The 72,089-nt window shown below is 40.4% G+C and overlaps 3 long non-coding RNA genes and 1 gene segment (V, D, J or C); 3 read left to right on the top strand and 1 right to left on the bottom strand.

The window, feature by feature from the left end:
• The first annotated feature begins 1,483 nt into the window (after positions 1–1,483).
• On the top strand, positions 1,484–2,174 carry LOC138224124 (uncharacterized). Its single transcript, XR_011182466.1, has 2 exons — positions 1,484–1,637; positions 1,873–2,174. It is a non-coding gene; the product is annotated as an uncharacterized lncRNA (long non-coding RNA).
• A 13,647-nt stretch (positions 2,175–15,821) lies between these two features.
• LOC138224125 (uncharacterized) lies at positions 15,822–16,508 on the top strand. Its single transcript, XR_011182467.1, has 2 exons — positions 15,822–15,971; positions 16,207–16,508. It is a non-coding gene; the product is annotated as an uncharacterized lncRNA (long non-coding RNA).
• A 17,177-nt stretch (positions 16,509–33,685) lies between these two features.
• Positions 33,686–45,723, bottom strand: LOC102697720 (Ig kappa chain V-III region MOPC 321-like). The segment is given in 4 exon segments: positions 33,686–34,240; positions 35,794–35,831; positions 45,146–45,449; positions 45,620–45,723. Coding segments are annotated over 4 exon segments (714 nt in total).
• Positions 41,245–55,459, top strand: LOC138224063 (uncharacterized). The gene is made up of 2 exons (XR_011182418.1): positions 41,245–41,324; positions 54,866–55,459. It is a non-coding gene; the product is annotated as an uncharacterized lncRNA (long non-coding RNA).
• Positions 55,460–72,089: the final 16,630 nt, after the last annotated feature.

Genomic DNA, 72,089 nt, shown 5'->3' with positions numbered 1-72,089 from the left:
ATTGTTAAGTTTTTTCAATTATCACAGTATGAGGAACACTTCCAGCGCCTATATTGTACAAGTAAATACATAGCACCAGTGCTACAGTGCCTATAATCCCACACTAAGCAGAGCTGTAACATTGACTGAAGATGAGGATTAAGAAGAGTTCTAACTACTGCTACCACTACTCCAGGTATTCCAGGTATAGAAGATCTAGAGAACAGATTTTAGTAAAAGATGCCAAAATGAATTAATATAATTACACACATCATTCTTAAATATATGATGGTTTATCAGGGCGCATAACACATTGTAACTGTGCATTTCTACATTTCAACCTCTGCTATAAAAAAAATACTTCAATAAAAAGTTGGGTTCAATTTTTGTTTTAATTCCTGTAGTGCGTTTAACCTTTAAAACTCACTGGGTATTAATAATCCTGCTATATCTTAGCAAGGCAGTTTCAACCAGTCTCTCCACTCTCTACTCCATTCCACCTGTGTTGAGTGGAGTAAGGGCTCGGCCGATTGTATCTCATCCTCTGCTCCTTATAAAGCTGCTCTCTGTCTAGTCCTGCTGTCCTGGGAGTGTTCATGCTAAACTGTTCATGTTGGCCCTGAATCCTGATGTTGGAGAAGTGAGCTTCACTTACCCCCCAGTTGGGAACCTGGATACAAAAATAAAGAGAGAATAGAAAGAGGAGAGGGAGGGAGTTGGAAACTTTAGACCTGAGGGTCTGAATGTTTGAGGTTTTAATACAGACACAATTGAGAAAGAGGACTGACCCCTTCAACTGTCGGTTATATAGAAGAACAGAAGACTGTCATGCAAAGAGAGAGCACACTCACCATGAACATTAAAATAAGTTTTCAGTGTCTCTCCAGCCCCATAGATAAAACATGTCTTTCCTTCAACACTGTGAGGAATGTCCCATGGGACCACAAACATATAACAAGGTATTTTGTCAGATCTGAACTGAACATTTTGCCTCTCTTGTATTGCCCCAAAAGTATTAAGAGTGTTTAAGTCAGTGCAGTTAGTAATTGTGCTGCATCTGAACAAACAGAGCCAAGTGCAGTTTTAACCAGATTTTCTGCACTCCACCCCATTCCAGCTATGTTGGGTGAAATGCGGACATAGCTGATAAGTGGATTTGTGACAGTGTAAACTTATATAAAATGTGGGTTGCATGACTGTTTTTAATATGTGCATTTGCATGCTTCAGTCTCTGTAAAATACGTTTTTAGTTCAACTATTGATCCTGCTGTACCTGAACACACAAAACCAAGTACTGCTTTAACCAGACTCTCCACACTCCACTCCATTCAAGTTGGACTCAGCTGATTGTGTATAATCCTCTGCTCCTTATAAAGCTGCTTTCTGTCTAGTCCTGCTGTCCTGGGAGTGTTAATGTTAAACTGCTCATCTTGCTCTGTCACATCACGCAGCACCAAGCCTGTTTTTCTAGCACTGACTGGCTACTAGTGCAGCCTAACCCAGAAAGATAATTTGCATAGAAGACACTTCTGGGAGTGTTTATAGCCTTGTGAGTTTAACACTTCCAGACTGAGAGCTGCGCTTCATGGTAACAGAACCCACAGGAACAATGACTTTCTTCATCATATTTATCTGGACACTCCTCATCACTGATCAGGGTAGGAATGGGTTTGGATATTTTATAGAATTTAAAACATTTTTGTATTATGTGAAGAAGAAATCAAGATTTATGTTAATTTAAAAATAAAAAATATTAAAGCATCATAATAAATATCTTATTAATTTATTCTGTTTTCATACTGTATGTCTATCATATAATGTATTACTGATTTACAGAATAAATTGGTATTTTCAATACTTTCCCACTTTTTGCAATGTTTTCTTCATTTTCAGAATCTAGTGGACAGATTTTTGTGACCCACGCTCCTACAATATTGACTGCTCCAGGACAGACAGTCACTGTTAGCTGTAAGACCAGTCCTGCAGTGTACAATAATGATCGCCTCAGCTGGTACCAACAGAAAGCTGGAAAAGCTCCTAAACTCCTGATCTATCTTGCAACTACCCGTCGGACTGGGATCCCAGAGCATTTCAGTGGCAGTGGCAGTGACCATCACAGGAGTCCAGGCTGAAGAGGCACACAAACAAACTGAACTTCAATAAAATATATACTGTATATACAGTGGTGTGAAAAAGTGTTTGACCCCTTCCTGATTTCTAATTTTTTTTCATGTTTGTCACACTGAAATGTTTCAGATCGTCAAACAAATTGAAGTTTTAGACAAAGATAACACAAGGAAACACAAAATGCAGTTTTTAAATGAAGGTTTTTATTATTAAGGGAAAAAAAATCCAAACCCACATAGCCCTGTGTGAAAAAGTGATTACTCCCCCTGTTAAAACATAAATCAACTGTGGTTTATCACATCTTTGGATAGCTGAGTTCAATTTCTCTAGCTACACCCAGGCCTGATTACTGCCACACCTGTTCTCAATCAAGAAATCACTTAAATAGGACCTGCCTGACAAAGTGAAGTAGGCCGAAAGATCCTCAAAAGCTAGACATCATACTGCGATCCAAAGAAATTATGGGAACAAATGAGAAACAGAGTAATTGAGATTTATCAGTTTGGAAAAGGTTATAAAGCCATTTCTAAAGCTTTGGGACTCCAGCGAACCACAGTGAGAGCCATTATCCACAAATGGCGAAAACATGGAACAGTGGTGAACCATCCCAGGAGGGGCCAGTTGACCAAAATTACCCCAAGAGCGCAGCAACGACTCATCCAAAGTAGAGAGTCAAAGTAGAGAGTCAAAATGACAGGAGAAGTGTTATGACAGTGATATTGCCATCAGCCTAGAGTAATTCTGTAATATTAATAATCTCCTTTTCTCATATTCTGTTTCAGACTTCAGTACAGATGCAGCCATTCAAAGTGCGCGGTACAGACACGTACCTGAGGTAATTGGCTACGGCGTCGCGCATCATGATGCAAGATGACGCGGGGTACCGCGGTACGTGATTGGTTGACCGACAGTTGGTCTGTCGTAGAAAGACTTACAGTAAACGTCTTTACTGTGCCCGTTGTAGATATTGAATTTAACCACTGAAGGGAAATCTTAGTAGCTGAGCATAAAAAGAATAGGAGCATACTGTAACGTGTGTGAAGGCCATAAACGATATTAATTTTGGAACATAAATATACAGCATATGGCTGGTCTTGGTACTTTAAAGAAAAACTACACACCAGTATTCCATTTCTCCCTAAACATTTTAAGCATCGAAGTCTTTAACTAAAGAGATACCGGATTCAACAAGCATACTTTTAGAATTTGATTAAAAGGGAATATAATATGGAATCGCATATCTAAAGATTTTAATTACGATATGACTAGAGTACTGAGACAGGGCTGTGTAGGGCTGTTTCGCTTCTCTTTTCATGTGACTTCCCTTGTAGTCTACTGGTCTACATGCCTGACTACTAACTGTTGGGTTGTGTGTTCAAATCCAGCTGGTGCTGGACTTCTCTTTTAACAAACATTTCTTCGAAAAGATAGAATAGCAATATTATGGACAATCAATTGACTTTTTTATTTCAAAATATCACAACATGATCGATTCTAAGTCATTTTTGATAACAACAATAACAATAATAAAAACTCCCTTGCTTTTAACAGAACGTTTCATAATGTCTAACAACGAAAATTATTTAAACTGCAACGCATCATTCAACCAGAGCGCAAAATATCACAAGGATCCTCAAGAGCACAGCAAAGACTGTATTAAAAGATACTTGTATAAGATACATGAGAATCCAAGCTTTTTTATCTACGCTTTCTTTTCCGTATACCAGAGATTATGGTACCACTTCAGAAGGGTGTCAGCCACTCAGATTCCAGGAATCGGTACTTTAAAGAAAAAATACACACCAGTATTCCATTTCTCCCTAAACATTTTAAGCATCGAAGTCTTTAACTAACATGTGAAATAGCAGGTATAAAAAGTGGTAGTTTTAAGCTTTTCTGCTAATATAATATGGAATCGCGTATCTAAAGAAATTAATAATGATATAATTATATTCATATACTGCAACGCAGTAGTACATGCTGTACAACGTCTGTTGATTCTGTATGTGTAGGGCTGTTTCACCGCTTCTCATGTGACCTTTGCTGGTGGTACTGTGGTCTATGTTCCTGCCTTGTAAACCAGAAATTGTGTGTTCAAATCCAGCCCATCCTGTGACTCTTCTCTTAAACAAAAAGTTGTTCTCTTTTCTCTTTGGTTTCTGTCAAAGCGCAATGAAACCTTTAACTTGATTCTTATGGATGCCCGGTCCCGCCAGGGATTTAACAAAAACATGCAATCACATATCTAAAGAAATATGTAACAGTATGACTATGTTCATGCACAAATAGTAGCATGTGACACTTAGACTTGACTTTTTTTAGGGTAGACTTGACTTTATTGCCATGAGATATACAATAGATTGTCATTAAACAACCTTCTGTTTATTAATCTTCCTTGTTATGCACAGTGGGAATGGTAATGTAATGGGAATTAATTTAATCAAAGAGATCTCTCTGGGTGGGGCGCGGGACAGCCGGCAGGCAGGCGGTGGGTGACAGAGAAGAAAAGAAAGGCAGCTTTTAACTCCGCAAGTTTGAGTTTTTGTGTCCGTCATCGTTACACTATCATTCTTTCCATTGAAAACCTGTTTATACTGTATGTGACCTTACAGAACACCTATCTGTTTTCTTCCTAGCACAATTTATGAGCACTCTGTGATTAAATTAATTCTCATTACATTATCATTCTCACTGTGCATAACAAGGAAGATTAATAAACATAAAGTTGTTTAATGACAAACTATTGTTTATCTCATGGCTAGATAGTAAAGTCTAGCCAAAAAGAGAAAACATCGACTTTATTTAAACTCCAGCGAAAGTATTAATTACCATACTTTTATGGTACATGACTTTGCTAAAATGTATTTAAAAATAAAAATGATTACGCTTTGAGTGGAGTGTCCAGATAAAGTGCTATATTAGTGTAAGCAATTAATTAATTAAATTACAAATGCCAGCGGAGAGAGAGAGACACAGCTTTTCATTGTCAAAAAGTAATTGTTTTTTAATTTGTCAGCACCCAGACAAACGCAAACGCGTTTTAAATAAAATGCTTTATTCATTCTTAATCAGACTCACATTCCCGAATGTCCCCCCCCACCCCGCCCCGCCCCGCCCCCACTCAAGTACATCATGAAATCCTAGGAAGAACACGAAACAGCCTGTTAATAAAATGGTTGCAATTTTGTTCGGTCAGTTATTTCTCCCAGAATTTGTAAATCGCATTGATCAGTTCTTGCTTTGTGCTGGCTTTAGCTCGATGACATTGGAACACAGCGACTCAGACACCCATTGAATGGAAAGGGACACTTTAATTTTTTGTACGGCTGGCACAGCACCCCACCACACCCATGCGCCAGCAGAGAGAGAGAGACACACACACACCGGTTTTCACTGTCAAAAAGAAATTGTTTTTTTTACTTTTGTACCATTTTGTTTTTTACATTCCTCTTGTTTAACAGGAATGTTTTGTTTCTGGACATACTGTTAGACTAGGGGAAAAGAGCGCCTCCTTCTTCGAAGTATTTCGTTGATTCGATCACAAATTCTTTTCCAGTCGCACAAAGTAAGTGTTGAGATTCTCCGATTCACCATGCTACTAATGGTTTCTCGGAGATTGCAAAGCATGGCACTTTTGCCTCTGGACCCATCGAAATTTACCGATGTGGTCCACCCCCAGTAAATTTCAAAAGCCACAGGATTTCGAAACACGAGAGAGACAGAGACACACACAGTTTTTCATTGTCAAAAAGTAATTGTTTTTTACTTTGTCAGCACCCAGACAAACGCAAATGCGTTTTTAATAAAATGCTTTTATTCCTTCTTTATCAGACTCACATTCCCGAATGTCTCCCGCCCCGGTCAACAATCCACATCTCTCCCCTTTTTACAAAATGACATTGTTGAAAACTGTTCCAGAGCAACTGTTGTTTCATCGGTGAAAAGTACATCATGAAATGTCTCCCCCTGTTCAATCCATTGGAGCACTTGTTTGAGTCTTTCCTCTTTGTTTTTTACCCTTATAATGGGGCATGTGTTGTTTTTTTTGTATCTCCACCCAAGCCTTCTGCGCACTCTTCTTATCGATGTCAGACTAACGCAAATACTGTACAATGTCTCGTGTTGACTTCCCGTTTCTTTTCATCTTCATTATTTGGTGTGAGAGAGTCTTCATGATTTGGCCACAGTCCGTCTCCTTACCAAAGCGATTCAGTGGTGCAGCTTGAAGTCTGTACCTGTATACCCATATCTTGATTTAAATACTTTTATTTTTTCACAATCTGGCAATGCCAGACAGAATTCACATTTGCTGCAGCCAAATGGCCTTGCAGATCAGAAAATCAAGGAACGCAACAATTATTGCCCGGCTCCTCAATGGGATAGCTTTACCGTGCTAATGCGTTGGTTTAACAGTCCGGGTGTGGCAAGCTTCTAATGTCTCCCGACTTCGGCGAAAAGGAACTTGTCTTTCATTGGAAGACAATGAACACATTCTAACCATACATGAGAATATACAGATGCAGCCATTCAAAACGGGTGGGGTATTTCGTGGTATACCTCGGTGGCGTGTCGCATCAAAACGCGGTATCACCCGGTGTATCGCATCATTTAACGTCATGCCGGAAAGTATCTGGAATCACCTTGTAAAACCGCCAGGTGGAGCCAATACAGCTTAACCTCTCATGTACAGCATTTAAGCTTTTAAATTTAAACTGTGTATTACAGCATGTTAATCATCAGTCATTAAGAAGTTGGTATATTTTATGAGAGTACGATTGCTCAGTTAGACAAAAGTGCACAACCTACCTTTATCATAAATATTTTAATGATGCAGAAATATTTTATGCATAAAAGCCTTTACCGAAGATATTACTAATAGTATTAATAACAGCCTGGACTCCTGTGATGGTCAGAGTGAAGTCAGTCCCAGATCCACTGCCACTGAAACGCTCTGGGATCCCAGTCTGACATAGTTGCTGCATAAATCAGGAATTTATTAGTTTCTCCAACTTTCTTTTGGTACCAGGCTAGGAATCTGTTGTTGTATAGTGCTGCACTGGTCTTACAGTTCACAGTGACTGTCTGTCCAGGGAGAACAGATTTCATTGCTGGAGTCTGAGTCACAGTTACCTGTCCTCTGGATTCTGCAAATGAGAAAGTAGTAAATATCATTAAAATATCATTAAAAAATTTAATTGATTTCCTGTTTTATACAAAACATTTCATTTTTACCTATAGTTGTAAACTACGTTCATCAAATATTTCAGACCCATTCCTACCTCGAGCAGAGATTAGGAGTGTCCAGATGAAAATAGTGATGAAGGTCATTGTTGCTGTGGGTTGTGTTTCCCTGAAGGGCAGCTCTCAGTCTTGAAGTGTTAAACTCACAGGGCTATAAACACTCCCAGAGCATGTACTGCCAATGCAAAGTGTCTTTTCTATGCAAATTGTCTTCCTGGCTTTAGCAGCACTTGTAGCCAGTCAGTGCTGGAAACACAGGCTTGGTGGTGTTTGTTGTGACAGAAAAAGATTAACAGTTTAGCATGAACACTCCCAGAACCACAGGACTAGACAGAGAGCAGCTCTATAAGGAAATGAGAATGAGACACAATCAGCTGAAACCTTTTTCCATTCAGCATAGCATGAATGGATTGGGGTGTTGAGAGTTTGGTTAAATCAGCACTTGGCTCTGTGTGTTTAGACACATTACTGGTGGAGGTGATACCATGTTTAACAGAGACTGAAGTTTGCAAATACACAGTTTGTATTTCATATTCTACAGCTATTGGAATATTAATAAACAGCTTTTACTTAAAATCACATTTTACTTAAGCTAAACACTTACAGTAAATACAGGCTTTTTGTTTAATTAGGGCTGCACAGTTTATGACTCAGACAGAGGTTCGATCTGTCTTCCCTTGGCTGGCTAAGGGCTGAATTCTCTAAAACGTGAGATTGCATAATTGATTTTTAGTTCTTTCAACACAGAAGCTGTCAAAAATACTCATGTCCAGACTGACTCTGTCTATCATTGTCGTGAAAAGAGCATGTTTATAAAGGGCTGTGCCTCAGACCTCTTTAGAGATTCATCAGCCTTACTCTGCTGACCACACTCAGCTGAGAACCTCATCCACCCCTGTCAACCCTTCACTTGCGACCCCAAGTGGTTTAGTCCTATAACTACAGTCTCTCCACAGTTTCCTATTGCCAACTAGGGACTCTATGTCACAAACCATCGTTCCACTTATACTATAGTTAACTAGCTATTGAAGTTAATTTGCCAGTTTTGAACGTAGTGGGCACCACCATTAGCATTGTCAGCTCTAAGCTCTAAGATCATACAAATACTGATCTCTGGGTTTACATCAGAAACATTTAGGCACACACTGCTCTCTGGGTTTACATTATGTACACTTAGACACAGTCTGAGATACAGTATATCAGCTATATCACCCTGTAACTCCTGGAAGAGAAGAAGGTTACTGCTGGAAAGGTGAAAATTGGACCAGTAGGGGGAGCTAACTCTGTGGTCTGTGTGGGTCCTAATGCCCCAGTATAGTGACAGTCAACATATACTGTACAAAGGAGCCGTTCTTCGGATGAGACCTTAACAAGGTGCTGACTCTCTATGGTCATTAAAAATCTCAGCGTGTTTATTGAAAAGAGTAGGGGTGTTACCCCTGGCATCCTACCTAAATTTCCCATGTCCTCTACTCATCATGGCCTCCTCCTGGGACACTTTGGCTGCTGTTGCATCATCCAGGTGAGGCTACACTTTGGTGGCGGTGGAGGGGAGTCCCCATTCCCTGTAAAGCTCTTTGAGTGTCAAGAGAAGAGCCGTATAAATTAAATATTAATGAAAATGGAGGTGGACCTTGTCAGGCAGCTCCAATCCCCCTAGGGAAATCTGCAACACAACATTGTGTCCTGATATTGTCATGCCCTCTACATCTGGAGGGCGCTCCTACTCTGTCCTGTCCCTAGTTCCCTGTACTTTGCTTGTCCATCCGCTGTGTCTTTGTCTGAGGCTATATATTTCTGGGTCACACTTTCCTCCTCACACAGCATTGAGGTTTAGAATTTCTTGAGACTCGCCTAGCACCAGGTCGCTCCATGTCCGTGGCCTGAGGGCATAGGTTTCTATATAGCATTTCCTGGACAGCTGAACCCGGGCTAAACCCTGTTCCGCCACTATGCATAGGGTCTTTTTTCACTTTGGGCAGAAGAGACCAAAGACTATACTCCTCATGGAATTGACAGTCTTGTCTCTTTGTGTTCAGATACAGCAAGATTATTGTATGCAAACAGAAACAAACATAATCTAAAAGTAAACTAGCAGTCTGCAGTGTCTTTCAATTACATGACTTGCAGACAGAGACAGAGAAGTCTTAGCTCCTGCCCCTGACTCTAAAACTGCACCAGAAGGTATCACTACTGTGTCTCCTAGTATGTAAATGCAGGTAACTAGATAACTAGCTACTGTAAGTGCCTGTATAGTGTTAAATAACAACAGCTCCTTCTAGATACAGTCAGAAGAACATAAAAACATGTTACAAACTATAAGAGGATGTTTGACTCACCTATCTCAGTTCACAAATGAAGCATTTGTGCTGAAATCAATATAGTTAAAGTGCTAATAATTAATTATTAAGTGTAAAACAAAAAAAAACACTGAAAGTTTAAATTATGTAAATAAGTGTTTAATGAATTGTTCCCAATATTTTACCATATGCTGTTTGATTTTTTTTATTTCGTAATCCGGTGAACAGCAGTGTAAGTTTATGACTCCAAGCACAGACTAGCCTGGTATCGACAGAAAGCTGAAGAAGCTCCTAAACTCCTGATCTATGGAGCGACTACCTGTCAGTCTGGATTCCCAGAGCATTTCAGGGTTAGTGGATCTGGGACTGACTTCACTCTGACCATCACAAGAGTACAGGCTGAAGATGCAACAGATTGTTACTGTCAGAGTTACCATGAGCTCAATAATAGCTGTCTCTCCCTCCAGTATTACACACATAGAAATAACTCCCTCAGCAGGTCAGCTGCGACCTGAAGCTGAGGCTGAAAGTAATGACACTGTCACAATTATAGTTCCCCCTCCTTAAGGGTGCTCCAGCCCTTTCACTTAAGACTTTATTCTATGCACCTGCTCCCTATTCCCAGCCCACCTTAAAAGCCAGGCGCTGACGCTCATCCGGGCTCTGCATCTGATTTCCATATCGTGCGAGTCCGGGACCTGGAAGCGCCTGGTCCCGTTAAGGTTTTAATCTCTGTTCCTGTTCCCGTTCCTGTTCCCCGTCCGCCGGTTCCGACCCGGCCTTCATGGTTTTTAATTCCTTCTTCTAATGGATCTTCTGGTTTTGGACTTTCTCGTGTGTTTTTGGATACTCTAAGGATTACTCTTTGGGATTGTTCGCCTCGGCCACACCTCCCCCGTGCACCAGCGCAACTTGGACACGACCCCCTGTCTTCAGCCCCGTATTCCTGCATGACGTTTCCCAGTGTTTCCCCACTCCGTCGGATTGTGTCGTACGCATAGGGTCCGGAAAGAACTGTTCGTTACAGACACAGGACATAGCCCATGGAGGAGCTCAGCTTTTTGTTTAGAAGTAGTCTGAAATGGTGGCAAGTAGAGCTGTTCTCAACAACTTGGAAATTAAAATATTATAATATTCATTTAGATTTAAATTGTAGGATCACACAGATATGTCTGTGCTGAGGAAAAGATGAAGGGAAATAAAATATTTTTCTCATGCTGAAGTAAAAACTGATAATAACCAAACCAATATATTGTGACAGGTTAAAGAATAGAAGTAAACAGGCCTTCGTTGTACCTTTTTCACATCATATCACAACTCTTTCAATAATTGCTTGTCCAATTTAGGGCTTCTGTGGCCCAGAGCTTATCCTGCAAAGCACCGGGCACATGGTGGGATACACAGTGGTGGAGATGGGGGTTTTCATTTGCTGTTACAATTAGAAATTGTAACAGCAAATTGCAAGAGGATTTGTGTCACGATCGTCATCCCTCCTCTAAAGGGCGCTCCGACCCTTTCCTATTTTAGTTCATTATGTGCAGCTGTCCATGTTTTCCTTGTTATTATTTAAAGCCTGGCACTCCCACTATTCCACGCTCTGCATTGGAATACGTACGCCCAGAAGCCCGCATACCAGCGGATCATGGAGGGACCCAACGGCATAGGCTTCATCAGGCATCCTGACCTGCTGAGTCCAGGGCTCGGAGCACCTGGCCTCATTACTGTTTTTATCCTCCTGAATCCCTGTCACTATTCCTGTTCCAGATCCCATTCCGGTTTTAATCTTGTCTGTCTCGGATTGGATCTCCCAGCTCCTGGACCCTGGACTGTGACCCGATTTCCCCTTTGGACTGCCTTAGGACTTGTCATCAGATCACAGCCGTCACGCCCCCCCGTCTGTCATCCCGTCCTGCTCTTGCTGTGTTTCCCTTGAGGTCTTATTCCAGTCACTTCCGGATTATAGCGTCTGCATAGGGTCTAAAGTACGCACTACCTGGGAGTCAGGACCAGCTCCCGTGACAATTTGACGACTTTTAGAAACCAATCAAACATCATAATTTACAGTCTCATGCAGGAATTCCGAATAAACAACATACAGTTTATTAATACAGTATTATCAATACGTGCATAACAAACAAGCGTAACAAAATACATCTGAGAAATGATCTGCTGTGATATGAATGACTGATTACAAGGGGATTACAAAGAAAAGAGTTAATAATTTCAGAGTTAAAATATGCAGAGATGATAATGTTTTACAGTCTAGCTCGTAGGTTGTATCAGTCTCGTAAAACTAAATCATATTCATATTCTCAGACACAAGTGAATATGCATTAACTATCATGAACTAAACATCAAATCTGTGTTTGGAATAATAGCACACCTCTTGAGAATTATGATGTGAATAATGATATTTTACTTTGGTCTTTTAAAGCAGTTTGTGCACAGTTTTTCCTCTAGATATCTGCAAGGTAGGCAACAGAGGAACTTAGGTCATTCCGTGTTATAGTTTTTATTCAGTGTGTGCTTGGATATTCTGGATGTCGACAAAGAGTCTAGCTGTCTGATTTTGTTGATCGTCGAAGATAGCGTTGGGTTTACAAACAGAATATTTCTTCTGTTTCAGGAAGAATATCTTGGAATTCTGCACTTTACTGACACACTCTCTCAGCCTGGCTTCTCTGAGAAAAGTTTAAGTCCTGACTCGGACTGCTTGCAGTCCCATGGTTGAAAATTCAGTTTGCCAGTTTAGATGAAGAGATTGAGTCAGTGAGTTAACCAATGGAAAATGACTTGAGTTACAGTTTTGTAGTATCGCATCAGAAGTTGGTGATTGTCTGAGATGCCATCAGGTATACCACTAGGGCCCACCTTAAAGGTCACTCATCGGTGGATCTTCCTTTGGGTGATTGAACGTGCCCTGTGACTTTAAAGATCAGATCCAGATGTACCTATGGCTCTCAACTAGACATCCAGGCACTAGCAGAGGACATCCATCATGGGAGTTTAGATCGCCTCTGTTGTAGGAAGGATCGTTATCCAGAAGACAAAGTCATCTCTCTTACTTTCCCACATGTGAAAACCACCAGGTCATTCTTAGGCTGAGATCATAAGGATAACAAGCGTTTTAGCTACATTCCTATGTAGAGTATTTACACAGGCAGGCACCAGGTTATATGGTCAAGGTACACAAAGATTATTTGAAATCTTTAATTGCACCTTAATTCTAATTATAAGAAAGATAGTTCCGGTCCTGAAATCTAATTGGCTGACACACTTTTGAAGCTGTGTTATATTCTCTGATATACGCACACCCTGGAAGGAATTTTGACATTTTACTGTGTGATAAAGAAATATCAATGCGCTGACTGATAAATAACTGTCAATCAAATCAATTGCATAGGCTTTTTTTTGCTGTCTTTGTTGCACTCTGCAGGATCCTTGTGATATTTTGTGCTCTCGTTGAATGATAGTGTCACATAGTTTAAATCATTTTCATTCTTAGAAATTATGATATGCTTGGTTAAAAGCAAGGGAGATTACAGTATGTCTGTTATAGTAGACATGAAAACAAGAGTTCACTTCCACATTATTGGAAACCCAATTTTAATGACAAAGCGCTGGGGTAATATCCTGGCAGCAGGCACTAAAACCAGCACAAGTGGGAGCACTCCCACGGCGAAAAAAAATGCCTGACAAACTAGGGATTGGACAGTTTTTGAAAATGTTCAAATGTGCTAAACAAAAAACAAAAAAGAAGTCATTTTTATCATATTGGCTAACTAATGTCCTCTCTTTGCTGCTGCTGCTCCGCAAAAAGTATCCTTGAAACTTAAATGTCTGGGTTACCAAGCCATGGAGCTTGTGTTCGGGGTGGATGTTGGTCATCCCTGTTTCAAACCATGCTTTGATTTTTCCCTAAACCCCCCTCCCCAATTTTCAAATCTTCACCTCTGGGTTCCAGTGGAGCTTCACTTTCTTCTTTCTTGTCTCGGGAAAAGAGCTGTGCTGATAAATCGATGTGACAAACAAGTTCCTGCTCCCTATTTACTTTTCAGAGTTTCATGAAGCAACTTTATTTTTTAAAATTTAGATTTTCAAAAATTTACTTTTTTTCAAATTTTATTCTGATTTTATTCTGTCTTTTCAATACACAGATATTCAATGCTTATTCCCATGTACCTGACCTGAATCATCTCTGAGGGTTTCTTGGGATGCAGACTGTGGGATAGAATGAACCCAGAAACAAAAAGATGTTTTGTAAAGTGAATCTCACCTTTCATTTAATATAATGTAATTAATTTAATTCATTCACTAATTAATTGTTTTTAACAACTGTTGTCTAACTTCCCCAGTGCTGGTTACAAACATACACAAGAGGATCAATAAGAAGGACTTTGAGAATAAAATGACACCAAAGGCCCAGGGTGAACAGAATGTATTCACACTAATACTTTTCAATGATAATCATGAATAATTGCTGAATCCATGGCTTTACACCCACTGCATAGTCATTACTATGATCTCTTTAATGTAAAGGACTATGCTATGATACTGATCAACTCGTCCAAAATATGCATGCATTGGAATTATAGCTGGTGATCATACTGTATACCCCTTACAGTACATGAAGTTAAAAGTCAATGATTAGCAAGGGTTAGAGTAAGATACACCATTAATCTTCAGTATTCATATTGTTAAGTTTTTTCAATTATCACAGTATGAGGAACACTTCCAGCGCCTGCTTGTACAAGTAAATACATAGCACCAGTGCTACAGTGCCTATAATCCCACACTAAGCAGAGCTGTAACATTGACTGAAGATGAGGATTAAGAAGAGTTCTAACTACTGCTACCACTACTCCAGGTATTCCAGGTATAGAAGATCTAGAGAACAGATTTTAGTAAAAGATGCCAAAATGAATTAATATAATTACACACATCATTCTTAAATATATGATGGTTTATCAGGGCGCATAACACATTGTAACTGTGCATTTCTACATTTCAACCTCTGCTATAAAAAAATTACTTCAATAAAAAGTTGGGTTCAATTTTTGTTTTAATTCCTGTAGTGCGTTTAACCTTTAAAACTCACTGGGTATTAATAATCCTGCTATATCTTAGCAAGGCAGTTTCAACCAGTCTCTCCACTCTCTACTCCATTCCACCTGTGTTGAGTGGAGTAAGGGCTCGGCCGATTGTATCTCATCCTCTGCTCCTTATAAAGCTGCTCTCTGTCTAGTCCTGCTGTCCTGGGAGTGTTCATGCTAAACTGTTCATGTTGGCCCTGAATCCTGATGTTGGAGAAGTGAGCTTCACTTACCCCCCAGTTGGGAACCTGGATACAAAAATAAAGAGAGAATAGAAAGAGGAGAGGGAGGGAGTTGGAAACTTTAGACCTGAGGGTCTGAATGTTTGAGGTTTTAATACAGACACAATTGAGAAAGAGGACTGACCCCTTCAACTGTCGGTTATATAGAAGAACAGAAGACTGTCATGCAAAGAGAGAGCACACTCCCCATGAACATTAAAATAAGTTTTCAGTGTCTCTCCAGCCCCATAGATAAAACATGTCTTTCCTTCAACACTGTGAGGAATGTCCCATGGGACCACAAACATATAACAAGGTATTTTGTCAGATCTGAACTGAACATTTTGCCTCTCTTGTATTGCCCCAAAAGTATTAAGAGTGTTTAAGTCAGTGCAGTTAGTAATTGTGCTGCATCTGAACAAACAGAGCCAAGTGCAGTTTTAACCAGATTTTCTGCACTCCACCCCATTCCAGCTATGTTGGGTGAAATGCGGACATAGCTGATAAGTGGATTTGTGACAGTGTAAACTTATATAAAATGTGGGTTGCATGACTGTTTTTAATATGTGCATTTGCATGCTTCAGTCTCTGTAAAATACGTTTTTAGTTCAACTATTGATCCTGCTGTACCTGAACACACAAAACCAAGTACTGCTTTAACCAGACTCTCCACACTCCATTCAAGTTGGACTCAGCTGATTGTGTATAATCCTCTGCTCCTTATAAAGCTGCTTTCTGTCTAGTCCTGCTGTCCTGGGAGTGTTAATGTTAAACTGCTCATCTTGCTCTGTCACATCACGCAGCACCAAGCCTGTTTTTCTAGCACTGACTGGCTACTAGTGCAGCCTAACCCAGAAAGATAATTTGCATAGAAGACACTTCTGGGAGTGTTTATAGCCTTGTGAGTTTAACACTTCCAGACTGAGAGCTGCGCTTCATGGTAACAGAACCCACAGGAACAATGACTTTCTTCATCATATTTATCTGGACACTCCTCATCACTGATCAGGGTAGGAATGGGTTTGGATATTTTATAGAATTTAAAACATTTTTGTATTATGTGAAGAAGAAATCAAGATTTATGTTAATTTAAAAATAAAAAATATTAAAGCATCATAATAAATATCTTATTAATTTATTCTGTTTTCATACTGTATGTCTATCATATAATGTATTACTGATTTACAGAATAAATTGGTATTTTCAATACTTTCCCACTTTTTGCAATGTTTTCTTCATTTTCAGAATCTAGTGGACAGATTTTTGTGACCCACGCTCCTACAATATTGACTGCTCCAGGACAGACAGTCACTGTTAGCTGTAAGACCAGTCCTGCAGTGTACAATAATGATCGCCTCAGCTGGTACCAACAGAAAGCTGGAAAAGCTCCTAAACTCCTGATCTATCTTGCAACTACCCGTCGGACTGGGATCCCAGAGCATTTCAGTGGCAGTGGCAGTGACCATCACAGGAGTCCAGGCTGAAGAGGCACACAAACAAACTGAACTTCAATAAAATATATACTGTATATACAGTGGTGTGAAAAAGTGTTTGACCCCTTCCTGATTTCTAATTTTTTTTCATGTTTGTCACACTGAAATGTTTCAGATCGTCAAACAAATTGAAGTTTTAGACAAAGATAACACAAGGAAACACAAAATGCAGTTTTTAAATGAAGGTTTTTATTATTAAGGGAAAAAAAATCCAAACCCACATGGCCCTGTGTGAAAAAGTGATTGCTCCCCCTGTTAAAACATACATCAACTGTGGTTTATCACATCTTTGGAAAGCTGAGTTCAATTTCTCTAGCCACACCCAGGCCTGATTACTGCCACACCTGTTCTCAATCAAGAAATCACTTAAATAGGACCTGCCTGACAAAGTGAAGTAGACCAAAAGATCCTCAAAAGCTAGACATCATACTGCGATCCAAAGAAATTATGGGAACAAATGAGAAACAGAGTAATTGAGATTTATCAGTTTGGAAAAGGTTATAAAGCCATTTCTAAAGCTTTGGGACTCCAGCGAACCACAGTGAGAGCCATTATCCACAAATGGCGAAAACATGGAACAGTGGTGAACCATCCCAGGAGGGGCCAGTTGACCAAAATTACCCCAAGAGCGCAGCAACGACTCATCCAAAGTAGAGAGTCAAAGTAGAGAGTCAAAATGACAGGAGAAGTGTTATGACAGTGATATTGCCATCAGCCTAGAGTAATTCTGTAATATTAATAATCTCCTTTTCTCATATTCTGTTTCAGACTTCAGTACAGATGCAGCCATTCAAAGTGCACGGTACAGACACGTACCTGAGGTAATTGGCTACGGCGTCGCGCATCATGATGCAAGATGACGCGGGGTACCGCGGTACGTGATTGGTTGACCGACAGTTGGTCTGTCGTAGAAAGACTTCAAAGTGCGTGGTACAGACACGTACCGAAGGTAATTGGCTACGGCATTGCGCATCGTGAGGTGCGGCATCACGCAAGATGACGCGGGGTACCGCGGTACATGAATGGTTGACCGACAGGGGCACTCGTGGTCCCTTGGTCTGTCGTAGAAAGACTTACAGTAAACGTCTTTACTGTGCCCGTTGTAGATATTGAATTTAACCACTGAAGGGAAATCTTAATAGCTGAGCATAAAAAGAATAGGAGCATACTGTAACGTGTGTGAAGGCCATAAACGATATTAATTTTGGAACATAAATATACAGCATATGGCTGGTCTTGGTACTTTAAAGAAAAACTACACACCAGTATTCCATTTCTCCCTAAACATTTTAAGCATCGAAGTCTTTAACTAAAGAGATACCGGATTCAACAAGCATACTTTTAGAATTTGATTAAAAGGGAATATAATATGGAATCGCATATCTAAAGAATTTAATAATGATATGATTAGTGTACTGCGACAGGGCTGTGTAGGGCTGTTTCGCTTCTTTTTTCATGTGACTTCCCTTGTAGTCTACTGGTCTACATGCCTGACTACTAACTGTTGGGTTGTGTGTTCAAATCCAGCTGGTGCTGGACTTCTCTTTTAACAAACATTTCTTCGAAAAAATAGAATAGCAATATTATGGACAATCAATTGACTTTTTTATTTCAAAATATCACAACATCGATTCGAAGTCATTTTTGATAACAATGAATAGTCACCTTCTTCCCTTCTGACAACGGTCCCTGCTTCTGCTTCTATTGTGTGTGTGTGTGTGTGTGTGTGTGTGTGTGTGTGTGTGTGTGTGTGTGTGTGTGTGAGTGATAGAGTACATTTTTATAGAGAAATGGAGGCTGGACAGTATGCGTTACAATATAAACGTTATATTGATTTGATTCAAATCGCAAACACGTGTTTAATTATATGTTTTTTTTATCATAATCAGGCTAATGCAACATAAATTGATACAGTATCTTTGTCTTCTAAGTATCTTAATAAACTTTCAGCATATTCAGACTTTCTACCCGTTTAGATTTATAATGGGATCAAATGTGGAAGGATTAGATTGTAATCATTTTTATTTTTCAAATGCGTTTTAGAAAAGTGTAATCTATACCTGCCCAGACTGTACGCCTTCCTAAACCTCGCCTTTCACTCCTGTCCTACTCTTCCCCACACCTCAGCCGGGCGCTCTTCGGCCTCTGCCCGGGACAAATGTATATTTTGATATTTACACCCGGCGCGGCACCGAGGGAGCATCTGCATTTATAACTTAGTTTTTAAAATTAGTCAAGCAATATAAAGCATCTCCTTTTACTTTTAAGTCCCTTAAATACATTGAGCACTTAAGATTACTTAACTATATGTACAAACGTTTCATATGTTGCTGTTGTGAATGCCTGTGGAGTGTATCTTATTTGCCTTGTGTCCTGGTTATGTCGCCCTCCCCCCCTCTCTCCCTCAATTCAATTCAATTCAAGGTGTTTTATTAGCATGACAGATGGGTACAATCAGTGTTGGGTATTTACTTTGCTTTGAGATACCACTTTTAAAGGTGATATATACAATTTTGACTAAAATAAATTGATATCTTTGTCTTCTAAGTATCTTAATAAACTTTCAACATAGCTTTCTCCCCGTTAAGATTTATTTTCCTTAACTAGTATACTTTAGATCTTTTTTTCTGAACCGGGGAAAATCTGATCATGTTTCTCTATAACAACAATAAAAAAAACATTATTTTACCTTTATGTGATATCTATGGAAGCCCGTTTCCGCCAGGGAGTAAAAAAAAAACGCGCTATGGTATCTCAGAATTCCGACTTAGTATCTCAGAATTGCGACTTAGTATCTCAGAATTCCGACTTAGTATCTCAGAATTGCGACTTAGTAAGTCAGAATTCCGACTTAGTATCTCAGAATTGCGACTTAGCACCTCAGAATTCCGACTTAGCATCTCAGAATTGCGACTTAGCAAGTCAGAATTCCGACTTAGTAAGTCAGAATTGCGACTTAGTAAGTCAGAATTGCGACTTAGTAAGTCAGAATTCCGACTTAGTATCTCAGAATTGCAACTTAGCAACTCAGAATTCCGACTTAGCAACTCAGAATTGCGACTTAGTAACTCAGAATTCTGACTTAATATCTCAGAATTGCGACTTAGTATCTCAGAATTGCGACTTAGCAACTCAGAATTCCGACTTAGTATCTCAGAATTGCGACTTAGCAACTCTCACATTTGTGACTTCGAAATAGCCATATTTCATTGTCTGTCCTTTTGTTATTGTAACGGATTCGGGTTCTAGGGCTTGTGCCCTCGCCGCTCCCACCCTTGTTCGTGCCTCGCTGCACTGGCTCATTTTCTTTAACCCTGGCGGCCAGCATCCCTGTTATGCGCAGGGGAGGGTGGTGTACTGCAACCAGATCGTACAACCTGTATGTCGGCCGTTCCGTTACACTATTTTCATGAATCGTACAGGATCATAGGATCTATAAGCCTGAAGACTTGTCCTGTACAGTGCCCTGATAAAAATCAAATTAATTACACTAATTTTTATAGAATCCCATTTCCGCCAGTGAGGCTTCCATAGTACCCGGATGGAATAGTGCACGGTGGGCTTTTTAAAATAGTTTTTATTTACGTAGACAGAATATGAAATAAGATACAGAAATAGGCACTTCACATCCAGAAGAATTCACAATTATAAAAGCTGAAACATACTTTTTACGTATTTCCATTGTATGTCCTTTTTTACTTAAAAAAGAAGGTCTTCTTTAGCTCAGCTGGCAAGACTCAGGTTCGAGCCAGTGCAGCGAGGTACGAACTAGGGTGGGAGCGGCGAGGGCACAATCCCTAGAACCCGAATCCGTTACAATAACAAAAGGACAGACAATGGAATACGGCTATTTCGAAGTCACAAATGTGAGATATAAAGTCGGAATTCTGAGTTGCTAAGTCGCAATTCTGAGATATAAAGTCGGAATTCTGAGTTGCTAAGTCGCAATTCTGAGATACTAAGTCGCAATTCTGAGATACTAAGTCAGAATTCTGAGTTGCTAAGTCGCAATTCTGTGATACTAAGTCGGAATTCTGACTTAATAAGTCGCAATTCTGAGATACTAAGTCGGAATTCTGACTTCCTAAGTCGCAATTCTGAGATACTAAGTCAGAATTCTGACTTACTAAGTCGCAATTCTGAGATACTAAGTCGGAATTCTGACTTCCTAAGTCGCAATTCTGAGATACTAAGTCAGAATTCTGACTTACTAAGTCGCAATTCTGAGATACTAAGTCGGAATTCTGAGATACTAAGTCGGAATTCTGAGTTGCTAAGTCGCAATTCTGAGATACTAAGTCGCAATTCTGAGATACTAAGTCGGAATTCTGACTTACTAAGTCGGAATTCTGAGTTACTAAGTCGCAATTCTGAGATAGCATAGCGCGTTTTTTTTTTCCTCCCTGGCGGAAACGGGCTTCCATAGATATCACCTTAAGGATGCGCAAAGAAATTTAAAATAGTCTTCTTTAGGTGTGAGGGTAGGAGTGGATCGCAGCAGGCATAATCGGCAACAAAGAAAACAAAGAACTGGACAGGCTAGACGTTTATCCAGAGAATGAGTGATCAGAAAAAGGAACAGCTGTTACACTCAGGTTTTACGCTCTCTCTCTGTTGAATGAATGAAAGCATTTTATTAAAAATGAGTTTGCGTTTGTCTGGGTATTTACTTTGTAACCTGTGGTTTACATCTACTGTATTGTTTTGAGGTGCCACTTTTAAAGGTGATATGTAAAATAAAGTTTTTTATTATTGTTATAGAGAAACATGATCAGATTTTCCCTGGTTCAGAAAAAAGACGATTAAAATATGTAATCTTTGCTTTTGTATGTCATCGGAAAATACAATCAGTTTCTGCTTTGTGTAAGGATGGTGTGGTGAGAAGGTGAGAAAGTGGTGAGAAAGCTGTGCTCCTCAAAGCGCTTTACAGGATAAAAACAATAACAACAATAGTGGCTGGGCAAACGATTTTTTTTGCGTGATGCCGCACCTCACGATGCGCAATGCCGTAGCCAATTACCTTCGGTACGTGTCTGTACCACGCACTTTGAATGGCTGCATCTGTATATTCTTAAACTGGCTAGTTGGAGATTATTCAATAAGATTCAGAATACTGCTGCTCACCTTTAAAAAGTTGAGCTCCTGATTATATAAATTAACTGTATGGCACAGCAGAGCAGAATTTTTCTTCTCTAAAAGCCTCGCTGTAAGCTCACCTTTATTTTTTTCTTCTTTACCCTTCCACAACAGAGAGAGAACATGGCACCTGCATTAGAAGCTGCAGATGAGACCGATTTGTACTCAACTTTAAGAATTCCTCATGCGGCTGCAAGGGTGTTGAGTTAGAAGCTCACTAACAGCCTAGAATCAAGGTATCTGCTACACCACTCCTAAGAGCATCCAACTACTCTCTTTGTAGGAAAAAAATATTTTATATCTTTACTATCCTGTTAGTGCTCAGAGCGTTTCTAAATATAAACGATCTTACGCGCTTCTTCTCTTGGCTCTCTTGTGACAGAATGTGGACAAAACATGTTTCAGCTATTATTAGATTTAAGTGAAATCACAGTTTAGTGTTTTCCTTGCTTATATGTTTTGGAGGATATATAAAAAGGAAGCTTTTGACCAGCACTCCTTCTAAGCAGAAACTCTGTTCTCTGTTGCAGATCATCCATGACGCTGACCCACATGTGACTAACAGCACCCTGTCATTCCAGAAGAAACAAGCTTCACAGAGAAAACCTTCAGCTCTTTGTCAGCCTTTGTTTTTGGGCTTTGACAATTCTCTGTACTCTTTATAATGAATAGACACTCATTACAATAAATAGATAGAGGACCATGTCCAGAAAACTGACCTCACTGGATGAAAATATTAGTCTTTCTTACTGCAGAAAAAAGCTTAATAATAATAATCAAACACATACATTTCCAGGCTAAAGCATGTGCTGGTAGACTATTAAACTACAGCAAAACACATGGATCATGATAGAATTATTGTAATAAAAATGACAGCTATGCATGCAAAAATGATTATTTTTATATCGGCATAAGTTAAATTGTAGTGTTAGCCAAAACAACATTCACAAGGAATAAAACCCCCCAAGAATGAAGTGTATTTAAAAATTTTCATTGAGTGTTTTTGTTGTAGTAAATGTTGTTTAATCTACTTGACCGAGGGACAAGCTGTGGGACACAGGACGAGGAGGCTGGGACCCCCATGCAGAGAGAGGCATTAGCCAAGGGGTAGCGGCAAAGGTGGAGATCGGGTGGAGGAGGTATACAAAAAACAAATATGAAGGAGAGAGGTGGAATGCTATAATATTTACAGTTTTTTATTATTTATAGTGTAAGGACAAAGTCTATTATCTCACTTAGAATTGAGTATTATTAAGTATTTCTAAAATTCTTTGTGTGTCTGGACCAAACAGCTTCCTGCTGTCACAGGAAAACAGCAAAAGAGTCCCCTCTCTGTTGTCAACCACAAGATTATCTTCTGGTCTTTGTGTAAGCAAGTGAGGGAGATTAGCTTATTTTTTGGATAAGGATCTTTCCCAGGACAGTCCAGATCCGTGTCAATACTCCTTTTTGATCGATGTCCACTGCTGGTGTTGGAATGTATGGCAGAGGCACATAGTCACAGACTATCTGGAGATAATCCTAAAAGTCACAGGGCACGGTCAATCATCCAACAATCGGATCAAACAATCAGAATGCTGGAGGGTGTGGGTACACACTTCACCCGGTATCTTTTTGACCAATCACCAATCATATTTTCTCCTCTCTCTGCTGGACCAACCTGACTAACTGACAACATAACCATGTGCCTGCCACACTTGCTGTCTAAACTTTGGTGCTTAAACTTTTTCCCAAACTGCTGAGTTAGAATTAAAGGGTGAGCCCATATGTGAAGACAGAATTCTGTCTGAGGTCTAGCCTGCAGCAGGACTTTGAGACCAGCTAGCTACTACCGTGTATCCAATTGATCACCGGAGCAATACGGTTGGACATTTTGTTGACAGGCCTGAATAGAGCATTATCCAGCAGTAGCTGCTACGCCAGGAGCAAACCGAGCTTCTACACTTTAATGTGTGACTTGCCCCAGTTCATCTCGATGTTAGCCAGACAATCCATTTGATGGAATCAACTGTCAGCGTGTGTGAGGCAACAGCAGGATCCTTGTCTCTCTCCCTGATACCTTGAGCTGCCTCAGGACTGGAGTGGCACCAAGCCAGAAGAGCATGGATTGGACAGCGCTGTGACAGACCCAGTTGACTTTTCCTCATTCGTCTGTGTGGGAGTTTTGAATCCACAGTTGTAGATGAGTATAATTCAATATTCACTCTTGGGAACGTTAATATCAATTTAATTTATGTGCCTGAATGTTGATTATTTTAAGGAGACTGATGAGGTAGTGAGTGTAACCAATGCTATATGAATGTAATATTCCTGTTTTTATACAATATATATTTTCTGTATCAGCTTGATATTTTGAATATTTTATGTACACATCAATAAATGTCTTTCATGTGTTTTAAATCCTTGTGAAGACTCCTTGATTTTCTACTGATTGTTTCCTTACAGACAAAGTAAACTCACGCAATTGCACTATTTTTACAACATGAACTTACTTGAGTTTTACTCTAATCTCTTTTTTCTTTCAAAGTAGGGGACAATTGTTTTTTAAGGATTTTGGCAAATGTTTGCTTTTGCAATTGTAATTTGCTGGAGAATTGATGGATTCTGGAGCAATATTGATGGAGTTTGGAGCTTCCTTAAACTAAAATGCTAACATAAATATGCCTATTAAAAAGATCAATTTGCTTTATTCTTTTGTATCAGGTTAGGAAACACACTGTTGAAAACACTTGTGTCTTGTGATATATAGTCAGTGGTACTGTATTTTGATTTTGCTGGTAAAAAAATGTATAATACACCCGTTGTGCAGTTTGTCTTTGTTGTCAGCATCATGCTATTCTCAGTTCAGATTATTTGTCATATGCACAACTGTAATGTATTGCTTATTTGCATGTATGCTCCAATACAAAGACATTAAGGAAACGCCAAACCATAAACACAAAACAGCAGCAGCAGCAACAAAGTTAAATAACATACAACTAAATACAAGTCAGCACAAGCAGTGTGCAAAAGAATGTTTATTCAAAATAGTTTTGCTGCTGTGATAACAAACTTAATGGTTGGGTTTATAGGATATTGGAGATCACTTGCATTTTAAATATTTTGAGAAATAATTAAAACTATTATTTAGTAATGAAAAGTGTAGGGTTAAAAGTGAATATACACATTTAGGTGGCTCGGTCTATAATGTTTGAATAATTTTAAGATATTGAAAATGAAAAGTATACTCTATCTGCTGAAATAGTATCTTTCAAACAAAAATTATTAGCAAACTGTTTTGGTGATTGCTACACTTTATCTGCTGTGCAAAGCTCAAATGTGAACTGGATCCCTGAAGAAAAATGACATTTTTTTTTGCAGGACACTGTTTTTTGCCACAAAGTCAGGCTAGTCTGCCTTAACCTGCCCCAGAGGATGTTGACTTTGGAAGATTTATTGCTATAGTTATTTAATTGGATGCAATTTAACCCTACTTAATGAAACTGAAAATCCAGATTTTGTCAGCAAAAAAACATACTATATTATTTACTAACATACAGTATACACTAAAGTTTACAGGTTGACTGAATAATCTTGCTTTCTGAAACAGCTTCCAGGTTGAGGTTTCATTCCACTGCTAATTTCTTAATTTATTTAATTAGAAAGAAGACAGGCGTGAAAATAGAATAACAATACTCATCTTGCTCTGTCACAACACACAACACCAAAACCAAGTGTTGTTGAACCCAGGAAGACATTTTGCATAGAAAATACACTTTACATTCACAGCACATGCTTCAGTGCTCTAGGAGTGTTTATAGCCCTGTGAGTTTAACACTTCATGACTGAGTGCTGCCCTTCATGGCAATAGAACCCACAGGAACAATGACTTTCTTCACCATCATCATATGGACACTCCTCATATCTCCACAGGGTAGAAATGGGTTTATAAGCATTTTATTTTAAGTCAAAATAATAATAATAATAATAATAATAATAATAATAGCTTACACTTATATAGCTCTTTTCCGGACACTCAAAGCACTTTATAGGTAATGGGGTCTCCCCTCCACCACCACCAATGTGCAGCATCCACCTGGATGATGCAACGGCAGCCATAGCACGCCAGAACACTCACCACGCATCAGCTATTAGTGGGGAGGAGAGCAGAGAGTAATGAAGCCAATTCACAGAATTCAGGATTATTAGAGGCCATGTTTGGTAAAAGCCAATGGGGAAATATGGCTAGGACGCCGGGGTTACACCCCTACTCTTTTCGAGAAACACCCTGGGATTTTTAATGACCACAGAGAGTCAGGACCTCTGTTTTATATCTCATCCGAAGGACAGCGCCTGTTTACAGTATAGTGTCCCAGTCACTATACTGGGGCATTAGGACCCACATGGACCGCAGGGTGAGTGCCCCCTGCTGGCCCCGCTAACACCTCTTCCATCAGCAGCCTTAGTTTTTCCCAGGAGGTCTCCCATCCAGGTACTGACCAGGCTCACACTCCAGTAGGTGACCTGTAATAGTATCTAGATTGTCTAGGACCAGGGTTAGAGACAAAGAGTGAAAGTAAAAAAATGTTAAGCAACCTGAGTAACATGACCATTCTTGAAAGCCTCCTCTTCCTGTTTTTTAAATTGCCATCTGACCAATTGTTTAAAATCAACTATTTGGCTGACTGAGGAAGGTAGTTTTTTTCCCACAGGCTGCTGGGGAATATAGTTTCCACAGGAGTCTCCATCATCTTAATAAATGGTAAAGATCGGTTTGTTCAACCTCAAGTAAATTAGCTGCATTCAGATGAATCCTGGAACAAGACAATACCAATTTTTCCAGATGGAATGACTTGGCTACACTTCACCTGGATCAGATTTAATTGTATCTCTCACAGTCATAATGTTTGCTGCACAGCAGTTGAAGGTAATGTGATGAATCAGTCTGACCTTTCAGTACATTGCAGTACAGACCGACACTGATCTGCAAATCTGCACTAGAGGGCACTGTTTGAGAAGCTTTCACACAGACCTGAGTCTTTATGTCTGCATTATGAAGATTTCTAATTTTAAGGCAAAGGATGACTCATGTGTTAATGCCTGTTTTAATGCAAAGAATAAATTATTAATCTTAGGTTTTTATTAGTTCTAAATATATAGGACATTTTTCAAATATTAACATCACATTATATAGACAATCTTGAGATAAGTAATGAATACCTTACAAACAAAAACAAGAAGCAAACATTTTACCAATATATCATAATTTAGCTTGGAAAGGAAAATTATAACAATAATAAACAGGATCTCTGTTACTTCAAATTTATAGCAAATAATAAATTACTGCACTGAAACTTCGAAGAAATTAATTTTAGAAATACAGTAAATATGAAATTAAGCAGAAAAAAATAAAAACAAGTGCATTGTGAGGGGAGGGAGGTAAGATCAGTAAGGCTGAGCAGGTGAGAAAGTTTTATGAAAAAGTGTTCTATAAATCAAAGCACCTAGGTTTTCTGAAGGCAAAATCATAAATTACATCTTCATACAATAGTAGTCGACCCACTGTGTGATTGATGCTCATTTTTTTATTTCAAACCTTACAACATATACATAGTTTGTAAGACAAGTAAAAGGTAAATTGTTATGTTTCATTACATGTTAGTTGTAATTAAAGATCACAGTGTTTGATCATCAGAATCATGGTGATAAACCTATGTTAACTCTCCTATTTCTTCCTTCAACTAAGACATTACCATGACAAGATTGTTCAAATACCAGAAAGAATTCCAATGAAAGCTGGTTGCTGTGTGTTACAGAGTAAGCTTAGTCTATTAACCGGTCAGCTTGTGTAAATATGTTGATAAACGTTTTTTGGTTTAATGAAGCAGGATTGAATTGTATCCAGGTAAGCAACTAAGTACCTTCTAATCTTAACCTTCTCTGGGTCAGTTTGAATTAAAACCCTAATGACTCTGAGGTTAAAAGCTTGACTCACAGACCAATCAGTGATCCAGCTGATCTGAGAGCTGAGAGAGAGTGGAGAGAAAGTTTAGAGATCACCCCTTACAGTTGGCAGCTAATTTTTCTTTGAAAGACACCATTTTAGCCAACTGGTATACTTCACATTCACAATCTGTCAAGTCCCTGCGTTGTTAGCACTGCTTTGTGCAGCTCAGTGTCAAAAGAAACTCAGACTATGTGAAAGGCTGAGATTCCTTGTGACTGGTGCAGTTTTTACTGTGTGCTGTGCAATGAGGAAAGTGGTGTTTGCATGAAAACAATTTTTGAATGCATTCATAACATTTGAACATACCGATTAAAGAAAATGTCATGTTGCAAATTGAGGGGGCACCCTGACAGGCTCAGGGCCCTAGGCAGTCACCTAAATCCCAAGAAGTGTGTTGTGTTTGTGTTATAGAATGTATTTATCCTCGTGTGTTGCTGGTAGTAAATATCTAAGTTACAGATCTGTACTTACATCACCAGCAGAATAATAGAGTGTTTAATTATTGGTTATAAATCATTTTCAGATATGTAGCACTGTTATCATCATCATCCAGCAGAGGGCAGTGCTCTACACAATGTCTTCAACCTCTGCCTGTAAACTCTTTTACTTTTTTCGAGTGTCTCTCCTCTGACCTGGATTGCAAAGAGGGGAGAGTGTGCTGGTTGCTCACTGAATTCACCTTGCCAGCCTGTGCAGCTGTGCTTTTTGCTGTGTCTGTTCTTCCTTTCTTCAGCAGCCATTTTGATACAGTGCCCGGAGTAGCTTGTTTTCAGTTATATCAAAATACGAGACTGATTGATGCCATCAGCGCCTCTAGCTGTTCCACACAATCTCAACTGAGTGCTGCTGCTTCTCCTCCAGTAAGTCTTCTCACTCACAGTCATTCCTACAGTAACTCTGCTCACACATACTCTTCTCCCATAGTAACTCTGCTCACACACACTCTTCTCCTCCAGTAACTCTGGTCACACACACTCTTCTCCTACAGTAACTCTGCTCACTCACACTCTTCTGCTACAGTAACTCTGCTCACTCACACTCTTCTGCTACAGTAACTCTTTCACTCACACACACTCACATGTCCATGTCTCTTCAGTGATTTCACACAAACCAAGACTATTTCCCTTTGAAGATTCAGGTTCTCTAGTCTGTATGCAATAACACAGTCGGATGTTCAGGTGTTCTAAATAGTATTCTGTATCAATTGAGTGATGAACAGGAAATGCCTTTGTGTGTTTTTACTTCCTGTCATTTGCTTTACCCAATTCAGGGCTGTGGAAGAGCTTATCCCAACACCGTCAACAGGCACAGGGCAGAATACATGCTAGGTGGGACACCAGCAAACACACACCAGGGCCAGTTTTCCCAGAAGCTAAGTCATCTACCAGTACAGTAAAGGAATAAGTAAAGGTTTAAACCTTTACTTGTTCCTTTGCAGCCTACACATGCTGACACAGCTGCCTACTTGAATTACCAGTATGTCTTTGGACTGTGGGGCTAAAATGAAGCATCTGGAGAAAACCTATGCAAACCTGAGGAGAACATTCAAACTTCACACAGATACCACCACAGGTCCAGAATTGAACCCAGGGTCCCAGTCCTGTGAGGCAGCAATGCTGACCACTGTGTGACCCACTCAAAAATTTCACCATACATATATATACACACACACATTACTAATGACTGAGCATGACAAATTGTCCAATTTCATTATCCAGTTTCCATTTATAGACAGATATTATTGCTACTGTACTATTATAGTTGCTACAATACAGTTTATCAACTATTAGTAAATACATTTAAATGTAATCACTTATAACTAAGAAATGTATTTAAATGCATTAAACAGGTCTTCACGATGCATTTACAACTCACAACTTTACTGTACATCAGTAAAATTGGTCACACCTCATAGGAGATGCTTAAAGCACAGAGTTACTGAAATATGTGTTAATATTTATAAGCCCTCAGTGACTTTTTATATAAAGTGTTACTGGGAGTTACCCATGATCTGCTCTCTTGCTTTCCTGTCCTTGAACAGGTGCAGATCTCTGACACCACCACAGTATGATACCTCCCTAAACTAGCCCTATCTCCCCCACGCTAGGCAAATCAGCCAGGCTGTACTCAGCTCAGACTGTCCCCGGGGTATTTTTGGCTACGAAATTACAAGATGTGGCGAGAAACTGAAGCTGCCGCTGAGAGGATTTGCATAGACAGGATGAGCCCTCCAGCTGGGCCAGGGCAGGACAGCCCAGATGGAGAAGAGTCTCCAGGGGCTCCTCTCCCTCTAACACTGCTGTCTACATCATGACACAAGGGCTGGGTTTAACTCTCTTCTACCTGCTCTGAGAGTCTGTCTCTCTTTCTCTGGCACCCAGATCAGCTTACAGGTCCCTTTTAAAGACTCTAGACAATTATTAATATTCATGTGCACTAATTAGTCTATTGCAGTGTAACTCAACAAAGTCAAACTGTGATAAAGACTGAAAGAAACACTGAATCCACTTGATGGTTAGAAGCTTGATAATCCAGGGTCTTACTGCTAACTCTTCAGCTCACTCTATATACTCTGCAGCTCAGTTTCTACTCTGTCCTTTCATCTTTGAGAAAATTGATAAGACTGAAAGTACTGATGATCTGTGTTCTAGGTCTTACCCAGACAAAATAAAAGGGCTTGATACTGTAGTTCCCAACAAATATCAATTCATTATCTGCTATTATTGTTAGTGATAACTGCCAATCCTATTATTATGTCACAAAAGAAGGAAACACCTCAAAGTGTTTGGCATTACAAAAATATTTAAACAATACCAAGCATGAATACATAAATACATAAATGCAATAGGTTTAGACCTCAGGAGGATGCTGCTGTTGGACCCTTGAACAAAACCTTTCATTCAGATTGCTCGTTCACCCCCCCAATATAAACGTCTCTCAGTTGTCATTGAAAACAGAACTTGTCCTCAATTTACTCACTTTATTCCTCATTTATTTTATTAAAAAAAAACATTTTGCAGATGACGTGAAAAAGTGATCTTAGTAACTTAACACTGTTAAATTTCACAGCCCAAACTAGGATAAATACTCCTGTCAGACAGTCCAATAGCCTATAAAAAATCTCAGTCTGATCAAGATCAAGTGTAAGCAGGAGTTTTTCTCAGGGACTAGAAAACTGTGCCTTCCTTGGAAAATCGGGTGATGGCAGATTATCCATCCCTCCATTTTCTAAACATTTTTACTCAATATAGGGTTGCAGAGGACACAGAACCCATCCCAGCAAGCAACAAACACAAGGACATATATTGCAGAACAGACAGAAACACACATTCACACCAAGCCCAGTTTTCCCAGAAGCCAATTAACCTTACCAGTATGTCTTCTGACTATGGGAGGAAACTGGGGCACATGGAGGAAACCCACACAAACATGGGAAGAACATACATACCTCAATAGAGATAACCCACCAGGAACTGAATCCAGGACCCAAGCTCTGCAAGACAGCAATGCTAACCACTGTGCCACTGTGCTGCCCTTTTGGAAGAACTACGTTTTGATTTGGAACTTGTGGATCTGACTGATGTGATAATCAGGTGAGATTGTTTATTTGCCTTTTCCGATATTGTGAGTATTGCCAGCAAGATCATTTACAATTTGAAACAATAGTAAAGACAACGTGAAAAAACAAACTATCAGGGAACACCCTTAAATATACAGAACACTTGAGGGTAAAACTAGAAGGATATTTAACTCAACGTATTACATGTAACTGATCCCTGGTGCTTGATTGCCAACCTCATGCACCAGGAAAGCCCTGTTTCAGTGAAGTGCACCCCCGTTCCCCAAAACAGAACAGATAGTGACCACTGTGGTCTTCACACCCATGATCATGCAGCTCATTAAGATCTCAGATGACGACAAGACGGTCATTACTGGGAGACTCAAGCTGGAGCAGAGGGTTCAGAGTGTGCAGAAAGGTGTTGCTCCATTAGACCCACAAAATAATTTAACCCCCTGAGTCTCCAGTCTCTGCACAAAAAAAAATATCAGTAAATCTACCAAAGAAGGATCTGCATCAGGCATCTCCACCTCTATTCCTAGAAGACCTGAAGTCTTCTGTTTTTTGTTCCAACCTGGACAGTCAATTCAGCCAATTATATTCCGAGTTACACATGGAATTCTTCTTACTGTTTGTGTAACACTGCTGCACTATCCTGACAGAGCACAGTGGTCTCAGGCAGGGGGTGAATCAACATGCAGGCATACACACTAGCAGGCTGTTGAGTGCAGGCAGAAAAATTAACAAACAGCAGACAGTGAAGTCCATAGCTGGAGTCTTAACAGGATATGAAGCCTGAGACACAAGGCATGAGGCACAAAGGGAAATCTGGAAGCATAGTCAGGCAAAGCGAGCAAGTTCATAGTGCAGGAGAGAATGCAAGCGATTCAAAATACTAGAAAACACAAGTGAAGCACAAAAAGATCCATAGACATGGTGAAGAATATAATCAATGAAAGCCAGGGAAGCCAAGAAGCAGAAACTGATAAACAAAGCAGTAAGAGTGAGCTGGGAGTTAATCTCGAGGCTGTTTTTTATAACCTGCTGGAACAATGTTAGTGAAGGATTTCATTACACATAGGTGAAATTGATCTTCAGCTTGATAGTGTTTTCACGGCAACAGGTTGATTGACTGGTTGATTACAAGCTCTAACAGTTGCTGTGGTGTTTCAGGTGTGTAATTTTGTGCTCCTACAGGAAAGAGTGTAACAGTTTCCTACTGCTGATAACACAGAACATTCATGTGACTTAAGGCACAGTTATCTACAAAACACCTCTGATGTTGGGGAGAAGTATTACAGTTTTGTTTTTATTTACATGATTAGAGCACCTGTGGAGTTCTGAGATGAAACACAAACCAGGAGATACCAGGTCCTCCAGGAAGTGAGACTGAGAACCCTAATCTTCTTGCTTAGAGGCAGATTTATCAGTTTTTTAGTATAACTGTAACGAACAGTTCTTTCCGGACCCTATGCGGACGACACAATCCGACGAAGTGGGGAAACACTGGGGAAACGTCATGCAGGAAAACGGGGCTGAAGACAAGGGGGCGTGTCCAAGGTGCGCTGGTGCACGGGGAAGGTGTGGCCGAGGCGAACAATCCAAAAGAGTAGTCCTTAGGGAATATCCAAAACACAAGCGTAAGTCCAAAACCAGGAGATCCATCAGAACAAGGGAATTAAAAAGGCCGGACCGGAAACGGCAGACAATGAACAGGAACAGGGGTTAAAACCTTAACGGGACCAGGCGCTTCCAGGTCCCGGACTCGCACGATATGGAAATCAGATGCAGAGCCCGGATGAGCGTCAGCGCCTGGCTTTTAAGGTGGGCTGGGAATGGGAAACAGGTGCACAGAATAAAGTCTTTAGTGAAAGGGCTGGAGCACCCTTAAGGAGGGGGGACTATAATCGTGACAATAACTGTGTGAACGTTTTCCACAATACAACACATTCTTACTGGCAGCAGTTCAAACTGAAGACCAGAGGCAGCATAGCACCTTGAACAGAGCTGTCTGAGGTTTGCAGTAATAATTGTTTTTATCAGTTATCACTTCTGTAAAACATTAAAGAATTCCAACCATCTAATTTTATTTTACAATTACTCCTTTATATTTTGGTTATTTTTTCTTATTTAAGCTAAGCAGTGTGATGGGTAGCAGAGAATGATCTTTTTCTGGCAGGATTCCACACTTCTTTATAGAAAATGGTGACAGGAGTATGGAATAAGCTACCCAGCCATGAGCTTGTAGCTGATAGCCTGGGTTCTTGCCAAATAGCCTCTTGTTTGTAGGTATTTCTATGTTCGTATGGAATCTGGAACACCAAGTGCAGCAACAGGGACCTGACTCTCAGAGAGCCAGCTGTGAGCCTGCAGTGAGCTCACTGTGAGGGTGTTCTTTATAATTCCTAACATGCACTCACAGGTTGTTTTACACACCATTAGCGTCTGCCAGTCTTGAACACTCATCTCTAAATAATTCACGATCAAATCAGAACAATATGCATTTATGGGGTGCAAAGGAGTTTTTATAATAAAGATCAGGATGACTAATTTCATGATTCAAAAGCTCTTTATTACTATAATTTTTGTCTCACTAACAGCACGTACAACAGGACTAAACAGCACGCACACTTGGACAGCGGATGATGGAGAAGCTAAGCGCGTCTAAAACGTTGCTAACAAATACATCTGAGTACTGAGGGGCACAATAAGGTTACAGTCACAGAGATAAAGCTAAAACACAACACAGCCATCAGCAATGAGGTGCTGCCCTCTGTGTGGGCTACTCTGGGCAGTCAGATTTGTTCAGGGTCTTCTGGACAGTAGCCTGGGACCCCTGGCTGGCCTCGCAGGTCACGGAGTGCAGCGATTTCCAGTCGGCCTCGGACAGCGTCAGGGTGCTGCTCCAGCTGTAGGTGCCGTCGCTCTCCAGGATCCCAGGGGTCTTGGTGACGCTGCTGCTCTTGGAGCTGCCGTCGATCTTCCACTGCAGGCTCCAGTCGGACGGGAAGCCCTTGTTGGCCAGACACAGCAGTGTGGCGCTTCTCTTGGTGCTCAGCTCCACAGTCGAGGGCGGCAGGAGGGACAGAGACGGCAGAGCATTACCTGCAGACGGAAACCGGTTGGAATGAGATCAGAGAGACTCACAGCGGCCTGGAAGAGACTCACACAGACCCACAGGGAACAAAAACCCGAACTGTCGCAAAATAGACATTATTTCACTATTGACAGATAGCTGAAAAAGGAAAAGGAAGTTCTACACGTTTGTACAGGGTCTGAATAACTGTTTCAGGACATTCAGGACTAAAGTTCATCAGTTGGAAATACATGTATTTAAAATTCCTTAAATACACCTCATTTTGGTAATGTCTGAAAGTTTATTTCCCTAAATGTGGTTTAAACATATCTTGCTTATTGAGGACTACAAACTAAAGCTGTATCTCTGCTGCCTCCTGTACTAAAAGCCCAACTAGGCGCCTCTCGCCACCCGCTGAATAAATCTGACCCGTAACGACAGGATCGTTTCATCGTCTGCAGGACCCATCAGCACTGGCGGGTACTGAGGCTTTATAAGTGCAAGACGCTACAAATAACTGTGAAATTCGATAGTGTATTCCCCTGGAGAAGAAAAACGTATGCCTGCTTTGAAATATTAAGTACAAATAAAACACTTTTTTAATTGTTTAATAAAACACTTCTTGTTGGATTAAGCATTTTTGGAACTCAATATGATGACTGTACAGTTAGTACAAAAAGTACGTTTTCTTGTCTTCATTTCCGTTGTCCCTATTTATTCAAAATCTTACAAAGTGCAAATTCAAAAGCAATTATGAACCCAAGAGCAGAGATCATTAAGCGATTTTTAAACCGTCAAATCTTCGTGTAGCCGCTGAATTGTAAAATAATTATTAACGCTTCAGGAACATTGAAACGACACTAATCTACTTCAACACTTAGCTTATCTGTACACGCTGAATGATATTTTTTTTCTGTTCTTCAAAAAAAGATGTAAAAAGATGCTTTAAGTTTATATGTTGTAATTAAACAGCAATAACTCGAGTGCATACTGTATATACGAATTTATATTCCTGATATTTGAGTTTGGGTTCTGTCAACCCCCGAAGTGCAGCCGGAGCGGAGACGCGGCTCTGTTTCCACAGCCCGCGCCTGTCAGCTCTTCTCCGCCTGAAATGGATCCGAGTCAACGGCTACATTAAGGTATCACTGGTCTCACTTGGACGGGCGGGGTCTGAACCCAACAGAGTCTCAATCGGGTTTCAGACCATGGGATGTGGAAACGTTCCGCTGTGCGCTTTTGACACCGACTCTGTATCTCCAGTACCAGCCGGATTAAAGCACATTTCACGTTAAAGCCTACTCAAAATAGAAGCATTCTATACTATAAAGCAAACATAATAAATGGACACTCAGGATTTACACGAGATTAAGCCTGTAAAGTATCCCGCACTGTAGAGGAGCGCCGCAGCAGCTTAGCCGGGCTCAAATCGCTCTTCTCAATACAACACTCTTCAACTTTATAAAGTAGGAACTTAAAAAAAAAATCCTAACATGGGCTTCAAAGTTGCAACTTCTGTGACAAAAAATAATTTCAGAAAAACACACAGAAACAGCTCTGAAAAGACGAAAAGATCACTTACTTCCAACGCTCAGTCTGGTGCCGCCGCCGAAAGTGTACCACAATGCTTTAACTTGATTCAGAGCTCGTACAAAAACCTGCTCCCGAACCGGAGGAGCGTCTACAGCGTTTCTACAGGTTTATATCTTCCTTTATCTCGCCTGGAAACCCAAGGATCCTGACATTTAAACTATTTTATATCCAGATCGTGGAAGGTGTTAAGTAAAGGACATTAATAATCTCAACACTAAATATGATCATAAAAGCGCCCGTGTTTCTCTAAGAGCCGCGCAGTCCTGCGGGGTTTGCAAAGAAACAAGTAATAGGTTTATTCCATGCTGAAAAAAAAAAGAAAGAGAACACAACGTTTCGGCCGTGGAGCCTTCTTCAGGAACCGAATTATTGATACGTTTTTAAAATCTCTCACCTGTCCGTTTTTAGTGCTATTTAGTTTATCCTCAGTGAGTCGCGACGAACCCGGCAATCACAAGTCGCAAACCGAGATGTCTCCCTGGACTGGACGCAGGAGTATTATACCGCTTCCTTGCACATCACATTTATCAAACTCTTGAAATTAGAATTCCAGCACTGCTGGTACGGTTCACAAATTACCTCACTCACATTTTCACTCCTATTCTGCATCTTACTCACACTTGTGCTGTCACTATCGTTGCTATACTTGCGTTTCAGAGTCCCAGATTTGAGCCAGTGCTCCATAATAAGCCTTCTGCTTCTTTAAATTACACGCAGAACTTTTAAACTCAATGTAAGACATTATAATTATAATTAATAGTTGCTTATACTTATATAGTGCTTTTCTTCACACTCCACTCAAAGCACTTCACAGGTAATGTAATCACCTGCATCCACCTTATAAGAGAAATTCAGGCTGTTAGAGTGGAAAGTGCCCTTTATTCCCAGCACAGCAGCAAAGACACGGGCACACAAATACTGCGTCATCGGGCTATAACACGCTCGGGACATTTGGGGTACAGATCTATAGGGTGGTTAAGTGGTTACAGGTATAATAATAATAATAATTGCTTACACTTATATAGCGCTTTTCTGGACACTCCACTCAAAGCACTTTACAGGTAATGGGGACTCCCCTCCACCACCACTAATGTGCAGCATCCACCTGGATAATGCAACGTCAGCCATAGTGCGCCAGAACATCACCACACATCAGCTATCAGTGGGGAGGAGAGCAACGTAATGTAGCCAATTCATAGAGGGGGATTATTAGGAGGCCATGATTGGTAAGGGCCAATGGGAAGTTTGGCCAGGACGCTGGGGTTACACCCCTACTCTTTTCGAGAAACGCCCTGGGATTTTTAATGACCACAGAGAGTCAGGACCTCGGTTTTACGTCTCATCCGAAGGACGGCACCTGTTTTACAGTATAGTGTCCCCGTCACTATACTGGGGGATTAGGATCCACATGGACCGCAGGGTGAGTGCCCCCTGCTGGCCCCACTAACACCTCTTCCAGCAGCCACCTTAGTTTTTCCCAGGAGGTCTCCCATCCAGGTACTGACCAGGCTCACACCTGGTCAGTACCTGGATGGGAGCCTTGGCAATACCTGGATGGGAGACCTAAAAGGGTATAAACCAAGGATAACTATTTACATGGCAGCCCAACATCCCACTTCAATGTGCAACCGCACCAGATGGTCAACCAGTGCTGGCCAGTAGCCCTCAGTCCCCCTTTGTCTTCTCCTCCCATCCTGCACCTCTCCACACACCTCAGCCGGGCGCTCCTCGGCCACAACGCCAGGTGAGGGGGCCACAATATTCAAAAGTAAGAACAAAATGGTATGAACAATAAGAGCAACAGTCGAACCGCACTCGCATATCAAAACGTAAACTGCGTAACCATGCAGTCATGACAACTAGTGATGCACAGGTTCACTCGTTTAAAAAAAAAAAAGATTTTAGATCGGGTTGGGCAGATGACCCGTGCATCACTAACAACAATACACTGGTGCAAGGCGCCAAGGACATCACTGCCAAACTGACTCGTTTTCAATGTGTGAAATCATTTCATTCGTGGTGAATAAAACTAAAACACTGAAGCGATAGGCGTTGATGGGGAGAATGAAGAGGCCAGATGGTCCCCTATAACTCATGCTTCATTCAAACACAAAGGCAACAGAAGGGTACAGCCAAGGAGAATGAATGGAAACTTTGCCCTTTCGGCAGACCCTCAGGCCAGCCAAGGCTATTACTAGGCTGGTGCTCACTGCCCCATTACTGACACACACAGTCCCCTTAATGGCTGGTGAAACTCTGATACCTAGAATCAACACACAAGTCCCTCCTCCCACTTTTTAAAGCCTGCAGTTCTTAACAGTGCTCCTAGGGGGAGCCCCTTAGTAGCAAACACGACAATATTCTTTCCTCAGACTTAAACTTAAACAGCGTAGACTTGTTTTGAGAAAGATGATTAGGTCAGCCCGCGGACCACCTGGCGCACGATCCCGGATGATGGGTGGTCCGTGGACCACACTTTGAGAACCACTGCTATAACTAATGTAGTAGGAAACCAGCAGGTTGTTAAAGGTGGAACATAAGGATTAACTATATTTTGTCATTTACTGTCATCTTTTACTCCATTTTTAGAAGTGTAAAAGTCTAGCAGAGGTAAGATTCTGTGATCATGGCAGTGGTAAGGATGCAGCTCTGACTGCTCATGGAAAACTTGTAATCCTGTCTCTTGGGGATTCAAAGCTGCAGGAAGGACATCTGGGTGTTTATGCTGATTTTTCAGGGTCATCAGGACAGTCTGGAGTAAAACACTGACAGACAGCTTTTGTATTTGGCACAAAGAGTGGAATTTAAACCCAGAGTAGATCTTCAATGCACTAGTAATACCTGATGCAGAACAGTCCTCTGTTTTACTTGCTACACCTCAATGTGATTTTATCCTTAGAAAGAGCTGAAAGAATAACAATGGTCCTTGGTCTCTATGGATAAACCATCAGTCTGTCGGTTGCTATAGAGACAGGTTAAAGGAACATAATCTCTTCATTCTGGAACAAGACAGACTTGAAGGTTTGAACAATCTCAATCCTGACAGGGGCAGCTCAAAGGATACTTCAGACTCTGTAGCTCATTGAGGATGGAAGATCACATTCAGAAAATAAAATAAACCACCCAGGTGGTTCAGGTCCAAGTTCTGGTCTCTCCTTCAAAAAGCTTCTAAATAAAATTTGAGATTCACTCATTTGAAATGTCACATGAGCAAGATGGACCAAATGAATCCTTTTGTTTACTGCTCTTTGAGAATGTCATTTTCAATACCTAGCGTGGAATTAAGAAGTTGTTGTAAAACAGAAAATGAAACCATGGTCTTTGTGAAAGAGAGACAAGAACAGGAGACTGTAGACATCACAGACAGACAGGACCGAGCTGTGGTGAGCATGCAGGCACGTGTGGTGCAGCACAGCCTGTGGACACCAGCAGAGACTGGTGCAGGCAGACAGTCCAGATCTGGGGTCAGAAGCAAGTGTTGCCCGATGCCATAGAGACACAATGAAGACACTAAGGGGCAAATGGCCAATCCAGAATCACAGTTAAGACAAGAAGGCAAAGTTCAAGCATGAGTAATACACAGGTTGTTAGCACAAAGAGAAATCCAGGTGTGATGTGCTCTGAGCAAAGTAAGAGTCAAACATCCAAGACACAGCACAGGGTATTAGAGAACTAGGAAACTAAGGAACTCAAGATGAGGAATACAATGAGGACCACCACCACCAGGTGTGGATGTAAAATGCCTGCAGATGATACAGGTTTCCTATCATAAATCCTAACTGACACTGAATGACAGGTGAGTTACCATAACAAATGCCAGTTCACTCAGCACTCCCCCAGCAAAAGTGAGCCTGGATTATTTTACACTTTCAAAACCAAACTGACTTCCCAGTGGGACTGTGTCTTTCAGTTAGATCTGACTCTGCTCCTGAAGAGATACACTGATGTTTGGTTTTCAATCTGATTATACCTGTTAAACTCTGAAGTAGAACATAAAACACTTATATATATATATTATTGATGGAAAAAATATATATAATTTATCCGTATTCAACACTACAGTATTAATTCAAGCACATTGTGTAATATGTCAACTGTCTTTACATATCTTAAGCAGCTCCAACAATTACAGCTACACATCAAAGGACAAGACTTGGGACAGGACTTAGCAGGTCAACTCATGTTACATATCAAAGGACAGGACCTGAAAGCTACACATCAAAGGACGGGAAAGCTACACATCAAAGGACAGGACCTGAGACAGGACAAACTGGTCAACTCATGCTACATATCAAAGCACAGCTACACATCAAAGGACAGGACTTGGGACAGGACCAACTGGTCAACTCATGCTACATACTGTATCAAAGGGTAAGACAAATACCCATTAAGCGGTGAAACAAAACATCTTCCTGAGATCATACTGTATATAAGAGCTGGGAAACCCTTGCGGTTTGTCTGTCCTGCGGGGCAGACCCAACACACATTGATGTCATTATTGAGCTCAATAAAACTGAATCTGCACAAGGCTTTGTCCTGCTCCTTTGATGAAGAATTTCCTACAACAACTCCAACTCAACAGGTACAATCAATTCACTTCAGGAGTACTAAAGTACTTAAGGTGATTTTCCAAAACATTTTAAAAAGGACTGATGACTTCAAGAGGACCTTCAACACATAACCACCTGGAAAGACCACAGTCCCAAATTCCAGGAGGATTCCTGCTTGATTTTGGAAAAGGGTTTAATAAAGACACAGACTTCTGTACAATAAACACTGACGTAGAGAGGGTAGCTACCAAAACTAAACCACTGTTACAGGATATAACCATTATGCCTGCTGACCAACAGAAACTGTTTCCAATCACACTTAACTTAACACAGAACTGAAGCTCCTCACATTTCTTTATTGGGAGTCATTGATAAGGAGGATGGAGCTGTGCTGCTATTTTTCATATGAGGAGAGATCTCAGGAGGCTGGATTGCATCACACTGGTTATGTTCTAAATCAACATCAACATGCTTATAAATGTATATTTAACTCTTAAAAGACAAAATCATTCAAACAAAGGATAAATAAGTAAGGTGGGTTTAAAGGCACAAAGTCTGATATGCAGAGACACAGATTACTTATTTTCTAAAAAAACATTCTGAATAAATGCTGGAATTTTGAGTCTGTCAAAATAAAGACTTTTTCCAGTATGGGAGCAGGTTTTCTCAATACGGCAGACTCCAGACATCTTCTGTTTGCTTCTAGTTATTCTTGTGCTTCTGACTCCCAGTGAAAGGATTACTGTTACTGTTCTGTTGGATTATCAAACAGAAGGAAGAGCTACACCAGAATTATTTGCATAGAAAAGGCACTTTGCATTGACGGTACATGCTTCAGTGCTCTGGGAGTGTTTATAACCCTGTGAGTTTAACACTTCATACTGAGAACTGTCCTTCATGGCAACAGAACCCACAGCAGCAATGACTTTAATCACTGTCTTTATCTGGGCACTCTTCATTTCTGCTCAGGGTAGGAATGCATTTGATTTGAAATATTTAATGAACATGCTATTTAATTGAATAGAATAAACTACTATGAGTAATGATAATTATTTGATGTTTAAAGGTCAAAAGATGTTTTGTTCAAAGAAGGAAATCATACAACAAAAAGACATAATATTATACTGTATTTCCTGATATGTTTTTTCAATTGTAACTATTTACCATATGCTCTGTCTTATTTACAAATTTCAGAAGCCGGAGGACAGATTACTGTGACTCAGATTCCAGTTAAATCTACTGCTCCAGGAAAGAGTGTCACTGTGAACTGTGAGATCAGTCCTGCAGTTAACATATATAATTCTAAGCATGTACTAGCCTGGTACCAACAGAAAGCTAGAGAAACTCCTAAACTCCTGATTTTTGCATCAACTACCCGTCAAACTGGGATCCCAGAGCGTTTCAGCGGCAGTGGATCTGGGATTGATCAAGGTGCTCTCAATGGTGCTTCTGTAGAGAGTGGTAAGAATGGGCGGGGGAAGGTCTGCCCTCCTCAGTCACCGCAGGAAATAGAGATGCTGCTGTGCTTTCTTGGCTAGGGAGGTGTTATTGAGGGACCAGGTGAAGTCATCTGTAATGTGTACACCAAGAAACTTGGTGCTTCTACCTATCTCCACAAGGGAGCTGTTGATGTGCAGTGGGGAGTGATCAGCGTGGGTCCTACTGAAATCAATGATTATCTCTTTTGTTGTATCTAGATTAAGAGACAGGATGTTGTTTGTGCACTAGTCCACTAGTTGCTCCACCGCCTCTCTTTATGCAAACTTGATGATGCAGTTGATCCGTGCTTGGCAGAATCGTCTTAAGTCATCAGTGTGAACAGCAGTGGGATGAGCACACAGTCCTGGGGGGTTCCGGTGCTCATTGTGATGGAGCTGGAGATGTTATTACCGATCCGGACTGTCTGAGGTCTCTTGGTCAGAAAGTCCAGAATCCAGTTACAGAGGGAGGCATTGAGATTAAGCAACCTCAATTTTCCTATCAGCTTCTGGGGGATGGTTGTATTGAATGCTGAGTTGAAGTCAATGAAGAGCATTCTTACATAAGTGTCTTTCTTGTTCAGGTGGGACAGGGCCAGGTGGAGGGCAAGAGATACAGTATCATCAGTAGACCGGTTGGGGTGGTATGCAAACTGAAGGGGGTTCAGAGGGGTAGGGAGTCTGGACTTTATGTGGCCTTTCGAAGCACTTCATGATAATTGTTGTGAGCACCACAGACCAGTAATCATTGAGGCAGAACACAGCTGACTTATTCGGCACTGGTATAATATTGGTGGATATTAGGCATATGTAGATGGCAGCCTGGCACAAGGAGATATTAAAAATATTTGTGAGGACTTCAGCTAGCTGTTCTGCTGTTCTGCTAGTTTAATGCTCAAGGAATATTATCAGGTCCAGCAGCCTTATGTGGATTAACTTTGGCTAATGTCCTCTTCATATCAGCTGTGGACAGGCAAAGCACCTGATCATCGGGAGGAAGTGTGGTTTTCCTCGCAGGCACAACATTCAGTGCTTCGAACCATGCATAGAAGTTATTCAGCACATCTGGAAGGGAGGCATCACCATCACTGGCACGTGGAATAGTCCTGTAATCAGTAATGGCCTGGATGTCCTGCCACATGCACCGCATATCTCTAGTGTCCAGGAAGTGGCCATGGATTTTCCTTGCATAGGTTCGTTTTGCCTCCTTGATGGCATGAGACAGGTTGGCCCTCGCAGTCCTGAGGGCTGCCTTATCGCCTGATCTAAATGCAGCATCATGGGTTCTTAGCAGTGAGTGGACCTCTGCAGTCAGCCATGGCTTCTGGTTGGCCCTTGTGATAATAGATTTAGAGACAGTGATGTCATCTTTAGACTTACTGATGTAGCCAGTCACAGATGCTGCATACTCTAAATTAATGAGAAGATCATAGGTAGCATCCTCCCTGAACATATTCCAGTCTGTGTGCTTAAATCAGTCCTGTAATGCTGAGATAGCTCCCTCTGACCATACTCTGATCTGTTTCAGAACTGGTTTGGCAAGTTTGAGCAGCAGTCTGTATGCTGGAATAAACATAACAGAGATGTGGTCAGAGTAGCCCAGGTGGGGGTGGGGAACAGCCTTGTATGCATTGATATTTGTGTAAACTAAGTCCATAATGTTATCCCTTCTGGTTGTATAATTAATACATTGACAAAATTTAGGAAGAACTGTCTTAAGATCCGCACCATTGAAGTCGCCGGCAACAATGACAAAGCCATGGGGTGAGCAGTTTGCAGATCGCTGATGGCCCCGTAAAGGACTCGCAACACCTCTTTAGAGTCGGTGCTGGGCAGGATGTACACAGCCACAAAAAGAACAGTAGTAAATTCCCTTGGTAAACAGAACGGCTGACACCTCTTAACAGTAACACTGTTATTAATTTCAATGATGATGAGCAGTGACTGGAGAGTATTGCAACATTTATGCACCATTTTTTGTTTATATAAACACACTAACCACCACCCAGTTCTGAGTTGTAGGGTAATATAGATGCTGGCTGCCTTCGAGTCAACAATATCAGTCAACTGTGCTAGCTTTAACATCAGAAGCAAGAATACCATTAATGAAATACTGAAACCATTACTGAAATAAAATTCAGCACAGTGTTACTGTAAAACATTCATGAGACTAAACTGGAATTTTGTGGTCTAAATACAAAGTGTTACACCTGGCACAACCCCAATAGAGTCCATCACTCAGTCAGCAGCAGCCCTACTGCCAAGCATGGTGGAGCAGCTTCAGGTTATAGTTCTGCTTCTCCTCAGCAGGAACTGGGAGACTTCACTTGGAATGACAACGCCCAAGATCAAAGTGTAACTAACTATTGTGGAGCGAATATTTGGCTTAACCCGCTTGGCTGAGAGCCGACCTCCTGGCCATAGGACGAGGAGGCCAGGATCCCCAAGCAAGGTATCCAAGGAGTAGCTGCAGAGGTGGAGTTGGGATGGAGGTGGGATGCAAAAGTCGCATACTAGGAAGAGAGATATCGCATTTGGTATTTATAGCATTTGGTGGAGGAAGGATGAAGGGAGTGATTGCTAATTTCCAACGGCTGGGAATGATTGAGTGTGGTTGTTGTCATCCCTCCCAAACTTTCGTTAAATAAACTCCATTTGTCAAGAGTGAGGGGGCAATTAATGGAGCAAAGTAGCAAATGTCAGAGTAAAACCTGCTTTACTCTGCTAAAGTTCTCATTTCTGAGATGAAAATTCAACTTTGAACAGGACAATGACCCAAATCATAAGGCTAAATCAGTAGTGGAGTGACTCAAGAATAAGAAAGAAAATGTCACTGAGTGACCAAGACAGAGCACTAGAAATAAAATTGCTGTTGATCAGAGCTTGAGTATATTTGTAAAGAAGAACATATAAAGAAATTGCACCATCATGATGTGCACAGTTGGCAAAAACGTATCCAAAAAGAGTCAAAGATGTACAGAAATTATTTTCATGTTGCTTCCACCAGATTTAGACTTTGTGGGAGAATACTTATGCACTGGGTGTATTTTAGTTTTTATTTTGTTTATTCTTGAAATTAAATTTATGTTTGTATTAGCATTATTCACTTTAATAAAGTCAAATATAATAGTAATCTTTTAATAATACACATGAAGCTCATTGTGTCTCTTTGCAACTTAGGTCCTCTACAGGCTGTGTCCTGTGTCTTTGCCTTCACCCTCAGCACCTGCAGGAGGTCCCAGCTGCAGCAGTGCAGTTGCTGTGCAGTCCTGCTGAGGGAGGTTTTTGTACGGGTGTGTAACACTGTGTGTACAGGCCACTAGTAGAATGAGCCAAACAGTAATAATCTGCTGCATCTTCAGCCTGGACTCCTGTGATGGTCAGAGTGAAGTCAGTCCCAGATCCACTGCCACTGAAACGGTCTGGGATCCCAGTCTGACGGATAGTTGCTGCATAGATCAGGAATTTATGAGTTTCTCCAGCTTTCTTTTGGTACCAGGCTAGGAATCTGTTATTGTATAGTGCTGCACTGGCCTTACAGTTCACAGTGACTGTCTGTCCAGGGAGAACAGATTTCACTGCTGGAGTCTGAGTCACAGTTACCTGTCCACTGGATTCTGCAAATGACAAAGAGAACATAATTAAATTCAAATTATGATATTTATGAAATTATGATTAATAGTAAATATCATATTGTTTTTCATTGAGTTCCTGTTTTATACAAAACATTTCATTTTTACCTATAGTTGTAAACTACGTTCATCAAATATTTCAGACACATTCCTACCTTGAGCGGAGATGAGGAGTGTCCAGATGAAGATGGTAATGAAAGTCATTGTTGCTGTGGGTTCTGTTTCCCTGAAGTGCAGCTCTCGGTCATGAAGTGTTAAACTCACAGGGCTATAAACACTCCCATAGCATGTACTGCCAATGCAAAGTGTCTTTTCTATGCAAATTGTCTTCCTGGGTTCAGCAGCCCTTGCACCCAGTCACTGCTGGAATCATAGGCTTAGTATTGTGTGTTGTGACAGAGGAAGATGAGCAGTTTAGCATGAACACTTCCAGAACAGCAGGTCTAGACAGAGAGCAGCTTTCTAAGGCGAAGAGAATGAGACACAATCAACTGAGCCCTTATTCCAATCAACACAGCTAGAATGGAGTGGAGTGTGGAGAGTCTGGTTAAAGCAGCACTTGGCTCTATGTGTTTAGACACATTACTGGTGGAGGTGATACCATGTTTAACAGAGACTGAAGCATGCAAATAGACAGTTTATATTTCATATTCTACAGCTATTGGAATATTCATAATCAGCTATTACTTAAAATCACATTTTACTTAATCTAAACACTTAAATACAGGCTTCTAGTTTATTAGGGCTGCACAGTTTATGACTTAGACAGAGATTCGATCTGTCTTCCCTTGGCTGGCTAATGGCTGAATTATCCAAAAGGTGAGATTGCACCATTGATTTTTAGTTCTTCCAACCCAGAAGTTGTCAACAATACTCATTTCCAAACTGACTCTGTTTTTCATGGTCATGAAAGAGCATGTTTATAAAGAGATTCATCAGTCTTACTCTGCTGACCACACTCTGCTGAGAGAACCTCATCAGCCCCTGTCAACCCTTCACTTGCGACCCAAGTGGTTTAGTTCTGTAACTACAGCCTCTCCACCGTTTCCTACTGCCAGCTAGGGACTCTGTCACAAACCATCGTTCCACTTATACTATAGTTAACAAGCTATTGAACTTAATTGACCAGTTTTGAAAGTAGTGGGTACCACCATTAGCATTGTCAGCTCTAAGCTCTAAGATCATACACATGTTGATCTTTGGGTTTAGATTAGAAACATTTAGACACACGCTGCTCTCTGGGTTTACATTATGTACACTTAGGCACAGTCTGAGCTATATCACCCTGTAACTTCTGGGAGAGAAGAAGGTTACTGCTGGAAAGGTGTTAATTGGACCAGTAGGGGGAGCTAACTCTGTTTTCTGTGTGGGTCCTAATGCCCAAATATAGTGACAGTCAACATATACTGTACATATACAAAGGTGCCGTTCTTCGGATGAGACCTTAACAAGGTGCTGACTCTATATGGTCATTAAAAATCCCGGTGTGTTTAGTGAAAAGAGTAGGGGTGTTACCCCTGGCATCCTAGCTAAATTTCCCCTGTCCTTTACCCATCATGGCCTCCTCCTGGGACACTTTGGCTGCTGTTGCATCATCCAGGTGGGGCTACACTCCGTAGGAGTCCCCATTCCCTGTAAAGTTCTTTGAGCGTCCAGAGAAGAGCCATATAAATTAAATATTAATAATAAATGGAGGTGGACCTTGTCAGGCAGCTCCAATCCCCCTAGGGAAATCTGCAGCACAACATTGTGTCCTGATATTGTCCTGCCCTCTACAGCTGGAGGGCGCTCCTACTCTGTCCTGTCCCTAGTTTCCTGTACTTTGTTTGTCCTTCCGGTGTGTTTTTGTCTGGGGCTATATATTTCTGGGTCACGCTTTCCTCCTCACACATATGGAATAATAGCTTATTTTAAAGGGAACTAGAGAAACTAGGAACAAGGCAGCAGAACTGAGCTCCGCGCCTCCTCCCTCTCTCTGTGCCGCGCCGGGTCTAAATATCTAAACATATGTATCTACAGTATATAGCAAGTAGTGTCACTGTATTCCACTTTCTTTGTAAACGCAGAAAAACAGATTCACAACGCGACACTGTGTCACTGTGTAAAAAAAAACGGTATGAACACCCTATATTGTAATGAGCTGCTGAGCTACTGTAAGAATAGTTCCTTACAGTAGTTACATTAGTAGTTCCTGCTGTCAGAGGGGCTGGAAAGTGCCCGGGGTCATTTAATTAGTATTACAATTCGCGCTGAATTGAATCCATTCAGAGCCTACATTACATTTTAGCATTTCATTCAGAGCAGAAACCCTCAAACCTGAAGAAGGTTTGAGTTTTTTCTCTTCTCTTTTAAAACGTGTGTACAATGCTGTAATACAATTTAAAATAAAAGTTTAAACAGTATCAACTAAACTCCATTAATATAAGTATCGAGTGGTATTAAATAAATACAGCTTTTTAGTATATATTACACTTTTCGAAAATGTATTTAAAAAATAAATGATTACAATCTAATCTTTCCACGTTTGATCCCAAAATCCCAAGAAAAATAAATCTAAACTGGGAGAAAGCTATGTTGAAAGTTTATTAAGATACTTAGAAGACAAAGATAACAATTTATGTTGCATTTGTCTGTTAATCAAAAAATACATATAATTAAACACGCGTTTGCGATTTAAATCAAAACGTGATTTAAATAAATATACATGTTTATATTGTAACGCATACTGTACAGCCTCTATACAGCCTGTACAGCCTCATTTCTCTATAAAAATGTAAAAGATCATTTGCGCAGCCTAAGAGGGGGGGTCTACTCTCAGTGACAGATGACAATCCTCCATGCACTCAAGTGAAAAATTAATAATGCCAATGTAAATGTCGTATTTACAATTTGTTGATAATAGAAGTGTTAAGTTCTCTAAAGCTTTGTGATAGTTTACCCAGGCAGCAAAAGATCACCTACACTGGGAAGATGTGACACCGAAGATATGATGATTAATAACCTTTTAAATCTGAAGGGAGATCTAAAGGGACCCCCCCACACACACACACGCAGACGATAGAAGCAGGAAACAGAAGCAGGGACAGTTGTCAGAAGGAAGCACAAACTGTAATATTTATCATGTCTTTATTTGCAAAATGACCTCATCTATCCAGGTGCAGAGGAGACAGTGTGACCCCCAATGTCCCAACCCCACTCCAGCAGGCTTTATTGGTCACCCTTAGGTCACCAGTTTCTAAAGACCTCAGTTTCATTCTGATCAGGTGATCATTAAACCGGTCATTATTGCTCTAAGTAATTTATAGATCATTTAGAAAACAATCTGCTTACTTAAAAAAATATCTGACTATCTTATGCTATCTGGTCAGGTTACTGAGGACGACAGGTCTTTTCCCTCAGGCCTGTCGGGATTTAGTTCAGATAAGAGTCTTCATCTCCCAAAGAAATAGTTTTGATCAGCCACAGTAAATTTGAAGAATTCAGGTTAATACACTGACAAGTGTTTATACTTTGCCTTCACAAAATGGTTTGACTACACTTCGCCTTTATCTAATTTAATTGTATCTCTCTCAATAATGAAGCCTTAGTGCTATTGAAAGTCACATGTCAGTTCAGTCTGACTGCCTTTCCTCAACTACAGACTGACACTGATCTGCAGTCTGCACTAGAGGGCGCTGCCTTGAAGCTTTTGGACAGACCTGAGTCTGCACAATGGCTGCATTATGAACGTCTCTAAAGTTTAATTCATGTGTCAATACTTTTCTCGATACTAAGATTTAATTTTATTGTTTCAGATTTTATTAATGCTGCATCAACCAGACATTTTACAATTATAAATAGATATCACTGTTAGACCATGTTTATACTCAATCTGGATATGGGTATTTTGTAAGTTATCATGTTTAAGTCCATGCTATCAAAGATAAACATTACACAACAGGGATATTAGTAATAATGTTTCCACCAAAATAAAATGGTTTTCTGAAATTTAAATTTTTACAAACTCCAGTACAATCAAAAAACAGTCACTAGTCCGTCCCCACTCCACCCTGAGGCCTGAGCGCTGTGCCTGCTGGGATGTTCAAATCCAGGTGACCCAGGGCAAAGATGATCTTGCTGTTTCTAAATTCCTGACAGCACACTGAAGTGACAGAAATTTAACCATTTTCATGTGCAACTGCTCTCTGAATCCTAAGAGCAAATATAGATCAGAGTGAGAGAAATTGTTAGACTCTGTCTAGAGTCACTGGGATGTGAGTGTTTACTGGGGTTTTGTATAATAATAATAATAATTGCTTGCACTTATATAGCGCTTTTCTGGACACTCCAATCAAAGCGCTTTACAGGTAATGGGGACTCCCCTCCACCACCACCAATGTGCAGCATCCACCTGGATGATGCGACGGCAGCCATAGTGCGCCAGAACGCTCACCACACATCAGATATCAGTGGGGAGGAGAGCAGAGTAATGTAGCCAATTCATAGATGGGGATTATTAAGAGGCCATGATTGGTAAGGGCTAAAGGGAAATTTGGCCAGGACGCCGGGGTTACACCCCTACTCTTTTCGAGAAACGCCCTGGGATTTTTAATGACCACAGAGAGCCAGGACCTCGGTTTTACGTCTCATCCGAAGGACGGCGCCTGTTTACAGTATAGTGTCCCCGTCACTATACTGGGGCATTAGGACCCACATGGACCGCAGGGTGAGCGCCCCTTGCTGGCTCCACTAACACCTCTTCCAGCAGCAACCTTAGTTTTTCCCAGGAGGTCTCTCATCCAGGTACTGACCAGGCTCACACCTGCTTAGCTTCAGTGGGTTACCAGTTGTATAGATGTTTATAAGTGTCTATGATGTGTCTGTGGATTGTGAGGCGTGTCTGTATTGTGGAATGTCTTTCTCTTATTTTTTCAATGGTAGTAAAGAAATAAGTTGTACATACACCAACAATAAATATATTGTTTTGTCTTTAGTTATAAATCAGTTTATCATACTGTATGCTGTACTGTAAATGTAACACACATCTTCATCCAAGGGGGCATGCCAACACCATATTGTCTAACAGTGTCTTGCAAACTCGGCCTGCAAACTCTTTAACTTCCTATTACTTGAGTGACTCCTCTCTGGCCTGGATTGCAGAAATGAAACAGAGTGCTATTCGCTCTCCAAAGTTAATTTGCTAGTCTGGGTAGCTGCATGTCTTGATGTGTCTGTGTTGCCGTTCTGTCCTGATAGTCAGAGAATGGAGAAGATCATCTTCAGATGTATCAGAATACCAGACTGGCTGGTGACATCAGCTCTATAGCTCTTCCACATAATCTCAGCTCAGTACTGCTGCCTCTCCTAAAGTACCTCTGCTCACTCATACTCTTCTCCTACAGTAAATCTGCTCACTCACACTCTTCTCCTACAGTAAATCTGCTCACTCACACTCTTTCCTACAGTAAATCTGCTCACTCACACTCTTTCCTACAGTAAATCTGCTCACTCACACTCTTCTCCTACAGTTACTCTGCTCACTCACACTCTTTCCTACACTAAATCTGCTCACTCACACTCTTCTCCTACAGTAACTCTGCTCACTCACACTCTTCTCCTACAGTAAGTCTGCTCACTCACACTCTTTCCTACAGTAAATCTGCTCACTCACACTCTTCTCCTACAGTTACTCTGCTCACTCACACTCTTTCCTACACTAAATCTGCTCACTCACACTCTTCTCCTACGGTAAATCTGCTCACTCACACTCTTTCCTACAGTAAATCTGCTCACTCACACTCTTTCCTACAGTAAATCTGCTCACTCACACTCTTCTCCTACAGTTACTCTGCTCACTCACACTCTTTCCTACACTAAATCTGCTCACTCACACTCTTCTCCTACAGTTACTCTGCTCACTCACACTCTTCTCCCACAGTAAATCTGCTCACACACACTCTTCTTCCACAGTAAATCTGCTCACACACTTCTCTCCTACAGTAACTCTGCTCACACACACTCCACTCCTACAGTAACTCTGCTCACACACATTTTTCTCCTACAGTAACTCTGCTCACTCACACTCTTAAGTCCTTGTCTGTTCAGTGCTTTAACACAAATCAGCAGTTTCCTTTGTAGGATTTGTGAAGTACTTTACTCAGTAAATTGCAGGGGAGCTGGAAACTATATTGGCAAGATACATCCTGGACAGGACAAAAGTCCATCACAAGGTACAAACACAGAGATGCACATTATGTGATCATTTATGTGAGCTCATCAGCAGCTCATGTGTCCATGTGAATGTCAGCGTGGGTAAACCGTTTGATTAATGTATGATAAATAGTAATATAGAAATCACATGAATCATTATAAACACCAGCATACAGGAATGAAAAATATATTTTGTTCTAGGGAGAGCTTATGCTCTCCCTAGAACAAAATTTTAACTGCCAGCATCACTAATCAGATTAATCTTCAAAACCAAACTGCACACTTTTTCAATCTGTGAAGCCAGCAGGACAGATGAAACTTGTTTTGAGCAGAGCTCACTTCAACACTGAAACAAGTCCCAAGAACAAAATGACAACAGATACAAAGTCATTTTTACAGCTCAATTTCACATGTTCTCTATAGGAACAGGGTATAAAACATGCAGGCTTGCTCACAAAACCTCAGAAACAATATTTTCCAAATGGTGCTTCTCCCCAGTTGAATAGGTTGTCTGTAAAATGCCAATGATAGTGAAATTTCCCTTCTAAAACATCTGAAATTGTACTTATGTGTAAACAGTATTCATGTGTTAAAAAAATATAAAGATTGTGGCTACGCTTTGCAAGTTTCTGATTGAAATTATTTCTGCAGTCAATGAAAATATCTGGGAATATCTGAACTATCGCTGCTCCTGCTTGAGCTCTACTTTCTTACCACCAACCACGACACTGCTTGGGTTTGACTTCCATCTGCCAGTCATTTTATTAGCGCAAGACTATAAGAGTCGGGTTGACTTTATTTCTGACTCTCCACTGAAATAACAGTTTAACGAACTTCTGGTTAATAATCCGAGAAGCAGTGTAATTTAAGAGGACCTGTCTGCAGCATATTTTTGTGAGATTGGATTTGCGTGTTAAACTGCAATGAAAACAAAACACGAACAGACTTGATACTGCACTTGCTAGGAGAATCCAACTCTCCAGCAATGTTCCCTATATTAAGCAATTTTGTGAGTAAACAATACAAAAACATGTATATTATATATGACTTATAATTGCCAAAATTCCAAAGGATTGTTTTTAAAAAGACACTCATGTTTTAGTTTCAGCACGTCACAAAGCAAAAAAGGAGGGTTTTTCAGCACCAGGTGTTGAGGGCTGCATACAGTAGATTTTAAATTAATCTGATGGGCCAGAAACACCTCTGTGTTGGTGTAGTTTCATGCCTTATCCTACATATTTTCTTCCCTGATCAAAGACCCCATTAACACAGACACTGGACAATGAGCACACATTCATGGGTAACATGAGGATTGCATACAGGTTTGACTGGACCTGTGATTAAAAAGGGCTGGTTGAGAACAGAACAGGATGCAACAGAACAGTGCATCAGGCCACCTGTCCCTCTGTGAAGAAGCCCTGGGCATTAGACTCTGCACACATATCGGACTGTAGGGATGTTTCCAGCCCCATGGGAAGAAGAGTAATGAGCCACTTGCGGGGGATTATACAGTTGGACACTGTCAAAGTATATTAAATTCAACCAAAACCAATTAACCTAGAAACTTGTCTTTGGACAGTACTAGGAAACAGGAACACCCGTTTCCCCTGAAACAGAGGAAACCCAGTCAAACAAGGGGGAAAATCTAAACTCCATACAGGCAACACAACAGGAATTGACCCCAGAGCCCCAGTACTGTGAGGCAGCTAACAATTGTGCCACCCATAGACTCATATATTTGACAAAATATGAAATACCTATGACTGAAAATGACAAATGGTCAATTTCAGAATAGGTGCCAGTTATAGACAGATATCGCTGCACAATAATTATTGGTAAAATATAGTTCATGTGCACTATTAAATATATCAAATATATCAAACGCTTAAAACTCAGAAATGTAATTAGTACCTTAACCACTGTTATACAGGGGAAGTTCAAGTGTTCAGCACTAATACATTAGTAAAACGTACTCACAGAGAAGATTAAAGCAACAAGCTGCTGAAGTATCTAATATTCATAAGTCCTCAGTAATTTTTCATATAAAGTGTTACTGATGTTCTGTTTTAAACAGCCTGACCAGACCCATGACCTGCCCTCTTGCTTTCCTGCCCTTGAACAGATGCAGCTCTCTGATACCCCTGCAGTGTGACACCTCCCTCCACCAGCCCACTCTCCCCCACGCTAGGCAAATCAGCCTGGCTGCACTCAGCTTAGACTGTCCCTAGGGTATTTTTGCCTATGAAATCTCAAGATGTGGCGAGAAACTGAAGCTGCAGCTGAAAACATAAACACAGGCTTCACAGGCTTCACTGATGACAGCAGAGTCACTGTTACTGTTCTGTTGGAATATCACTCAGAAGGAAGAGCTGCACCAGAATTACATTACTTATCCTTGAGAGAGAGGTTCACAGTTATTCTGGCCTTTGAGGATTCACAAGGAATAACAAATGTCCCATTATTTAAAGATGCAAGCATGCAGACTTACTTATTAGCAACAAATGAGCACATATACCCCGGTATGGCTTACATGATCATAGAGTAAGTAAAGACATTTGTGTTGTTGAACAGTATATGAAGACACAGAGATAAGTACTGCTTTCACCAGACTCTCCACACTCAGCCGTCTTGAGTGGAAGAAGGGCTCAGCCGATTGTGTCTCATCCTCTGCTCCTTATAAACGTGTGTTCTGTCTGGTCCTGCGTTCCTAGGAGTGTTGATGCTAAACTGCTCGTCTTGCTCTGTCACAACACACAGCATCAAGCCTGTGTTTCCAGCACTGACTGGCTACAAGTGCTGCTGAACCCAAGAAGACAATTTACATAGAAGAGACACTTTGCACATGCTTCAGTGCTCTGGGAGTGTTTATTGCCCTTAAGTTTAACATTTCCAGATTGAGAGCTGCCTTTCATAGTAACAGAACCAACAGCAACAATGACTTTCTTCAACATCTTTATCTGGACACTCCTCATAACTGTTCAGGGAAGGAATGGGTTTGTCAATTTTTATAAATTTTAAAATATGTATAAAGCATGTGAATAAAAAATCAAGGTTCATGTTAATTTAGTTAAAGAGAAAAACTATAAAAGCATCATAATGGATATCTTATTAATATATTCTTTTCACATGTCTATCATACTGTATAATGTGTTACAGATTTACAGAATAATTTGGTATTTTCAATACCTTCCCATTTTCCCATTCATTTTCAGAATCCAGTGGACAGATTTCTGTGACCCAGACTCCTACAATATCGACTGTTCCAGGACAGACAGTCACCGTGAGCTGTAAGACCAGTCCTGCAGTGTATAGTAACAACTACCTCCAATGGTACCAACAGAAAGCTGCAGAAGTTCCTAAGCTCCTGATCTATGGAGCAACTAACCGCCAGACTGGGATCCCAGAGCCTTTCAGTGGCAGTGGATCTAGAACTGACTTCACTCTGACCATCACAGGAGTCCAGGCTGAAGATGCAGCAGATTATTACTGTCAGGGTCAACCCTACCCAAACAGTAAATGGGTGTTCACACAGTGTTCCACACTCATACAAAAAAACATCTCTCAGCAGGGCTGCACAGCAACTGCACTGCTGCAGCTGGGACCTATTGCAGGTGCTGAGGGTGAAGGCAGTGACACAGGACAAAGACTGTGGAGGAGCTCAGCTGCACAAAAACACACTGAACTTCAATAATAAAACAAAACATAAACGTCTTCTGATACTGAAGTAAAATATGATGAAAACCAAATTATCTGCTTTACTGTATCTCTAATGAATAAATCTTTACAGGTTAAAGATTAGAAATAAACAGGCTTCAGCTGTATCTTTTACGTATCACATCTCTTTCAATAATCATTTACCCAATTCAAGGTAATGGAGGCCCAGAGCGTGGCCATTACAGGGTACACAGACACTCTGACATACAGTACAGACACACTCACATCAGGGCCAATTTTCCCAGAAGCCAATTAACCTACCACATGAACACAAGAAGAACATACAAACTTTACACAGGTAGAACCCAAGGTCTGGAATGGAACCCAGGGCCCCAGCATTGTGAGGTAGGTGTCACAACATCATCCCTCCTCTAGAGGTGCTCCTACCTTTTTCATTGTGTTCCCCAGCCTTATTTATCCCAGCTGTTTCCCGTTTCCCTATTTAAGCCCGGTATCTCTGTAGTTCTGGGCTCAGCTTTGGAAGATGGGCGTCTGAAGGCCCGCCGGCCTTATCCCCGGCCTTATCCCCGGACGTCCTGACCTACTGAGTCCGGGGCTCGGAGTGCCTTGTCCCATTATGGTTTTAACCCTTCGTGTTCCTGGTCCCAGTTTGTATTTCTGATTTTAGTCTCCTTCATCTTTGTTGGATCTTCCAGCACCTGGACCTTGCACTGCTCCCTGATTTCTCCCATTGGACTTCCTTTCGGACTCGTCTGTCTGCGCTTCCCCCATGCACTGGATCACAGTCTTCACTGCCCCCCTGTCCATCATCCCGTCCATTCCTCGCCGTGTCTTCCCTGATGTCCTTCTCCAGTCATTTCCTGTTTATACCGTCCTGCATAGGGTCTTTAATAACACACTTCACGGGAGTCAGAACTGGCTTCCATGACACAGTGGGTTTCTTAAACAGAGTCCAGGTGTTAAATATAACAGTAGAAAATCCCTAATGCATATATTAAATGGACTGTTAGTCCCACTTTATCAATTTTATGGTGCTTCCTTCCTGACCCCAGTGACAGTAGGCTTGGTGTAGAGAGATTTCCAGTCCTGTTTGGTCCTGAGCTGAGCTTCTATGATGATGTAGATCCTTCAGTCATGATCTCCTGCCCTGTTTAATAATTTCATCAACACTCCTGCCTGCCCCACAGCTCTGTGTTCAGAGAGTCAGAATGGCAAGAGAAGTGTTATGACAGTGATATTGCCATCAGTCTAGAGTGATTCTGTAATATTAATAATCTCCTTTTCTCATATTCTGTTTCAGACTTCAGTAGGTCACTGTCTCTTGGTCATGGACTGTGGAGATTGAAACATTTTGTTTTCAATTTTAATGTCTGTGACTAGTAAATCTTACTCTGTGTGCTGACTTTTCCCTTCTGAGTGCTAGCAGCTATTTGACACCCTTCCTGTTGTCCCAGGTGTTGTAATTCTGTTGTCCCGAGGACACACCTGCACAGTCCCTGTACATTTGTGTGCTGTGCTCCCAGTGTCCCGGTGTGACTAGTAACCTTCCAGGGCAAGACCATGTGCAGGAACCTCACTGAACCTCACAGATTCTTAATTCCTCGCACTCACATGTCATGAGCTCTGGTGTATCTACTGTCCCTGATACTTGCTCCAAGACCTCCAACTTATTTTCTAAATACACAGTGGTTGTCTTCTAAAATGTCTTTATTTTGTAATTATTCTTCTAGTACAGCCCTGTAACACAAGCTGTAATACAAGCTCTCTAACTCTCCATCTTTCCATGTTAATGTTAGATAGATAGTACTTTATTAATCCAGTAGGGAAATTGATGACTGTCGGGAGAAACAAGGCGACAATTCTTTCAAAACCTTTCAAAAATGTTGTTGATTTGTACAGTGCAAGGAGCTAAGGCAAAGGGGGAGGGAGGGTATTTCCATTCACTTTTTGAAAGTTCACATCTGTCATGAATTGCATGCAGGCATGCAAGTGCTCCCACATTTCCACGAGCTCTACTCTCCCTAAACGCCCATGTGCCAATTAACCCATCACTACTTAAACCTTCACTTGTCTTCCTTTCCTTGCTCACTATTGAGGTTTCCTCCCTGAGTTCCATACTTGTACGTTCCCAGCATTTTCCTTATGATATCTCCTCTCCCGGCATTTCGACTCTTCGCTCTCGTCCTCGACTACGACTTCGCTTCCTGTTTTGGTACATCGCCTCCTTGGAACCTTCCCAGCTTTTGACCTCCTAGTTTTTGTCCAAGACAACGTTTTCGTCCTTCGATTTGACACTGAACCACAGTTACCAGAATAGCCACACACAGGGTCCTACCTTCTGTTGCCTAGTGCTACGTGACAACATCTAAAAAAAATAATAATTTGCAGTTCAGAATCTGCAACAATGGGGAGAAACTCAGCTATATGTTAGTTATACAGTATGTGATATAAACTTGCTGTAATCTATAACACTTTGTGTGGTTTAGTTGTGTGTTATTTTTAATAAATGTTTATCTTACTTTGCCTCCGAGTCATTACTCTGAGTCATTACTCAGAGCTGTGTCAGAGAATGTACTGGCCTCGCTGGATGTAGCTGTCTCCAGCTGTCCACCCAACTGTACACTCATCCAAGTAACTCTCATAGAAAGCACACTGCTATTTAATTCAAATAGTTTATTTGCATAGAAAGTGTGAAAAGATATTGCTAGAATGCAGATGTATGTATAAGGATTGCCACACTTGTGCACTAACTTTATGTTACAACAGAGCTTCCTCCTACAATTCTATATCACTTACTGTGATAAGACCTAAACTCAGAAAGTTGTCTACAGAATTCCATACAACAAATAACAAAAACTACTACTAGAAGGAGCATAACTACAGATGCAGCCATTTAAAACGAGCAGGCGATACTGCATTATTTTGTGGTGCGCTTGACGCAGTCTACCGCGAGTTACCGTAAATTCTCATATAGTACCTCAAGTAAAATAATAGTATCCGGAATTTCCGCAAGGTGGAGCTAATAAAGCTCAACCTCTCATGTTTGAGCTGTCGCCATCAAAGTCTTTAAGGAAGATATTACTAATAGTATTAATAATGAATGACCTTGGACAAGCTGTAAACTCAAAGTATTGCCCTGGTCCATATTCTTTTTTTCATTGACCGTCTTTGTAAAAGTAACACCACAGCATTTCGCAATCACACATTTGTTTCCAATCATGCAAAGTACAGTAATTGTTGAGAATCTCCGATTCACCTTGCCTTTCACATGCTCATAAAAGAGATTGATTTAGGAACATAAAGATATTACTGTATGCAAACTGTACTGTATACAGTATGTATATGTATATTTAATGTCTTTACTGTGCCCTTTAAGTATTGAATATTTATTCAGAATTTTACCACTGAAGGGAAATCCTAGTAGCTGAGCATAAAAAGAATAGGAGCATACTGTAACACGTGTGAAGGCCATAAACAATATTAATTTTGGAACTTAAACATACAGTATATGGCTGGTCTCGGTACTTTAAAGAAAAAATACACATCAGTATTCCATTTCTCCCTTTACATTTTAAGCATCGAAGTCTTTAACTAACGTGATACCAGAGTCAACAAGCATACTTTTAGAATTTGATTAAAAGGGAATATAATATGGAATCGTGTATCTAAAGAAATTAATAACAATATAATTATATTAATGTACCTCAACACAAGAATAGTACATGCTGTACAATGTCTGTTGATACTGTTTCTGTAGGGCTTTTTCAACAGTCCTCTCATGACTTTGCCAGTGGTGCTGTGGGTTAGGTTCCTGACTTATACATCACCTGTTGGGTGTTTGAATCCAGCTAGAGCCATGACTGTTTTAACAAACATTTCTTTGAAAAAATAAAATAGGGTTAGTGTTAGGGTCACTGTCAAACTTTAAATCAACAATTGATTTAAGGACAATCTGTCGAAGTGCAATGAAATACAATATTGTTGTTGTTGTTATTGTTGTTTTTATCCTGTAAAGCGTTTTGAGAAGCCACCTTTAAAGGCACTATATAAAAGCGCTGATTCTTATGGAATGTGTTTTCTTTCTTCTTTTTTCCAGCATGGAATAAATCTATTACTTGAGTCTTATGGATGCCCGGTTCCGCCGGGGATTAAAAAAAAACATGGAATCGCGTATCTAAGGAAATGGCATTCTCTCCTCATGTACAGCATTTGAGCTTTTAAATTTAAACTGTGTATAACAGCATGTTAATCATCAGTCATTAAAAAGTTGGTATATTTTATGAAAGCAAGATTGCTCAGTTGGACAAAAGTACACAACCTACCTTTATCATAAATATTTTAATTACGCAGAAATATTTTATGCATCAAAGTCTTTACTGAATATATTACTAATAGTATTAATAATGAATGACTTTGGACAAGTTGTAAACTCAAAGTATTACACTGATCCACATTCTTTCTAACCATCATTTTAAACGAAAATACTTTTATTTTTTTCTTTGACAAACACCATAGCATTTCGTTGATCTAACTAACGAGGACAGGACTAGCTAGCCAACTAGCTAGCCAATACGATAAAATAATGACTTTTTTTGCTCATTTCTTTAGCACATTTGTACAAGCACTTGGAATCTGTCCAAGCCCTACTTTGTCAGGCATTTTCTTTTACTGTAACGGACATAAAAACTCCCTTGCTTTTAACAGAGCGTTTCTTAATTTCTAACTACAAAAATTACTTAAACTGCAACACTTATCATTCAACCAGAGCTCAAAATATCACAAGGATCCTCAAGAGCACAGCAAAGACTGTTTTAAAAGATACTTGTATCAGATACATGAGAATCCAAGCTTTTTTATCTACGCTTTCTTTTCCGTATACCAGATATTATGGAACCACTTCAGAAGCCAGGTGCGGCACCGAGAGAGTGTCTGCATTTATAACTTAGTTTTTAAAATTAGTCAAGCAATATGAAGCATCTCTTTTTACTTTTAAGTCCCTTAATCATCATTAAGCACAGCTTTCTCACCACTTAGACTACTTTTTGATACCATCCTTAGACAAAGCAGAAACTTGTACTTTCTAATGACATACAAGTGGAACGATTACAGGGAATGAGAAGAGTGACAAATTAGTGTACTTTAGATCTTTTTTCTGAACCAGGGAAAATCTGATCATGTTTCTCTATAACAATAATAAAAAACTTTATTTTACATATCACCTTTAAAAGTGGCATCTCAAAGCAATACATTAGATGTAAAAACAATTAAAAGGACCACAGATTACAAAGTAAATACCCAGACAAACACAAACGCGTTTTTAATAAAATGCTTTTATTCATTCAGCAGAGAGATTGAGAGAGAGAGACATCCAGCAGAGAGAGAGACACACACACCGGTTTTCATTGACAAAAAGTAATTTTTTTTTTTACATTTCTCTTGTCTAACAGGAATGTTTTGTTTGTAGACAGACTGTCCACAAACGTGAGACTGTCTTTATCAGACTTTCGTGATTTTGGCCATAGTCCGTCTCCTTACAAAAGCGATACAGTAGTGCAGCTTGAAGTCTGTACCTGTATACAGTATGGCACAGATAAAACTTACACCATACCGATGAGCTTATACCAGGGAAAAACACTCCTATTTTATTTAAAACACAATACGCCAGGAAATGTGTCTGATGCGTTAGCAAGTTAAAAAAAACAATTGTTTCCTTTTTCTGATCACTCGCTCTCTGGATACTCGTCTCACCTGCCCTGTTCTTTGTTTTCTTGTAATTTGCTGATTATGCCTGCTGTGATCCACTCCTGCCCTCACACCTAAAGAAGACTATTTTAAATTTCTTTGTGCGGTCCATAGTGCAATTAACCCTTGCTTATACATTTGCGGTCTTTTCAAAGTATGTGCTGTCCCTTGACAAAACAAGGCTCACCAGATAATGTGAATCGAAACCTGTTTTTCTAGCTTTTAAAGTTGTGCGATGTGTAAGCAGGAACACATCATTATATCTTACATATGAAAAATACAAAATATAGCTCCCAAACAAACGCAAACGTGTTTTTAATAAAAATGCTTTTATTCACTCATAATCTGACAATTTCAGGAAGACTAAGGAAGGACTAAGGAAGTTGTCATCTGTTGTAGAAGCTCTGTGAGCTAGGTTACTTTGAGACCACTTGTTATCCCAAGTTGTTTGACTCACCACAATTCAAATAGAGAAAAAAGAGCTGACTGACAAGATTTAAGATGTGGCTGTCAATGTTGGATTAAAAAAAACACGTTGCCTGACGTTAGTTGCATTGCTTGAAAAATAATTTTATTTCGAGAGACTGGATAAGTAATTCAAGTGTTTTTTTAACTTCCTGAAAAACAAGTAATAATTTAACAATATGTGCAAACGTTTTATGATATGTCGCTGTTGTGAATGTCTGTGAAAGTGTATCTTATTTGCCTGTCCTGGCTGGTGGAGCTCATTCAGCTGTGTCTGGATATCTCGGTCAAATATTCGGCTAGTGTGTATTGTCTGTTTAGGGTTCTGTAGCATTCCACACGGCTGGACAGCTTGTTCCCCCCTCCCGCCCCTCTCTGTGTACAGTAGAGCCTCCTGTACTGGCTGGACAGGAGGTTCTACTGTACACAGAGAGGGGCGGGAGGGGGGGACAAGCCGATACATACTCTTAAAATTTGATTAATAGGGAATTATCTTTCATCTACAATCATCTAAAATCTAAAATCTAAAATCCTGCTTGAATCCTTCTAAACTAAAAACTAGACTCGAGAAGAGGCTCTGGTGAAATTTCTCTTTTTTTAATTTCTCTTTTTTTCGTGGAAAAACATCTTACATATGTGCAATCCGGGCACAGAAGGATTAAAAGAAGCCAGACAGGCAGGGGGAAGAGTGAGTTCTAAATAAAGAGGTATCCAGGTAACAGTGAAGGTAACAGCCGCAGACGTGGCCTGCTTAGCCCGCCAGGGTTACCCTACTCTCCCGGAGGAGGCCCACTGGGAGATAGCACTCCAGACGTTCCTCTTGGCCCTGGAGCCGACTGAGGTGCAGCGTCACTTGATGCTGGCCATGCTGATCCTCTTGGAGCAGGCCCTGGCTCTGGCTGAGCAGGCTGATGCCGTATTCGAGGAGACCGGTGGGCACCAATGGAGGGGCGCACGGGGAATCAGATGGGGAGGAGGAGACGCCCAGCACAGCGACGCTGGGGGAGCGACGACGGCAGGTCATCTGCCACCGCTGTGGGGAGAGGGGGCACATCGCAGGGGAGTGCCGGGCGCTGGAGCCCCGGGGACTCCGGAGGCAGTCGGGAAACAGGAGCAGGGCGGCCTAAAGGGGGAAGGCCACCCTTGAGGGACGCTACCCCCACTCCAGAAAGCCAGAAGGAGCGCTTCACCCCGCCTGCTGCCATGGGAAGGGTTGGCCACAGCCAGGGCTTATTTCTTCCCTGCCTCATCGAGGGCAGAACCTGCCAAGCCCTCGTCAACACCGGTTCAACCATCACCCTGCTGCGGCCTGGTGTCTTGCCGGGCACCAAGGCAGCCGGACCCCAAGGGCGCTCACTGTGCACTTTGGGGCTGCAAGGGTGGAACACCCCTTCTACAGTACCTTTCCCCATTCTGTGAGGACCGTATCCTGGGGTTGGACTGGTTGCAGCAGGTGGGTGGTGATGCCGTGTTTCACCCTCTCAGCTCCAAATTGCACGGTGAGCGCCCTGGGGGTCCGGCTGCCTCAGTGCCTGGCAGGACACCAGGCCGCAGCAGGGTGATGGTCGAACCGGTGTCAAGGAGGGCCTGGCAGGGTCTGCCTTCGGTGAGGCAGGGAAGGAATAAGCCAACTCTTCCCACAGCAGGCGGGGTGAAGCGCTCCTTGCTTAGAATAGCAATATTATGGACAATCAATTTACAATAAATATAGAAAAGCACATATTAAATTTGGGAAATTTGGTTTCAAAAGTCCTCATATCAGCGATGCCTATACTGTTTTCCTCTACAGTATGCTAATCTATTGTACTGCATTCGTCCCCCTCTTAGGCTGCACAAATGACCTTTTAGATTTTTATAGAGAAATAGAGGCTGTACAGTATGCGTTACAATAGAAACATTTACTGTCAAACTTTAAATCAACAATTGATTTAAAGACGATCTGTCAAAGCGCAATGAAACCTATTACTCGATTCTTATGGACTCCCGGTCCCGCCAGGGATTAAAAAAAAACATGGAATCTCGTATCTTAAGAAATAACAGTATACAGTAACTATGTTCATGCACAAACAGTAGCATGTTACATTATTAATTTGGGTGTCTCCTCTTGCCAGAAAGCGCTAAATTGCATTTTGAGTGCGGTTTTGGACTTTTATTAAAAATTACAACCCATAAATAAGCTGATATTGTTATACTTTTTTTTAACTATTACAGCAGCACAATGTGCTTTTTCACGAAACCTCCTAGAGTAACGAAATGTCTTGCGTTGTACAACTTTTCAGCTAAATACTGTATATTTATCGCTTACGCCTGGCATACAGATGCAGCCATTCAAAATGAGCGTTAAAAACCCGCGGTACAGTAACCAACCCGCAGGGCACCGTAGGGCAATGCAGGGCAAGTGATTGGCTGGCCAAAATGACCGACAGGGGCACTCGTGGTGCATTGGTTGGTAGTGAAAAGATTTAATCATTTAATGTCTTTACTGTGCACATTTCAATCCACTTAGTTTTGAATATTTATATGGAATTTTACCACTAAAGGGAAATTTTAGTAGCTGAGCATAAAAAGAAGAGGAGCATAACGCATCTGAAGGTCATAAACGATATTAATTTAGGAACATAAACATTACTGTATGTACATAAACTGTACTGTGTATGGCTGGTCTTGATAGTTTAAAGAAAAAATACACACCAGTCTTCCATTTCTCCCTAAACATTTTAAGCATGAAAGTTTTATGAAACGGTACCCAAATATGTGATTGCTGTATAGAATGAATTTTAATTTTTTTTAAATTACTTAACACGAAAATTAAGCTGTTTACATCTTCCGCCTGAGAACAGTCACCCGTTGCTACCCAACGCAGAAACACAGCCACTAACTAGCAAAGAGAGGACATTAGCTAGCCAATATGATAAAGAAATAAATGATTATTTTGTTTATTTCTTTTGCACATTTATTTGAACATTTCCATCGATTGTACAAGCACTTGGAAACTGTCCAATCCCTAGTTCATCAAGCATTAACCGGTCTGGCGCCGGTCTGTGTCTTCTAGGATATAATGCCAGCGAACTCTTGTTTTTATGTCCACTATAACTACGCTGGGCAAAAGTTCTGAGGTCAAATTCTTCCAGCACGGGGGTACCTTTAAAGCGGAGACGACGGCACCGACATTTTTTGGCGCGCCTTCTCTTTAAAGCCCTGGCCAAATATGAAGACAGTACGTACAGTTATAATTCATACGGAATTAAAAACTACACATCCCAGTTACCATGGTGGTGCTTGTGATCATTGCGTTTAACCAACGAAACAGGGCAAAAAATCAGTCACATGACTTTGGGGCAGAGTTTCGAAAGCTTAACCTATCAGCAACAAAGCGAAATTTACACGATAGGCTACCTCAAACTGTCAGTTACACGACTGTGTATGTCGCTTAAGCCACTCCTATTTGGCATTTTAGTTATGGAGGCGAGAAGACGCCCCCCCCCCCCTCTCTGGGTGCCTGATTTGCCGCCATCTTTAACTGTTCTGTGTCCGAATCGGAGTAGCTACGCGTACGAAATAAAGTTAATCCCAACTACAAAACATATATTTTTGTGGTAAGAGGGCGCAAAACATCAGTATTTACTGCTATTAATTACTGTACGATTTATAGTTGAAATCTGAGCCTAGATATAAAGTTAGAAATAAAGTTAAAATCTCGACAAAGCAATGTAGGAAATACAGAGAAAATAAATCCTTTCTGACATCTAAAATCAGTTTCGATCAAGGTCTCTAAAACGGACAAGAAAAAGAGGATTTTCGGAGGGCAATTACGCTGTGTTTATATAGGATAAGTGATCTATGAGCAATCTAATTTCTTGTTCGTTTAAAACAGTGAAATGTCAGCTGCAAAAGATCGCACCATAAACAGCACTCTCTCTGCCTGTCATAGACGTTCAGGAAAGGCTGAATGAAGTCATGTCAAGAACAATAATTCGGTGATCAATAATAACAGTTGTAGGACAAGAAACAAAAGATAATGAAAATTTAAGCTTTTTTAGGCTAAAACTCAAGTTCATTCTACAAATTAAGGCAAATGAAAATTCAGGATGTTAAAGTGCTAGAGGTGTAAAAAAAACTAAAATGCCATTAGTAAAAAGTTTTAGAAATGGAGCAGGTGTTGCTTAGAAATAAGCAAACAGAAAAAAAGCCATGACTATAGTGCAGAAGAGGGATGCAGGAACACTTGCTTAGATATACAAAAAAATCACAAAAAGGTTTATGTTACAAAAGAACATGCAAACATGTTCATCATGTACATGAACATGTACATCAATTTCCCTTCACGATCAATTAAGTCTTATCTATAAACATGAAACAGAGTGAGGAATCAGAAAATTAGCATGCATAAAAAAACCATTTTGTCAATGAGCCCTAAATGAATTAATAGCAACCATGGTTTCATGGAGGGCTTCTCAGATAGTTGGGCATTCAGGTAGATTGCCAGGTGAAAGGATTTGTAAACATACTTTGTTAAAGCAAGTCAGTTTTTTCCGCAACACATAAAAGACATTTTTCCAAGAAAGTTTAGCCTTTGTCACTAATGAAACCACTAAATAAAGACATAAATATAGAAATCTTAAGATTTTTTTATTCAATGTTGGTAGCAGGATGAACTGTGCTAAGTGTATATTTTGTTGCAGAGTTGCTGCAAGATGTTAACAGTCAAAAAAGGTATTTAGAAATAAGTTATTTCAAGAAGAAAATTTTCAGAATAATTGCAAATCTAGCAGGATAGAGAAAGCACAGAAGAACAGGCAGTTAGATTGATCAGATTAGTATGAAAAGTTATTTAGCAAAGGGAATGAGAAGAGTGACAAACTAGTATACTTTAGATCTTTTTATCTGAACCAGGGAAAACTGATCATGTTTCTCTATAACAATAATAAAAAACTTTATTTTACATATCACCTTTAAAAGTGGCATCTCAAATCAATACAGTAGATATAAAAACAGATAAAAGGACCACAGATTACAAAGTAAATACATATAAGAAAGACAAGCAGTTAGAGGTTCTACCAAACTTAGAAAATGAAGCAGATACAGACACTAAGTCTTCTGAAAAGAAAGGTTCTGAGGTTAGATTTAAATGCACTCAGGGTACGTGACTGATATCACTGGGAATACAAATTGAGAGCTCTGGGGTGCAGCTAGAAAAGACCCTGTCACCCACAGAATGTAGATGTTCTTGAGGACAGCTAGAAGACCAGAGTCAGACGGACAAAGGTGTGGAGTAGACAAATAATAAGCCATATACGGTAGGTACTGAATGAGGATGAGGATTTTGAAGTTGACTCGAAACCTGATAGGTAACCAATGCAAGGACTTGAAAACAGGTGTAATGCATCCCTGGTAGGATTCTCCCTGTCATATTCTGAACATATTGAAGATTGCTCAGTGTGGATTTTATTTCCCCAGTGAACAGGATGTGCATTTATTAATTCTAGAAAAAAAGCCTTTCTTGATTTCTCTAGTTCTTAGTTTCTCTAGTTCCCTTTAAAATAAACTATTATTCCACAATGCAGAGTATTACATGGACAGTATTTACACATGATATTTGTGATTTAAAGAAATGAACACAAGCAGCTTTTGGAGATTTAAGTGTTGGCTGAGTTATTGCAGGATAAAAAACTAGAGATGTTGGTAAGAAGAAGATAATTTTGGGATAGCTGAGGAATACACTGATAACAAGAACACTTCCTAATGGGGTTAGGCATACTTTTGATGAAGATGATGAAGTTAACAGACTGTATGTTTACATAGATACTGAAATGAGGATTGTATTTTAGATTTTGTGTAGTTGCTAACATTGAACTGTGTGTTGGATGCACATGAATTGAAGGAATGGGCAAACATAGCTGATGCGGATCCACAGAGCCAGCATATTAAGATGTTTATAATTAGAGGCAATTTGTTTAAATAACTAGGTATGGATACTGATGTGCAAGAGAGGTGGAAAGGCTGTTTCCTTAAGCCAGCACTATAAAATATTTTATTCTCAGTGAGATGCTGCCATTTCATAGTGGGTTTCTAACACTGTGTATAGTTCCATCCACACAGTGCCTTTACTTCCATCCATTTCTAATCTCTTTATCCAGTACAGAGGATTTGGAGCCTATCCCAGTAAGCAACGGACACAAGGCAGAATACACCCATAGCGCCAGTCCATCACAGGACAGACAGACACAAACACACACACACCAGGGCCAGTTTTCCCATAAACCAATTAACTTACCAGTATGTTTTGGAGTGCGAGAGGGAGTCATATCACACATATGGAGAAAAACCATGTAACCCAGAGAGAACATGCAAACCCCACACACACAGGATGGCAGGAATTGAACCTAGGACCCCAGTGCTCCAAGATAGCAATGCTAACCACTTTGCCACCATTATGAATGGATGGATATCTTAGTTATCTTTCTAGTTCACAGATTTGCATGCATAATTTAATTTTGAAAGCCACTGAGACATCAGGTACTACTGTTATATTTATGAAAAAGAAACAAAACAAAAAGCATACTAAGAACTGTGCCATCCTACTCTTTAGTTAATACAATTTATTATTCATAATTAACATTGTTAGCAAAATATTTTGAATTATACTTAACCCTATTTTTTCTTTAGTTTTGTATTTAACTAATTATATGATAGTCAGATTTAATGTATATTTGAACAATGAAAATATATTTTTACAAGATGCGGGGGAAAGTACAACAAATTATTACAGTGCTAAATTTAATATTGATTGCTAAAAATCTCCCACAGGAGCTGCTCTTTTTCATCAACAGGAACCACAGAGGACTGAGGTTGATAACAGCCACTGAGCTGCTACGGGTGAACTGAACACTATTGGGTTAATTAGGAAATCAGTAATACATATTACAAATGCAACATAAACTTGAAATTTTGTATCTATATTACAGTGTGAAATATATTTCCTGAAGAGTTTTAAATGCACTTCTCTGGTGACATAGCAATTATTTGAATACCCATGTGCTGAAAAAAAAAAAACAACCTGGTCTCTGATACTGTAGCTCTCCAAGAGGATGACCAGCTGAAAAATCTATCTGTCCATGTCCAACACATCAACATCTGCTGTTCAGAGTCAAAGACTAAACGTCTTTGTCACCAGTGGACACAATCATCCAGAACAGTGGACGTCACCTTCATCCTTGTGATGCACTCATGCTTCAGCCTGTTCCTGAGAGCTGATTTACTCACCAGTGTCTTGTTGACTATACTCAGACCTTACTTGCTGTACAGAGTAGTGAGCTGTGCTCACTCTCGAGTAATTGAGAGGGAGTTTGAAGAATAAATATCCTGTATTGAATCCTGTGCTGTCTGTGCTACACTGTTGACTCTGGGAGATCTGACAGCCTGTGTGGGGATAAGGTGTGAGTATGAGGCGCCTTGAATTGCTAAGTGGCATAGTCGGCTACAGATTTGTGGGTTCAGTATCCCATGCAGTATCCCAGGCATTGTGGGTTCAGTATCCCAGTCAGGAATAATAAATGTTCGAGTAGAGAGTTGCTTCAGTGTGTGATCTGTAAGAGATAGAGGTTTAAAACACATTCCTTTGTAAAACTACTTATTTGATATTTAAACAGGTGTGTCATTAGCACAGGTGCAATTTGTATCAATGAGTTCTAAAGAAATCCAGAGAAAAAAACGAGCCTCCAGATCTCACAGAACCCTGAGAGTCCAGAGACCCTGCTGGCTTCCAGGACACAACAATGGCCACAAGGTGATGCTCATAACTTAAGTGAGTTTAAAATTAGTATCTACTTTTAAAAAAGAGAGGATTCCACGTCAAATACTTGCTGGAACGCCACATACAGAAAACTTAGTAAAGTGTAAGAATGTTCAAGTTTTTAACTGATTTAGGGACAAACTGTTAATATTACTGCTTTAGAGCACTAATTCATTGAGCTTTGAAGGCAACACACATTAAAGTAAATAACCAAACCCTGACAGATTGCACCTGTTCTTCCAGCTCAGGCCTTTTCTGTCTGTGACAGGATTTGTATACAGGAAGGAGCTTGGCATACCTGTGCCGCCTCACTGCTCCAAACAATTTAGGACTCATAGTTTTCCTGCATCAAAGTTTAACTCATTCAGAGCACCCTAAATTACAAACTGCAAGCGTTTCATTTTGAGCTGAAGACCCTCACACCTGAAGAAGGACTCACAGCCAAAACGTTGCATTTTCTCTCTTCTCTTTACAGCATGGAATAAACCTATTACTTCAGCCACAGCGCAAGGTGAACGTGCTACAATATAATAGAGAGTCCCCATTAACCCCATCTTGATTAAAATGGCAAATGCGTTTTTAATAAAATGCTTTTATTGATTCACGATCTGAATCAGATTTAGAAACAGCCTGTTAATAAAATTGTTGCAATTTCAATCCATTGAAAAAAGAAAATGAGCATGTCTGATGGTCATAAATGGTATTAATTTAGGAACAGCATCAGAGATATATTTTTAACTGCACTGCATCGGAGAGAATCCGTATAGCTTCTGGGAAATAAATTTTTCCTGCATCAAAGTTTAACTCGTTCAGAGCGCCCTACATTACAAACTCCAAGTGTTTCATTTTGAGCTGAAGACCCTCTTCTCTTTCAGCATAGAATAAACCTATGACTTGTTCCTTTGCAGACTACGCAGGCTGACGTGGCTACCCACCAAAGTAAATGTATTGCAGTAAATGTATTGCAAGACACTCTGTTTTATTAACAGACACTCCGACTCAAGTGTTGTACAGTGATAATAGACGTGGGTAATGTCATCCCCATTAAACAATGTGCTTATCGTGCAAATTCTGCTAAACTAAAGATTAGACACGAGAAGTAGTGTCTGAATCACTGTGCCCGTCCTCGCCGAACCTGAAAATACTACAATATATTATATATTATATTATATATATTACATTCCCTATTAATCAAATTCTAAAAGTATGCTTTTGTTTACTCTGATAACGAGCGTAGTCACGGAGGGCTTCTCAGATAGTTGGGCATTCAGGTAGATTGTCAGGCGAAAGGATTTGTAAATATATTTTGTGAAAGCAAGTCAGTTTTTTACAACACGTAAAAGACATTTTTCCAAAAAAGATCTGATGACGAGGAAGAAAAATCACCAGTTTTTCGCACATAAGAAGTGGTTATTAACTATCGAAACTTGCTTTTATAGCTTTTAAAGTCATACAGTGTCTAAGTTAAGTGGGAACACATCATTATATCTAATTTTTTATTTCTTTTTTAAAAATGAAAAAAAAAATCATTTGATAATGATAATGTTTCTTTACTAGCCCTATACAATTTCTTGCATTAGGAATTCATCTTTTCACATACCCCAGCTTTTCTCCATGGAGACACAGACAGGGAGAGAAGCTTGGGGTCAGAGCACAGGGTCTGCCATTGTACAGCACCCCTGGAGCAGTTAGGGTTAAGGGCCTTGCTCAGGGGCCCAAAAGAGCTGGATTCCTCTGCCGGCCGCGGGATTTGAACCGGCAACCTTCCAGTCACAGGCACAGATCCTTAGCCAAGAGGGGAGGAGAGGGGGGGGTCTGCTCTCATTGACAGCTGACACTCCTCCATACACTCAAGTGAAAAATTAATAACGCCAATGTAAATGTCGTATTTACAATTTGTTGATAATAAAAATGTTAAGTTCTCTAAAGCTTTCTCAGTCAAGTATGATAATTTACCTAGGGAGCTGTTTAAGCATGCGTAGGCAGCAAAAGATTAGCTAAACTGGGAAGAAAACGCTTTCAGAGAATAATGTTTCAGGTGTGAAGAATACAGATCCCCAATGCAATTTCAGCCTAAACCTGTCACCACACGCCCTGCCCCCACCACGATTAGAATACACACAAAGCACTGAAATCTTTCGAGTAGATGATCAGGTGTTTTGCAAACATAGGCATACTACATAATTCAGGCTTTATGAACTCACACCTGGGATTCGATTAATTAGGGTTATTCATCATTAGAGTTCATAAAGCCTGAATTACCTTTGCTAGTTAATGCTACTTCACTTTCTCGGGAGTGATTTTTTTAGGCAAAAACCAGGCTAACAGGCTTGTTTTGTGATCTTCCTAAGATTCTTAAGCGCATTGTAAAACTGTTTCCATATGAAAGGATTCATATGAAAAGCAGTGACGTCACCGTCCTGAAACGTGTGTGTGTGGCAGGCAAGTCGGTTTAGCTTTTGTCACTAATGAAACCACTAGATAAAGACATATAGAAATCCCTACATTATGAACTCAAAGTGTTTCATTTTGTCTATTGCTACAATATTGACAGCAGTGTTGTTACAAGGAACATGTCAAATCACAAATGCGTGTTTAAATACCTTTATTGATTCACAATCTGACAATGCAATGTAAATCGTTATCTTTGTCTTCTAAGTATTTTAATTAACTTTAAGCATAGCTTTCTCACCATTTAGATTTATTTTTCATACCATCGGTTAACAAAGCAGGAACATATTGTACCTCCTCTTGGGATCAAA

Source organism: Lepisosteus oculatus, chromosome 18, assembly GCF_040954835.1.
Source record: "Lepisosteus oculatus isolate fLepOcu1 chromosome 18, fLepOcu1.hap2, whole genome shotgun sequence".
Classification (NCBI taxonomy): domain Eukaryota; kingdom Metazoa; phylum Chordata; class Actinopteri; order Semionotiformes; family Lepisosteidae; genus Lepisosteus; species Lepisosteus oculatus.
The sequence above is the reverse complement of the archived record's forward strand: the minus strand, read 5'-3'. Positions and strand labels throughout refer to the sequence as shown.